General features: G+C 41.7%; 1 protein-coding gene and 1 long non-coding RNA gene across 7 annotated transcripts; one reads left to right on the top strand and one right to left on the bottom strand.

Moving 5' to 3' along the window:
* Positions 1 to 21815: 21815 nt before the first annotated feature.
* LOC107533154 (uncharacterized) lies at positions 21816 to 64869 on the bottom strand. 6 transcript variants are annotated; one of them, XR_001602832.2, is made up of 8 exons: positions 64748 to 64869; positions 54829 to 54898; positions 52191 to 52261; positions 32602 to 32725; positions 31041 to 31189; positions 28904 to 29140; positions 25553 to 25752; positions 21816 to 23773 (listed from the first exon to the last, which is right to left on the bottom strand). It is a non-coding gene; the product is annotated as an uncharacterized LOC107533154 (long non-coding RNA). The 6 variants fall into 6 exon arrangements; XR_001602833.2 differs by lacking the exon at positions 64748 to 64869 and adding an exon at positions 58985 to 59771; XR_001602831.2 differs by lacking the exon at positions 64748 to 64869 and having other exon boundaries at positions 54829 to 55909.
* A 1603-nt stretch (positions 64870 to 66472) lies between these two features.
* On the top strand, positions 66473 to 71208 carry PENK (proenkephalin). Its single transcript, XM_087825169.1, has 3 exons — positions 66473 to 66585; positions 67025 to 67165; positions 70220 to 71208. Exons 2-3 carry the CDS (start codon positions 67028 to 67030, stop codon positions 70880 to 70882), a joined length of 801 nt encoding a protein of 266 aa, XP_087681295.1. The 5' UTR covers positions 66473 to 66585; positions 67025 to 67027; the 3' UTR covers positions 70883 to 71208.
* The last annotated feature ends 881 nt before the right edge of the window (positions 71209 to 72089 follow it).

The following is a 72089-nucleotide window of genomic DNA, read 5'->3' as shown; positions in this document are numbered from 1 at the left end:
AAGCCAGCTTTGGGAGTTCTGAATAACAATAAAATATTTTCATTTATTTAAGTGTACACTGTTAATCTTATGATATAATTTTTTAAGTCTAATTTGAAATTCAAGAGATGAGATTAAAATCCAAAACTGATTATTAATCCTCCTGTTTCCTTAACACCAAGACCTAGCCTTTGGAAGAGATTCGAGTAGGAAAGAAGTTAACAAGTGACTGTGGAGGAGGAAACACATTGGGAGAAATTCTAAAACGTTATCCCACATTTATATTCAATTAGAGAGACTGGAATGATTGCTTCTTAGGACATTATAGGTGCTCCAGTATCCTGGTAAAAAGATGCATTCTGGAGGTTTGGGGAAGTACAGTGTCTACACAGTAGTGCTGGCTCTATTACAGCAGAAGGTCAGCAATACTCATTTATATTTAGCAGTCATTTAACAGTCTCATCTTTTATTAATATGAGAAATAGGTACACTGGCCAGCAAGGCATCTTTCCTCTCCCAACAAACAATTTTATTTTCAGTTGTTCCCAACAGTCTCTTTAGCTGGCGTCTGATTGGAAACACAGAATTCGGTCTTGGTTCCAAGGGTAAGCACGTGTCAATGGGCTGAGCTGTCCGCAGCTTTAACATGGTGTGGGAGACATTGGGGCTCACGTGTCTCCTCTCCAGAGCATTCACCCCACCCCTCCCCAAGTTAGGGAGTTAGCATCCCACCTACCAGAGAGACATCTGCTCCCTGCATTTAGCTTATTAAGTCAGCAGGAGATTCCTGAGGGGAGGGCTGGAGAGACTAACTGCCAACAGCTGGAAGTCCTGAGGCTGCTGGAGCCACTTTAAACTTTTGCTTTGCCAACAGCCCTGGGGAAAACCAAGGAGCTTTTTCAGAAAGGACACCAGGAAACATAACATGTTCAGGAAAAAAGCTAACCACAGTATGTGCACATGGTTTGAATATGTCAGATTCAACTTCAGAGTCCCAGGGCACCTGCACTAGGAGATACCCCATGAAAAGCAAAAGGCCACTCTGCTCCCTGGGGAGCAAGTCACACAACATTAAGGTCACCTACCTTATGTTATGCACCAAACATTGGGAAACAAGGTCTGATAAAGAGTGTCCTTTTGAAACTTGTGTAAAGGTATATAAATAAATTACATTACTCAATTTATTCATTTAATTACCTTCATCAATAAAGCATAATTAAGAAACAGTCATGACAGAAATTCAAGAGGTAAGTACAAAACGCACGCACCCAGGCACCCTTGTCACTGTTGCTCTGTGAACAGACAATCCAACTCCTAATCAGTACAGCCCATCTGTGTGTGTTAGGACCCTCTTCTCCCTTATTTATAGACCCACCTAGAGGATAAATCAACCAGAAAGCATTTTACCCTCAGGCATGGCCTTATTTTTAGTAATTCTTCCTGCCACTGGCCACTGAATGCTAGTTTCCCTCTGGTCCCCAACAGCCTCCCTGGTCTCTACCAATCCTGATGAAAACAGCTTAAGTAAGGCTCCCTGCCATGCCAGATAAGGCACCTCATAGCACAAGGTCATGGGCCTAATCACTAGGGAAGCAGAGCCTCCACATGTGCACCTCATTTCAAGAAAGTTCTTAACAATTTTGTCACCTTCAATTATTAGATTCAGAGAATCAAAAAAGGTGTTGATATGTGTAAAATGCCTTGCCCAGATTCAGGAAGGCATGGGTATTATTGTTATTTTAGCTGGAAGATACGGCTCACCTAGTCAACCCCCCTTATTTTTAGGGGGGAACTCTGAGGCTTGGCAGTAACTACCATTTAGCTGGGCAATAAAAGCTATGGAGTCTTAAGACTGGTCACCTGTAAGTTATTAACCCTATTTAGTTGAGTGGCAGTCAGTATTAGCACAAGAACACATGTCAGTCATTTCCCTCTCATATATCTTCTATGTTTACAGTCTTAATTAAGACTATAGATTATTACCATGCCAGTTTGGTTCAGTGGTTAGAATGTCAGACTGTGGATAGAAGGATCAATCACAGGTTCAATTCCTGGTCAAGGGCATAAACCTCCTGCAGGAGGCAACCAATTGGTGTGTCTCTCTCACATCAATGTTTCTCTCTCCCTCTCCTCCCTCCCTTCCACTCTAAAAATCAACTGGAAAAAACCATCCTTGGTTGAAGATGAAAAAAAAGACTATAGACTGTAATTTTTTAAGTGTGGGCTCTGCAGTCAGATTGCTCAGCTTCTGATACTGGCTTCACCACTTGATAGCTCTGAGACAATGGATAAGTTATTTAGTATTTTTAAGCCTCTGATTCCACACCTGTCAACTGAGGAAAACAATATTTTCTATCTCAAAGGTTTGTTGTAAAGAGAAAGCAAAATAACACAGTAAAAATACTTAACCCATGAAAAGTACCTAACCTATGAAGAATTTGAGTAGTATTATCATTTCTCATCAACACAAGAAATGATTCTGCTTTCTACAAAAACAAGAGCCATGGAGTTACTTGAAAAGTAAACCATCACCCTTGGGGAGCAATATGGGAAAATATAATCTGGAACATGCCATGCTCAGGTGATTCCTTCAGAACACCCTGAGGCAGTGGTCCTCCAAGAAAGGGTCAACCCACTCTTGGACCCAGGGCAAGAGCAATCCATGACTAGAAGGAGTCTTCACTAGTCTAATCATCCATGCATGAAACAATTTCTCTATGAGATCTTGGGATGTTATTTCCAGATTATTCTCCCTACTTTACACCTCCCACAAATCCCTGCCATCATCAAGAGCCATTCTGTACTCAAAAGAGAACCAGTATCGGCCTGGGGGGCTCACCTGGGAACTGCCAGATGAATGTGCTGTAATTGCTTTTTTACTTCTTAATCTCAGTCCCTTCTAGACTAGAAGCTTTGGAGGCCATCAGCTGTAACTTCCTTACCTAACGTTAAAGGAGTGCAGCAGATGCAAGGTGCCCATAAATATTTGCTGGAAGAAAAAGAATGGAGAGAGAGGAGGGAGGAAGGAGAGACTGGACACTCAGACCCCAGGGCGCAGGGCCACCCTGAAGGAACTGCAGCGTGAACCAAATCCCCACCACCCGCCATGTCAATGGGGCAGAACAGGGATGGAAGGTGGGAGGTCTCTGTGTCACCGTGGGGAAAAGCACTGAGAATGCTCAAGGGAACTGCCGTCATCTATGTTGGATAGATTTAGAAAAAAAAAGTGAAAAATCACTTTCTTAAGGTCTCTCTTCATGACAAACCTGTAGTGAAAACATTGGGAATTTCCTTCCAGATAGACCTTATCTACTTTTGCAATCAGGGTCAGTTGTACCCACTTGTCTGGAAGAAAGAAAGCAAACTAAACAGAATAAACAAACAAAAAGCCATTTTTTCTCTTTCTCCGCTCTGGCCAATTTTCACCCTTGTAGCAAATAAATCATTTCCCTCAGGATAACACATCCATTTTTGTCTGTGCCTGTGACATCGGACTCAAAGAAATGGATTCTGTAACACATTCACTTTATTGATTTTTCTTCCCAATACTCAGGTAGTTTTAAAGGAAAATATTTTTTTTCTTTTATTATTGGTTTAGTCTAATAATACTAGTCAGAAAATGTCTACTACTCAAAAAAAATTCAGATATTTTAACACAAAATCACGCTACCTCCATTTTGTTTTCTTTTAAATATCTTTGTAAGAAAACTAAGCATTTTTATTATAACCTAATCCAAACTCCTATTTCAGCTTGCTTTCATTAATAAACTGCTCGATGTGTTACTTGTTGCCCCAGGGAAAAAGGACAGGAGGGTCAACATGTTTTATAGATTCATGGTTGTTGTTTTAGTAATCATTTCATTATATTAGTAAGGAATAAAGGTAGGGAGGGATGGAGGAAAGCAGGAAAGAGGGAAGGGAGGAAAGTAGGGAGGGAAAAAGAAAGGAAAATGGAAGGAAGGAAGGAAGGAAGGAAGGAAGGAAGGAAGGAAGGAAGGAAGGAAGGAAGGAAGGAAGGGAGGGAGGGAGGAAGGGAGGGAGGGAGGGAGGGAGGGAGGGAGGGAGGGAGGGAGGAAGGAAGGAAGGAAGGAAGGAAGGAAGGAAGGGAGGAAGGAAGGAAGGAAGGAAGGAAGGAAGGAAGGAAGGAAAGGAGGAAGAGTTTAGTAAACATGGTTTTGCGGGTTTTTTTTAAATATATTTTTACTGATTTCAGAGAGAGGAAGGGAGAGAGAGAGAAACATCAATGATGAGCGAGTCATTGATCGGCTGCCTCCTGCACTCCCCCCACTGGGAACCAAGCCCGAAACCCAGGCCCTTGCCCTGACCGGGAATCGAACCACAATCTCCTAGAGCCTAGGTCGATGCTCAACAGCTGAGCCATGCCAGCCGGGCATGGAATCTTTAAGCCAATCTTTAAGCACCTAGAATGAAACAAGTACATTTGACAGGAGCTCGATTGTTTTGGATGTGGGCATTGGGCAGAAAACATTATGCTTTAAAGTCAAGGACAAGTATTTCTTATTGCTGTGAATCAACAGACTGAATCACAGTGACCAGAGAACATTTCTATCATATTCTCTAAAGGCAAGTAAAAGATAAAAAGTTCTACACACTGCTGGATATGCCAATGCATGTCGTAAGTACATTGAAATGTAGGGCTTATGATTACTATTGTCTTTAAGTTTATGTACAATAATTCTTTACTCCAAATGAAACACTTTTCTAATACATAAGTATAATGTTGTGAGCTCTGTTCATGGTACAGCAGCTTGTGCTTTTATAAAAACAGTTCCATTTGCACACCCCTGATGCCAGCACTCATAAATCCTTAGATAATGACCCACTGGGCTGTGCAGAAGGGAACCAAACTAATAACCTAGGTTGAATATCCCCTTATCTAAAAGACAGTTTCAGAGCTGGGTCAAGTGCCAAGAAAAAATAAGCCATTTGCTCTACTTTCTAGAGGTCTGAACAGAAGGCAGAGTCACCAAAATGTGATTGCATTGGAAGTCACACGCCAAAAATGGTACAATGAGATGGAAATAGAGGCAAGCTAAGGGAATTGCGTATTTGCATCACATGTTCCCATTAAAAGTAAAGCCCAGAAAGGGCTTCTCCTTTCATGACCTTGAAACCAGGTAGAAATAACGTTTCAACCAAATGAAGTCACGTGGAAGTACAAAAACAGGAAAATTCAATGTCACAACTAACATCATAACTTCTAAGTCATCTCAAAGACCATCAGAAACTCAACCAGATGATTTTAAAAGGCATTTTTAAATCTTATAAAATAGCTACTTTTCAAAGTAACCAGAGTGTGTTTTTTAATGAGGTAAGAGAATAAAAAGAGAAGAAATTTCTCAGAATTAAAAACATATTTTAAAGAAGTATTCAAAATTTTCAATAGTGCTCTTGAAAATCAGGCCAGATAAGCTCCCTCATTAACTTTTATTTTTCACAGTGACCTCTTTTGCCTCCTAGTGTTAAGTATTATTTTTAAGTGTACTCAAAATTGTGACTAGCCATAGTCATAATCACAGTCCTTTAGATTGTAATGACAAATGTCATATTCTTGATAATTATCAAGAAATACCAAAAAAAAATTGTAGAATTTTTTTTCAACTTTTACAAAAGTTTTAGTCTGACTCAAATAGCACTGCAAGTGTGATCTTATTTCTAAATGTTTCAGTTTAGAAGCTTATGTTCCCAATTCCTTTGGATGTCTTCTCAAGTTGAGGTGTCACTGACCAAATCTGAAGAAGGTTCTCTGTGCAAAACTGTGCAATCCACAGGAGCTCAGAAGTGTTATAGGAACAATGAACAAAGTAACTGGGACCCACTCTCCTTCCTGCCCTACCTCGCCATCACTGAGATGTGGATGGCTGTGGATGTGCTAATATTTTTGATTGAAACTAATTCATCCAAACATTTCCCAATGTCTTCTGCTAGTTACAAATGATCTGTTTCCCCTGAATATCTTCAGCTCTTACCGTTGCAAAACAAAACTCTTCATGCCTGTTGTTCTTATTGGATCCTATGTTTCTTGAGGGCTGGGACTTTGAAAATCATTTTATATTTCCCTCTGACATCTGGCTAGAACAATGTTTTATACCCAGTGAAAGCTCAATGAAATTGCTGTGACAAATAAATAAATACTCAATGCCTTTCTTCCAAAGTTCTTCCCTAATTTCCTCCCATTGCCCTTAGCTCCATTTATCATGGAATAGAAAAACAGGGTAGTTCCAGGCAGCTGAGAACCTGAAGGAACTGGGCAAATTCACTCCAGTGGGAAACTCCATCCACACATCTACCAGGCCAGTACATGGAAGTGAAATAAGCTCACCTCTGAGCCCATTGTCATTGTAAGTAAAATTTTATGTGCATTTTTCCAGGAAAAAAAGTTCACAGTTTTCATGAGATTTAAAAGATCTGTGTTAGGGAAACAAGAAATTTGAAGATTGCAGATTACAGGTTGTATGGACACATGAGAATGAATGTTGAGTCTGAGGGACTAGATAACTAGTATAAGTATTAACAGAAAGATGAAATTTTGAAAGGATATGAATAGAAAGTTTATGACTTTGATTTTGGATATGTTCAGTTTGAGGAAACATTCAAAAATCCAGGTGAGGCGCCATCCTGTACACCAAAAAGGCTGCAGGTTGGATACCCTGTCTGGGCATATATAGGAGGCAACAGATTGATGTTTCTCTCTCACAATAATGTTTCTGTCTCTCTCTCTCTCCCTCCCTTCTCTCTCTAAAAAAAAAAAAATCAATAAACATATCCTTAGGTAAAGACTTAAAAAAAATCCAGGTGGAAACATTCAAAAGCCCAAGTTCAAATAGCAATGAAATTCCTGGACCTAAAGCTTGGGGAAGGAACGTTTAAGAGTCCACACGACAGCCCAGCCTGTGTGGTTCAGTCGGTTGAGCATAGTCCCTTACACCAAGAGGTCACCGGTTCGGAGCACATGCCCAGGTTGCAAACTCATTCCCAGCAGGGGGCGTGCAGGAGGCAGTCAACTGATGTTGATGTTTCTCTTTCATCGATGTTTCTATCTCTCTCTCCCTCTCCCTTCCTTTCTCTCTAAAAAAATGAGTAAAAATATTTTTTAAAAAAGAGTCCACAGAAAAAATATGCAGTAGTCATTAAGAAGCATCTGAGATGATCAGAAAGAAGGTAGAAAAGAGACTAGGGGCACTAAATTTGTCTCTATACTTTAAGCTTGAACAACAAAAAATTCTACATCACTTATAATTTTCTATTATGCGTATTTACACCCACAACTTCAGTGCCAATGAAATATTATGATAAGGGGAGAGAGAAAAAACTATAATTCAGTGCTATCTGTCCTCCTTATATGAATGGAAATCTGATGGATCCACACCCTGGAAGGGAAAGGCCTAGCCAGTGTTTATGCCTGAGTCAGCTATTCGCCAGAACCCTTGCTGGTCTGGACTCTCTCAGAGCAGCAGGTCGCAAGCTCCCATCCGTTTAATTAATAAGAGGGATCACGATGTTCCAGGCCTGCGTTGTTTGTGAGAGATGAGTTTAGATAGTTGCTGAATGTACTCCAAGGAAGGAATTCATGAGAGCAGATGCTTAATCCAGATATTCAATTACCACTGCAAATCCCACAGAAAGGAGCTCTTTGCTGGCATGGAGAAGGGCATTTATGGGGCATGGAAACTGATAAAGTGCTGCTGCTGTCCTCTGGAAAGCTGTCCAAAACCAGTAACAGGTCAGAAATGACAGGTTGGTAAACATTTAGAAGACAAAATATATTGAATATAAACTTCTAACAGAATATACTACACAAAGATCAACTAATCAACTGCAGTGCTGGGTTGTTATTAGGAGGAGTTGGGAGAAGACTTAAATCAGCTATTGCCCAGCAATAATTATTGAAAAACTCTCTTTGTTTTAAGGTTGTTTGATGAGGAATAGAAATGTGGTTATGTTCAATTTGCTACCCAGGAATCACACATAGGCTTTCAGTATTAAAAAATATGATAAGTAGGACATTTATTTAAGTCAATATTGTGTAGGAAAACTGGGCACTTGGGAACACAGTAAATTTAAATCAATCAAACACTAATAGTGTCAACTGCCAACAGATTTAGTAAACACTCGGAAATATAACAGTAAGGAGACAAGATATTTTTAATGCATCATATGTATCAACATTGTGTAATGCTGTTACCAAATGCCAATGGCGGTTTCGGTCTCTACAACAAGGACATGATGGTCCCATTCCAACCCTGACCTAGCCAGGGTGCATCTAGGCTAGTGGTCAGCTTGAGTGCCTACTGGAATCTGTTCAAAGGAAAACAACCCAACAACAAACTAATCAAATGCTATGCGACAGGAGGAATTTTTGAGAAGGCTTCAATGTCTCCTGTAGGAAAAATAAGATTTAAGGGGAGTAAGGTATTTTAAAGGTATTCTATATAACTATAGAAGGAAATAAGAAGCAGTGTTTTCATTTGAAAAACATTCCTTGAGAGTCTTGTACATGCTAGATACTTGATATACAACATAAATAAAAATACAAGTAATCCCTGCCCTCTTGAGCTTACAGTCTAATATAGGAATAGAAACTAACCCAACACCCACAGAAATGGAGGTGACAAATTCTACACAGAAGAGGTGCAGGTCATAGGAAAGCATGTAACAGAGGAATCTGACCAAGCTAGGCAGTTGGGAATGACTTCCTTACAGAAGTGATGGAGAAGATACAAATGCAAGCTTAATACACAGAAAATAATTTCAAGGATCATTTGATTACAATAAGAAGTTAGCATTATTATCTCATCCAAGCAATCCTAATGCCCCCTACCATTCACTCTACCTCTGCTTTGCCAGGCTCACTTCTTTTCCGTTTCAAACCACTAAAAAGAAAAACATTTGGGGAGGGTGAAGAGATAGAGCAAGGATTAAATGGACTTAAGGATGTCCAATATGTGAACAGTAAGTAGATGTTCAATGATATATATGAATTATTAGATGTAATAATGATATGGGTTTTTTTAAAAAAGGGTGCTCCTCTAGTAGGGATACATACTAAAATACTTAGAGATGAAACACGATACATCAAATTTACTTCAAAATTATCCTTGTTGTGGGGGAGTGGGTGGACCGACAGATGAAGAAGATGACCCATAGGTAGACAGTTGTGGACACTGAACGCTGGTGCCCCAAAGTCATTCTACTACTGTATTTTTTTTTATACAATGAGAAATTTTCAAAATAAAAAACTAAATTTTTCTTTTTATCTAGATCACACAGGTGTGTAGTGATTAGAATTACAATTAGACACAGGTATGTTTAAGAGTTTTGCCAGTGAAAGCCAACTCTTTAGCTTGGGAAAGAAGTCCTGCAGGATCTTTTCTGGAAGATACCCGGAACGGAATGCAGTGAGAGCAAGCCAAGGATTTATTCTCCTTTATTGTAGAAACAATGGGACTCCTGAAATTCTATCTTGAGCTCTTTTCTCCACAATTATTTGACCTGGGAAATGAGGAGGAAGTAGGAAGAAAAATCCCATGGAGGGGGAACTGACATAGACTAAAGCTCACTCATTTCATGCCCATCGATGCTCCCGAGACATCTGTTGAGTCAGCCAGTTTAAAGGGAAAGGGACCATGCCAGGGAGGGCATAAATAGTTTTTTGGTGTGTGGGTGTGTTTTTTAAGGCAAAAGCTGTATCTTTATTCTTAATAGTTTATAATTCTGATCCCAATAATTTTTTAATAAATGAGTAGAAGGAGTTTACCATTTTCTTCTCTGACATCACTTACCAAAGTGTCTGGTAGTAGAGGAACTTGGTACTTATTCGATCAGTGAATATTTGTTAATTAACTGCTAGATGCTACACTCTGTATCAGGAAGAAAAGACATTTTCTGAAAGGAAGCAGCGGCTGGGTTCTGTGTAGTTCCATCTCTCCAAAGGCTCAGGAGTTTCCAGTTATGGGTGCCGAGGCAGAAGGGTGCATGGCTCAGGGTACAGGAATTCTATGATTTTTTTCATTAGCTGTCTGTCCCCTGCATGCTTCAAGGCAGATGGTGGAGGTTTCCTTTCAGCAGAGATCCACAGGACCAGGGCGTGGCTCTCCTGTCATCCTTGGAGAGCTGCTGAACTGGCTCCGAGGATAGCCAATGTGCACCTGGACTCAAGAGATGGATTACAAGCCAGCACACTGCCCCTTTCTTTGTTCCTTGGGTGAGAGTCTGTTCCTTATTTCCCAAAGGAACATCATTTCCTACGTTGGGACCTCCCTACTGCTGCCAGGTTGGGTGATGGCTCTTACAAGGTAAAATTAAATTCTTGATTTTTTTCTGTAGTTCTACAACTGTAGAATTGGTAATATGTGTGCAGAATTCAAGAGGACCACCTGATCTCCTAAAAACAAGTTACAAATCGCTTGTCCTCTGCCTCAGGTGACGATGCTGAATTTCCTAGTGTCCTCCACCCTCCACCCCGTCTGTCCCTGGAGTGTTTGTGCTTTTCCATCAAGGTGTTCCCAGTGCCTAACCCGATGCTTGACACATAAAAGGCATTCAAGAAATCTCAGTGGAATGCATTCAATGAATGAGTAATAAACCTGTGAGCTCACTGAATCGGAGGGGAGCTCAGTTTACAATCTGCGCTTTCTGTAGGTACAGAGGGAATGGAAACAAACACTCCTGTGTTGTCACAGCTGCACCTGGGCTCACAGGCATGCACTGTTTCACTGTGGTCGTTTGGAGGAATACGTAAAATTGAAATACATTGAGTAATATGTCATTTAAACTAGCGTCAAATATGCTTTATGGTACACATTAAAATGCCATGAATTTAAATGGAAAAACTGTTTTAAAATCCTTTAAGTGCCCCCTCATAATTGAGTTTTGTGTTTCTGAAAAACTAGGGAAAAAACAATTTAACTAGGTGCAGCCAAAATGTTGGCTGCTTTCTAAAATTTGTTTCACTGTATAGAGAATAACGTAATTTTCAGTGGCAATCTACTCTTTAAGTAGAATACATTAATTAAAATGTAGAAATGTGAGAATTTTGAGACTAAATATTTTCTTTGATTTTTTTTTTTTTAGTATTTCAGAAGCTAAGATTTAAAAAAGAGCACTTCTCACCCTGGCCCACGTGCTCAGTTTGTTGGGTGTTGTCCCGTGAACCAAGGGGTTGCTGGTTCGATTCCTGGTTGAAGCACATGCCCTGGTTTGGGCTTGATGCCCAGTGGCGCTTCTCTTTTCTTTTTTTATTTGAAAAAATAACTTCAAATACTTTATAGAGGATGGTGTGATTTTTCTCTCCTGAAGCAGTTGCTTTAGCTCCCAGAGTATAAATGAGCCCAAGAGAATCAAAAGGAACAGCAAAGATCGTAGAATCTCAACACCCCACTATCATGCTTGGAGCACTGCCCTGGAGGGCTTTGTTCTTTTGAAATACTATCTACCCTTATGACTTTTCTCTAAGTTAACATGGAGCAATGTTATGGAATCTAATTAAAACATTTCAATTCTAAAATTGGGAACATAAAATAATTAAAGTCACTTAATAAGACTTATATGGAACTTCAAACAAACCCTTTGGAGTCATGAGAAAGTAAACTTTTAATTTTTTGTGTGTGCCTAATTTCAAATCAATTAAAAACCAAAACAAAATTTGAATGCAATAGACTTTGTATCAATTTAATCTAACTAAACCGGTATTTTCTAACAAAGACTACTTATGTAAACTAACTTGAGAGTGAAACTATAATTTGTATTGTTGAAATCAATTTACTTGTCTGATTAAATATATTTCTTTGTGTCCCACAATAAGAAACTCAGCTTATGTCTGTAATTTTTAAGTAATAATTTTAAACTTTAAAAGCCTCTCATTTTTATTTAAAACTCAAATGATGTAAATCAGATGCTTCTGGGGGGAAAAATTACTTGGATCAGGATTTGTTAAAGTCTATGAATTAAATTTGAAGCACTAGTAAAATAATGTGTGATTTCCAAAACTATTCAATCTGTTTAGGAAAATATGTTTGTCAGACATGAGCTTTCAGTTTTCCACTTAACTTTGTTTCACTGGTTTAAACCTAAGAGATGTTTCTATCATAATTAAAAGATTTTAAGCAGCTGCATGACTTTGTTCTTTCAGTGCTTGGAGTGGTTTGTTTTTCTATAAATATGTAAACCAATCAAAGGAAATAAATGAACTTTATGTGCATCCAAAGTCTATTAGCTCATTAGAGACAGGAATTTAGCAAATACAACTGATAAACAAAATAAACAAACACTGCCTGGTGCCCTGGATGCCGCAATAGCTCCACCAGGCTGTTTTCACCAGGGGGAAGGGATAAATGGCTCATCCTCAGAGACGTATTAATTTCTTCACAATGAAACATTTGCTTCCTACTCGCTGGTGAGTTTAGGAACAGAGAGAAGCATTCTCATGGTCTCTACAAAGTCTGGTGGAAATAAGAACTTGTTTCTGGACCTGTGAAGGAAGCAGGCATTTCGTGATTCACACGATAAACATGTATAAAGGAAATGAGCCTAAACCAAACGGTGGTCTCTGCCCACCATCCTCAGTCTCCCTTTCAACTGCTTTTCTCCAGCGTCCTCGACATCCTTATTTATGCCCTCTGGGTTTCAGGTTCCTCATCTGTTAAATGAAGAATATGTAGTCTGTGGTCTCCAAGTTGCTTTCAGCTCAAGTGTGATCTTAATTCATACTAAAGTAGCAGAGGCTAAGAGCTTGTCATGCCTCCCACTCAAACTTTGGAATTTGTATTTAAAAAGAGCCTTACAAATATCACATGAATCTAATGAACAGAATAAACTGACAAATATAATAGAACCAGAGGCATGGAAACATGGAGCAGACTGAGGAATCTCAGAGGGAAGGGGGTGGGAGGGGCAGGAAGAGAATAACCAAAGAATTTATATGCATCTTTGCATTGTCCACAGACATAGACTATAAGGTGGTGAAGGCCTGGGGTGTGGGGGGAACTGGGTGCAGGGGGGCAATCGGGGGAAAAAGCGGGGACATCTGTAATACTCTCAACAATAAAGATAAATAAAACTAAAATAAATAAATAAATAAATATAAATAAAAAGACCTTAAAACTCTGGTACCTTCCCCCAAAACAATAAATCTTATCCATAAAAATGTAAAGAACTAAAAAGGGGTACTCTAAAAGCACTGACAAATTATACCTTCCCCTGACATGTACTTCTCTGAAGCATGAAATCTCCCTCTGTATAAATAAGAGATGTGTGTGGAATCTCTGTACTGATTGTCTACTCAATTCAAAGACAACTCAAAGGTTCATTTTTTAAAATTGTTGATTTTTTCAGTGTGAGAGGACAACATCCACGGGCGTGCATGGGACAACGCCCAACCAACTGAGCCACACGGGCCAGGGCCAAGGTTCGTTTTTTAATGATCATTAACTACATGCGTATTATGTTTTCCAAGATAGATATTTTAGAACATTGTAAAAGTCTTTGGGGAGAATTTTGAGCCTGTGACTACCAAGGAGAGAGGAATAGGACTGAATTTGTATGGGACTTTTGTCAAGATGCGGCACCATATAATTTGAAACAGACAAATTGATTCTAGCAGAAATGAAAGGAGCAGACATGGTATAACATTTAATGAAGAGAAGAGTGAGATTTTCAGGTCACTCGGGGCTGTTCACTCTTACACACTAGATTTTGAACCCAGACATCCAGGTTACATTTTGGTGGAATTTACCATCTACTGTGAATTAGAATATTGCGTTTTTGCAGCCCATAATAAAATGAGGATTTAGATTATAATGATTAGTGGTTAATAAAGCCATGAGGTGAAAGGCCAGCAGATGGAAAGATTACAGTGAAACAGCTCAGGCCAATATCCCATGAGCTCTTTCATCAATATTAATATTATCAAAAGAAATGTGTCTCCTCATAGATATAATCACCACCACTTAGGAAGTATTAGTGGGGGGAAAAATGTATTTAGATCAGGTGTCTAGATCTAATCAGAATTCAGAAGAACATGCTAATTGACATCATAGGTATATAATCATCAAAGTCCACAATGTGGGAAATGCTACAGGGTAAACAGTGAAGCTTCTTTCACAAATTAATTTCAGGAAACCAGGAATGTCAGATAGTGGAAACCTAGAGGTAAAAAGAGAGTTAAAGTACATATCAACCAAATGCAATGTTTGACTCTGGTATCTAGTAAGCCTGTGGAGTTCATACCTTAAAAATGAATAATGTTTTACTATTTATAACATGTTTTCACAAATCCTCCAATCTTATAAGAAGGCAAGAGTTATGAAAACTGCATAGATATGATGAAAATGTTAGAGTTTGGTACCCTGGACCTTCCTCTGTAGATCTAGGTGTGATGTAAACCAGGTACATACACCATGGCCCCTCTGCAAAGAACTGTGAGTAAAGGGACAGCATGAATAGGGCATCTTACCTATTCAGATGGCCCCACAGCCCAAGCTGTTGTCGATCCCAAAGCAGTATTAAAATTCAGTCTTCGTGCACAAATGTATTGAGTAACTACTACTTCCCTCATTGTGTTCTGAGGCTCTGACAGTAAAAACAAGAGTAAAACAGTCCTTACATTGCAGAATCTCACAGAACGGTGGAAATTTTTGTGTTTTTATGTAGAAGTTGGGACTGTGAGTCAGGGAGAGAATGGAAAACTGAAAGTTGAAATGGCCTTCCTAATACATGTACAGCCACATGACTACACTTCCACTTTCTAGCTGACAGCCATTCATTCATTCAGCAGGTATTTATTGCACACTTGCTATATACTGGCCCTGTTCCAGGCACAAGGAAGAGAGCCATGGGTGCAAGAGACAGCGGGAAGCGTCTTTAGGCCTGGATACCAGCTCTACTTCAGGTACAGTGCTGGGTCCACTCTTCCTCAGATTAATGCACTCAAACAGTTATTGGAGACTCTACAAGTTGCTGAATGACTGAATGACATAAACTAGAAATAAAAGGAAAATTTTGTTTTCTTGGGTACAAAACTACAGAAACCAGCTATTTACGTTCCTTCCAGGCCCTGCCACTTCAGTTCTCCTCTCCTCGATTCTTCTGGGGACGCGCTGAGAGCCTCCCTTCCTGGGATACTCGAGATAACTACCTGTAGGCCTCCCTGTAATTTTGCTCACTCTCTCCCTCCCTCCTCGCACCTGGGACTCGCGACAGTTCTCTAGTGGAGGAGAGTCATCTGAGCACAACACACTCAAGATTGTATTACCCGGGGGGGGGGGGGGGGGGGGGACAACACTGGAAAAAAGAAACATTGGTACATATAAAGTATTGTTTGTCTTTTAGATTTCAGTTCAAACTTCACTGATCTTCAGACCAGATCAGAATCCACAAACTGTTCCTTCGAAATCACTTATAATAGAGTCTCATAATTCTAATTGTATATCGATTTGTGTGATTATTTGATGCATGACTTTCTCCCTACTACAGGGCACACAGTAGGCAGTCCATAAACATGGGCTGAATAATAATATTGTATAAATGGTCCTCAAAGCCTGCGTAAACACCATATTAAAGAAAAGTCACTAAGTATAAGGTTCATTACACAAAGTAAGAATTTTATAACAAATTAAAATATAAAAGTGGTTTAAAAGGCAGATTCTTGAGTAACAAATTAGGAAAAAATAGTTTTCAAAGAATTAAAATTTCTACCAAAGGAACAGGGAAGAATTATGTATACGATTTTGAAACTTATCAAAATGACATCACTTAAAGACAATTTGGTTTGTAAAAGTGTAGGTCTTAGTTTGTTTTCATTCTGTGTGTTCAAAAGTAGTGAAATGTATTATTTCTGGAACATAATAACCAAATATGCTTTATTTAACCACCATATTCCACATGCCTTCCACCTGTTAAAAATAGATCATTTTTATCCGGTCCTGTTTTAAGTCAACTTCATTCTATTCATCAAATTGACAGTCTTAAATGAAAGTCAGTGCTCTATTTGATTTCCTGCCATCATAATGTGCCTTCAGCCACAAGAACCTTCAAATTGTTTTTCCTGGGGAAGATTGCAATATGATAAGCTTACGGCCAAAAAGCCTTAATAAATCAACTGGCACAGAGAATAAAAGTGATAAATGTACTAAAAAAGATGTCAGAGACCATTTATTTTTAATTTCACTCTTTCAATACACATATATATATTTTTTGTGTTTAAATATATTATCTCCAAATCATTCATTCAACAGGGGGCTTTCAAATTAATTTATTTTCATATTGTGTGAAAGCAAACACAATAAACAAAACAATCTCTCAATGACCAAAAATGGTTTTCTTTCTCAGTTGGACACCATAGGCTGCATTAACTTCTGGGGGGAGCTGATACACTACTTCAAAATTTATAGATTTTTCTTTTTACCTCATACCAGAATAGCAGGAATAAATTATTCTGGGCTCTACCAAAAATTAGTATTACCTGTGCATCTGTTAGCATCTGTTTAAGCAGTAAGTATGCAATAGCAAGTACATGCAACTGTGGTTTAAATCATCATTTGCTTAATAGCAATTCGGAGGCAGGCAGGCCCACTGGCCATCCCACCAAGCACTCAGCACTCATTGCCTTTTCACTCCATGTTCCGCAGCATGAGGGCTTTTGTCCTTGGATTTGTCGCCTTATAGACATCAAGTGCTCACACAGCAGTGTCCAAAGGAAGGAAGAGAAGAAGCCAAAAGAGACTGCCCCTCGACTCACAACCTCTTCTATTGAGAAGACAAATCTTTCCCTGAATTCCCGTTTGAACTCTTTGGCCAGAACTGGGTCCCATGCAAAAGAAATGGGATTACTATGATTAGCCTGAATCAATTACAGTTCAATCCGGAGGCCTCATACTACCCAAACAAAAGGAGACTTTACTGTTTGCTAAACAATGAAGGACCACAGCCAACCAAAAAGGATGCATTTATCCCTCAAACATACCCCTAATTCCACTTTCAGCAGTTTAGTTCATTGACCAGAGACATACAGCAAAGTAGGGTGAGATCAAAGTATAAAAAAATTGATAAAATATTAGCCTTGAATAACTGAAGCTTTAATAACAGACTGAAAGAGTTTCATTCTCACTTTTAGCATAATTCTAAGGGAGTTACAGTTAAAGACTTCATTACTGAATGTTAGAGACTTACCATTTCTTTTCATTTAGTGACCTTTAACATTTATTAAATGACTTTCGTTAGATTAACTGAACAAGTTCTCAAAAAGAAAACATGGAATTGTAGAGAAGTGTCTAAATGTTAATTTTGAAAGCCCATAAATAATTTTTATGTCATCTCTGCAAAGATATTTCATTATTAAATGTAACCAGTTCACTGTCACTGAGGAAAGGCTCCTTCTTACTAGAATGTCATCAACCATTATTCAGCATTTCATACAGATATTTTTCAACCACTTATCAGTCTACCTGTGTCATCACTCCATCATTGTATCATTGAAGGCTTCACTTCAACACAGCTCTACCATTTCCCATTCCACAATTATATCCAAAAAGTTTATTCTGAATAAATTTTTCCCAAGTAATCATGTACTGAATTCCTGGAATCAGTTTTTCCTCTCCCAGGTTCTTCCTAACAGTTTGTTGGAGAACTGGCCCATGGTGTTGCCTGGAGTAGACTCTCCAGTCAATAGTTCACAGATGGTTTCCTTTTGGAAGAGCAGCCCATCTGCCCTCCTTCGCTGCTCTGGTGTATTTTAACTGCTTCCAAATGTATAACTCTGAGGCACAACCACCACCAAATGTAGAAAAGCAAAACTCCTAAGGGAAATTGGGTAGCAAATCCCAGATAAGAAGATATGACCTCAAATGCCCCTGTGTCCCCAGTAGCATCTTATCTGATGCTCATTCAGCCACCTCCCTCCTTGTTTTCATCTCAAACGGTTTTCACTGTGCTTAGTTCTGGGCGATGATGGTAAACCACACACTAATCCCACAATCCCCACCAACTTTCCCTCTTGTGCTCCCTGACTTCAGCTCTGACAGCTCCTGTGTCTTGCTCCAATTCCTGGCTTCCCCTCATTTTCTGTGCTCAAAACTCTCTGATTTCCTCTGTGCTACAAACAAAACAAAAACCACCCTCCAAAATGTCATCCTCCTGTATCACCATTCCTGCTAGTGCTGTGGACAATGACATCACAACTGTTCGTTTAACTTCATAAAACTTCCATTCTTAAATCCTTCAGTCTTCCTCTAATTAAGCCTAGAATTCCTTTCTTGGCAGGATCAGACTTGAAGATGTTTTAATGGGGGCAGTCAAGAGCTGTTAAAGGCTGAGTGGTTAAAAGCACAGAGGCTGGAGCCAGGGGCTGCCTTGGAGTCCTGCTTCAACCAGTTACTAGCTGTGTAGCTTTAGGTAAGTCATTTAGTCTCTCTCCGTTGGTTTCTGTTTTATGCAAAATGAGATAAAATACAGAATCTACTCATAGAGATATTATAAAGAATTAGTATTTGTGAAGTGCTTAGAAACTATCTGGCACATAGGGAGCACTATTTAGTGTATGTTAAATACATTTCTGAAGGGAAAAAGGAGATAACTTTAAAATACTACAGAGCCAAAAGAATCTGAGTTAGTAAAGCCAGGTTTGGGAGATGCTAGAATGGTATTTTCTGTTATGGAAGGGAAAATTTGATCCCCTTAAAATAGTGTCAGGCCCTGAGGAGAAGCAAAGGTTGTCATGGTTGGGCAGAGTGAAGACTGGATTCGGGGAACAAAGCCCCAGAGGTCTCATGTGGACTCAGGGCAGCCACATCAGGAGAAACTGACCCAAAGCAGCCAGAAATCAAACCCAAATATAAGAGGGCAAAGAAGGTAGAAATGGATCATTTCTGATGAAGCACTCTTCTAGACAGCACCTGGGCAACCAATGCATCTTTTCAAATGGTTTACATGATCATTCTGTTTTCAGTTACAACTTATGTAAAATCAAACTGTAAATATTTCTCTTAACCAGGTCTGACCCCTGGAAGAGAGAAAGGTGAGTGTTAACAGGAGCAATGACAACAACTAACACATAATTTATGCTAAATTGTGTTCCTGAATTTGGCTGTTTAAAATATGCATATTGACTTAGGCATATGTTAGCAAAGTGAATTTTATCACTCGTTTTAAGAGAATATGAACTGTGTCACTTTCTGATTCCTTGAATTATCCCAAGGAATATTTTGAAACTGTTAAAAATGTAAACTGCTATTCATTGACATTAGTAGTCATCTCACCACTCAGCACTAACAAGGGTCTGGGTCTCTGTGCTGATCTTCATGTCTGTGAATTTTAGGAGCCACTGTGCCCTATCTTTTCCCCAGTGGAGTGTAGGTTTTCTACTGATGTCTAATTATCTTTTCAGCCATCTTCTTTGAGAGGAACAATGAACCTTTGGTTTTTCTAACAGACCATTCAAATAATAATCTTTTTTAGAATTAATGACATTTTCTTTGTTACTCTCTAGCTTTAAGTACAACTATTCGAATATATATTCAGAAAAAGTCATCCCAGGCTTCAAGGGCCTGAGTGCCTATTGAGGTCGATCATAAATGTCAGAGCAAGATCTCCCAACATAACCTCAACCCTGCTTTGGGAATGGTTATGATGAAAACTCTTCTGACTAAATTAGGAATTTGTATTTATTTGACAGACACTGGTTCCAATTGCTCTCAAGTGTCCTTCTTAATAAGCACAAATTAGTTAAACAAGGAAACTTTATCCAGATCCCATGAGTAAGGGGATTTGGGACTGAACCACCGAGAACCCAAAATGATTTCTTGGGTTATGTTGCATATTTTTTATAAAATGAATCCATTTGTTTAATAACTGACAAAAAATAATCAAAAAGATCAAATAAGAAGCATAGGTGTTGCTGGCAAATGTGACAAATCCTGCAACTCTAAACTATTCATGATAATGAAGTAGTAAGTAGCTACTCTAACATACATGTTATTAACACCTCTCTGAGATTCTTTGATACGCACAAGATGTTGTCATACTAAACTTTCTTGTTAGTTAGCTCTCCCTGCTACCTATATGCTAAGCGTGGCTTACTCAAGCTAATTTTGCAAGGTGTTTCTGTTGTAAGCATCGAATACATAGTTTTTGCCCATGTGAAACCAGAAAGAAGAAATACAAATATGAAATAGCCAGAGAAACGTAAAGCAGTGCAGCTACAGGCTCAGTGTCCACACAATGCCCGCAAGACCTGCCCGACATTTATGTCTCCCTCACCAGACTCAAACAAACGTGGGCTCAGAGGTAATCTTTCAGAGCTTATTTTATTTTTATTTCCCCTCTCTTTCAATGATAATTCCTGTTTTTTATTATAGGAAGAATTTGTTCAGTAAAATATAATGCCTTAGATATCTAATAAGAATTTTTAAACTAAGTAACCAATTATTAGACAAAAAGAAAAACCTGCAGAGCAGTTTTCCCTTCTCTTGGTACGATTCAAGGAATCAAGGAAGCTTCTGTTGACAGCCTGGGGCCACGGGCATTATTGCACCAACAAAGCAGCAGCTATGTCACAGTCCCAGTCCCACTTCCACTGGTCACGTTTGTCATTTGTTAATTTAGTCTAATCCCCTGGATACATATGCAAAACAATAGAAACTCAAGGGTACAACTATCTTGGATGATTCTAACCTCTTGGTGGGGAGGTGGGGGGGCAAGTGGTAACTTATAGAATTAGAAATAATTCTTCACATTTTACTATTTCAAATACATGTCTCAATACCAATGTCCTACCTAGTGATTCCTTTCTAGTTGATATTCAAAAATAGATTTTATATTCTACCCATACCCTCTGTGGGAAGGGGAAGAATATTGTCTCCTAAGTTGCTAAAATGTATCCTATGCTTTATCATCTCTTACTGAGAAGGTAAGTATTGAAATGTTGCTTGTTTACAAATTGCAAAATCCATGAAAATCAAAGAAAAATGTCCATAACTTGAATTTCAAATAACAATTCTGTCTTGGTGAGCTTAAATCTAGCCTAGCTCCTGGTAATTGCAAAATGCTTACTAATCTGCATAATAGAACTGTCACTTAAAGCTCAATACAAAACACAAAATCGCAGCAAGTGCCAGTTTAGAATGGAGAAAATGTTAAAGGTACATATTATCAATGAACTTTCTCTCTCCTAACAAAGACAATCATCACAAAACATAGGATGGTTCACAGAATGTAAAAATCTTTATACAGAAGGGAGAACAGAAGCAAACAAAATCTATTTGTCAAGGCCACCTCGTGAAAACAATCTAAGATACTTAAAAAGCCTAAACCCATTCAAAGAACATCTTCCCTAACATCAGGTAGGAGCCTCCAGCTTAGTGTGGCCTCCTCCACAGAGACTGTTCCATACCACAGAAACGGCCTCATTATTTTCGACATGGACAGCACACTGTCCTCCTGAGGGTGGCTGTATTTCTGGCACTCAAGCTTCCAAATGCCAGGCTAACGGCTTGGCCAGCGGAACGGGTCACTGAAATTGAACCCAACTCCTACCTGATACTTACTACCTTAGATAATTCTTTCTGCCAAGTGAAGCCAAGATAGGAATAAAAATAGCTCCCTTTTTTTTTTAAAAAAAAAAAAGGGATTTATATATTCTGCTCATCTGCTTCTTAATGACTCTGAGCCATTCAATTTGAATTGCAAACCACAGGAAATGTTGCCATGCTTTTTTTTTTTTTTTAAGGCAGATCATACCTTGTGCTCTCGCATAATCATTATAACAATAATTAGTCATTTGAAATCAAGCACGTATTCTAGTTGTTTAAGGAGAATTTTATTCAATGTCAATTTACATAATGTTAGAGACAAAACGACAATGATTATGAAGTATAAAGTAATTTAATTCAAGCCTCTACTATGATGTAGACATTAAAAAATGCTTTCAAAGCCTGGTATCCAAAATCTACTCAGAAAATTGTAATCATATGTTTGATCACTCACAGTGCCTTACAATTTTTGATTAAAAGTAGCTTGTCTCTATAAAATGGATTCCACATTTTTAGTGGCTCACATGACAAAAGAAAAAACAATTACAGAGAACATCAAGATGAAACCAAGTTCAGAGGTTAATTGTAGGACATGTGAGCACAGGTTCCTGTGACTTATTACTTCAGTCTGTGCCCCTCAAACTTGAACTCTATGCCAACAGTCCAGCGATAGACCCTGAAGTAACTCCAAAATTGTTAATTCTGCATGTTTTATATTAAGCATTTATAAGAATTTTCAACTCTACCTTTTTCTAAATCTGAGAAAATTCCTTAAATCTTCAGGTAAAATAGTTTCTCCCAGAGATGCTCTCTGTTTTGTGCTGTGGCTTCTCACATGGGCTGTGGTCCACAGCAAGGTGACCTCCCAGTTGGAGGAACACAGCTAATCAATGTCAGGAGCTTGCTGGCTGTCTTCGAAAGAATTGTTTTTTTGCTCTGACAAGTTTTCTTTTTCAGTAAAATATTATATACCAGTAACACCAAGGAAAGCTGTTCATAAGAGCAGCAGCCCACAGAAAAAGAATCCTAAGGAAAGATTAATGCATGTGTTTATCCAGAATATTTGAGCATGGGGCTCAGCTGTGCCCTACTTTCCGGCCGGGGTCTCACCTTTATCTGTCTCACCTGCTTGTGACCAATGGGCTCCCTTGGCCAGTGCCTGCCTGACATGCAGTCCAGATGGAGAATGGAACCTCAATCTTACAACTTCCACTTAAATATGAGAGTGGAATCAACCCTGAGGGTTTCGTTATAAGCGGGGTCTAACTCTGCTCACCCTGTCCATGCACCCAACCGTCAGAAACACAGCGCCTCTGAGCTGCTCTGTGTCCACAAACCCAGCAAGAGACTGAAGTTCAAGGCTCTGCATTTAAAGGAATTCTACCCAAAGACTAAACAGGAGTGAGTCGCTTTGCATTTTTCTGTTTCTGGTAGCATTAGCCTGGTCCGTCTCCTGACCACTCTAATCCCAGGGCCTGGGGTAGTGGCTGGCACAGAACAGGTGCTGAGGTTCAGAGTGGGGGGAAAGCTCCACCCCCACCACACAGGAAAGCTTGGGGAAGCCACCTGAGTCCTCTGGGCCCCCAAGGGCCATTTTGAGGACTAGATGAAGTCAGATACGATGTTTGACACCTAGTGACCATAATTATGTTTAGCCTCATTAGGATAGCCATAATGGTGCAGGGGGTGTACATAGGACACCAAGCTGGAGACCTTGAACCTGGTCTCCCAGCAGAGTGAGCAAACCCTCTAGTTGTTCCAAGACAGAAGCTTTTCCCTAGATGTGACCTTCCAGGGCTAAAACTGGGACAGTCCCAGGCAAACCACGTTGGTTGGCCACTTTCCCATCCAGATAATAGTAATAGTAAGATGGAGGAGACGCTGTGGGTCCAATCATATGAAACTGCTATTTGACATATTTAAACTATCAAAATGGCAAATTTGCATAGCTCCACCTAGTAACTGTCAACTCCAGAAATGGCTGACCCAAGGCCTAACCTCCCGGGTGTTGGCTTCTCCTCTGTGCACCGCTGGCAACCATCAATTCTTTGTGCACCCCAAGCACCGTCGTCTGCATTCTCTGGAAGATCTTGAGGATGTACATTCCTGACCTGGTGGTCTATGGTGAGGAAAACTGTAAGATTTATTTCAAAGTATCCTCTTGTTCAGACTCTGCAGGCCTCAGACGTGTTTTTTGGAAGGAAGGATTTTCTCTGAAATTCTCAAGTAAACAAAAGCTGAAGTAGGATTTCCTGAAACAAGAAGTATTTAATCAGTGAAATAGGCAAACCCAACTGGTTCCAGCAGGTTGAGTCAAATGGCTGTTAGCCAAGGTCACTTGTGTAGAAGCTGCCATGTGATTTTAACCATCAACTCACACTGGATTTGGAGACACTAACGCTTCCTGCTCTGGGGTATCTTTTGATGTACGGAAATTTGCTCATATGGATTCGGAAACCCTTGGCCGTCTACAGCACACATATTAATCAAACTGAAGTCCACCGGTTTTAAGTTACAAGGAACCTGGCCAAAAAGCAAACGCACCACCCATTGCAAAGTTCTCTTAGAGCAAAATGAAAAAGGGAGGTAGGGGCAGCGACTGAACTTGAATTTTCAACTTCTTGTTTTGACTTGATTTAAACAAAGCTGAAGCTTGTGGAGTTCACTTTTTGTGAAATTTAGTTCTTGGCTTCCTTAGAGTAGGAAGGTATTACTGTTGACTTTCAACTGTAAAATGGACTTGAGATTTTCACAACCCACTCCCTGGAGCTTTTAAGTAATAGAAGCACAGCGAGACAAGGAGAAACTGTTTCTTAGGGCAGGACATGATGTGATTCAATACTTCTAGTTATCTCCTAAGCTGTCTGGGGTGTGAGATCAGGAGTCTGAAACCGGCAGAGATTTGTGAAAGTGTGGCCCTGTCTTGGGTTGATAAGCAAAAGACTTTTGATGAGAGTGCAGCCAATTCATCAGTTTTCATTCCCATTTATTAAAAACCAGGGGCAGAGATCTTTAATGCGCAAGAACCAGATGGCTTATCTGTAGCAACTGCATGAAAACGCTACAGTGATTTCCAATTCTTCTCATAAACAGAAAAATCTTTGCTTTGAAGCCAGTGCACAGCCATTTCTACCATTCTCCTTCCTTTCAGAAAATATCATCTTCCCTGCCTCCTCTGCCACTCCCTGGATGTGTCACCTTGGGGAAGTCATTTAACTTCTCTGATTCCAGTCACTTTCCTCAGTTGAAAAATGCATCTATCAACATAGGAGTTGTGTGAAGACTGAATGAACTAATACTTGTGAAATGCTGATAGCAGTGATGGACATAAAGTGAGGTTCCTGGCGAAATAGCCAGGTTATTGTCTTTTCATTCTCAGCTTTCTTCCTGGTTCAGGAATTCTAACCAGTTTTAAAATATGTTTTATTATTTAGGTATGGCAAGGCCAAAAGAACAGGCTGCAACTGCCATTGAGATGATAGCTTGGTATACCCACAGATCCCAAGAGGAGGGGATATGCTTCACTATAGGAGGCCACATGGGGAAGCACCAGGTCAGCAGGCAGACAGCAGGCAGATGTAGCAAGGGGCAAACATGGACAAGAGCCTTTCTTGTGGTTTCTTCCACAGGGAAAAAAATAGGTGAGGCAGAGTAAGCAGGCTTAAAGTTGGCTATTTTAAATAATTCTAATAGGCTCTGGGGCATAGGGGAGTCCCTAGTTGTCTGTTACCTGGCTCTGGGGTGAGAGGGCAAATGGATAGTGGCCCCTGTGTGAAAGGCTAACAAAGAAGGGTTGGGAGGGTGGGCTCTGGATTGGTGGTTTGCATATGAAAGGAAAACTTGCAGGGGAGTTATCTGTTATCTCTGCAAATTAGCTAACCTTGGGAGAGGCAGTCTCTGCAGTACACAAGATTCCAGGGTGTCAAAGCATGAGTACAGAAAATAAAAGGCACGGTAATACATGAGCTCTCCTTCCAAAACTCTGGATACGTGTATATATTTCAGTTCACACTACACTATTTCTAACCTACCTTCACCCAATTCTCAAATGGTTACCTAGGACCCCTTGCAAATATATAGCTTCTGAGACACTTGGAGGCCAGTCCAGGCGAAAGAGATGCTTGGGAAAGTTTGTTGCTTTCTTCTTCCATCTGAAGTCCAGAGGCATCTGTTCAGCCAGGCCACTGCAGCCCTAAGTCTCCTTGAGGTGATATGAGAATCTCAGACAGACCTGGGAGAGGTACACATACAAAAAAGCAGGGAAAAGAAAATCTCAGCAATAGAATCACTTTTTAAGCTATTACTTCCTTACACCTAATGAGATGCTGAGAGTGACTATTCACAATCACTCCTTTCCCTGCTTAGAGTTCAGAACCTGTGGTCGGCAGTTAGACATGAACAGAGCAAGGATGATGGGCCAGGTACAGAAGGTCACCAAGACAGAAAGCCCCTTAAATGGACCCATTGAGCTTGGCAAACACATTGCAGTTGGATCTGTCCACCACTTCATTTGCCACCCCAGTTGGTCACTGTCACCGAGCACAGGAACAGTTCCATTGAGGCTCTCCCCTGTCTCTTTTGAAAGAATGGAAATGGCACTGAGCTTGCTGGTAATCTCGAAACCACTTTTTTAAAAAGCACCTACACTGCCACCTTCCTCAGGAGACCAGGAACTTGACTGACCACCTTTCTTCTGCTCCTTGTCACCCACACCAGGCCTAAGCTGAACTTGGGCTCTTTCTCTGCATAGATGTGCCACTATCTTTTGTGCATCTCTGTTCTCATTTTGCATTCTTGTTGCTTAGCTGTGATTGCGTGTAGAGGGTAGAAAAACCTCAGGTTTATCCCAAGAAGACTGCTCAGCCCCACGTCCATTTTAATGATAGTTGCATGGTTTAATCTCTTCGTTGTGCTGGATGCCATCACAGAGTATAAAAGGCGTGGTTCCTCCGTTCGGCACGTCCCTGAAACATTGTAGGGACATTGCAGTGTGACAGCCTTTCTTAAGAGAGGAATGAAGCTCAGCGATGAGTCATTACAACACTGGAAATATGGGCTGTGTGTGTGGAGAGCCTGAATATTTCACTTGCTGAAAAACAAGTTTCTCCCAGAATTAACACATTCTCTGCCTCATGATAAGATCTCTAAATTTCCTCTGGATTTTCTTTTCTTTCTCTTTTTAATTTGAGGTTTTGCCTGGCAGTCTAGAAATCGAACATATCCTGGCAGATGATGCCATTTGAAGCACGAATTACTGCTGGGATGTGCAGAGGGGTAAAGCATGCTCCCTAACAGATTCGTCTCCTCCTGCTTCAGAAAAAGTTTCCAAAACTTTGTGGAGCTCATGTGCCTCATGTTTATGGTTTTCATGTTTCCCTTCTCCAGTAGCACAAATAAACTCATCTTAGCAGATAGGTATTAACAGCTCTTAAAAGACAAGTTCTGCTGCTGTGGATCCCAGCTAACCTTCTCTGAGTGTGCTCTGTGTGCCTGGTACTGCACTAAGCCCTTGACGTCCACTGTTTGTTTAATCCTAACTATAACCCTATTGCACAGATGGGGAAACTGAGTAACTGAAAGGTGAAGCACTTGTCTAAGGTGCTTGAGTGAGTGGATGACTCTAGCAGTGGTTCTCAGCCAGGGAAGATTTTACCTGCCAGGTGACATTTGTTAATGTCTGGAGACAACATCCAGTGGAGGGAGTGGGGAAAGGTGTTATTGGCATCTAGTGGGTAGAGGCCTGGAATACTTCTAAACATCTTGCATTGCACAGGATAGTCCCACAACAAAGAGTTACCCAGCTCCAAGTGTTCATAGTGTTGAGGCTGAGAAATCTTATTCTAGCAGTGAAGCAGTTAGTTAACTTCCATGCAGGGAGACAGCAAAGGTGCTTTCTAGACCAGGTCTCCTATCATGATTCTGGGTTACGTGAAAAGAAAAGAAGGAACACATTTTTTTCAGTCTTTAGAATTTGGTCCAGATCTATCTAGGATCTTCTTGGAAGCATTTAGATGTCCTGAGAGACAGCATGACCCCACTCATTAAGTGCCTTCTATATCCCTCAGGTCATCCACCATGGTAGTAAGAACAGGTCCTCAGAGATGGGGACTCCTCCAGTCTGACTCCTTCCTGACTCCAAATCACAGGGGATTGTAGACATGTTCCCCATCCCCATGCAAACCTTCTCCTTTGTCCCTGAATCCTCTGGCTGAACTAAAATATCCTTGAGAGGTCTGTCAAACCAGATCTTCACCTTCTTAGTGTGAATTCCTAATCCCCACTCAAAGGAGAGGTCTTTAATACTGGAGAGCTGGGAGTGATGGTGCCAGTGGGAAGTGATTGCACGAAGGAGAGATGACAGCAGTTAGGACACCTTCATCTATTTCATACCTGGAGCCAACCTTGCTCGCCTCACTCCTTTCAAAAGGGAAGAGTGGATTCCCCAAAACCAGCTATACTTGGGTAGCTGTTGAATATTTGTACTGTGTTGATTTTCCTTTCTTTTTCTGATATTTGTTATCCGTGGAGGGAAAAATGAATCTGGAAAGTTAGGTGGACATCTTTTAAGATAAAAAATGCTCATAACACATAAAAAAAAATACATAGAGTCAGTGGAAAACAGTTTATTATCAAGAGGATGTTAGCCCTCTTGGCAACTTGTTTTTGCCTCCATTTCCACCAAAGTGCTTTCAAATCTATCTTCTTAATGAGTAAAACACAACTGGACCTCAGAGAGCAAAGGGGAGAAGAGGGAGAGCCATGCGCTTCTCTGTTGTAGAGAGAGCATTGCTGTGAATGTAATTTCACAGTGTAATTGGCCAGAGTGTGCTGCCCAAACATTCTCCTGAACTATGCAAGAAAATCAACTCTTCTGCACCGTTACTCACTTCCCCAGAAGTCTTATGCTTTGATTAGCCTCAAGCTTGACTGAAGGGACCTGTTCGGGGTGTCCAAGCAGTGCCTACTGCCTGGAGAGGCAGAAACACACAGACCCCTCAACCCAGCCCGCCCCATCTACATCATGACCCCTCCGTTTTCTCAGGGACCCAGGTCTATGTACTCTGCCAGGTCTATGTACTCAGCCTGGATTTACGTTGTAAGGGTCTACATGATGCAGGAGAAAGGTTCGTAGTTAGCAGTCTTGAGTTAGATCCCATCTTTGCCATTGACAGTTGGGGTGAGTGGGCAAGTCAGTTGACAGTTGGGGTGAATGGGCAAGTCAGTTGAAGTTAAGACTCCATTTTTCCTTCCATACTAGGAGGATTATCACAATACCTGTCTGGGCAACATCGCAGGGTAACTGTGAGGAACAAATGCGACATATGACAAGAAAGGGCTTTGTGAGCTCAAAGGCACAGTTCAGATGTCATCCTCTTACCTACCCGCACATTAAGTTCCTGAGGTCGGAACACCTTTCCTTTCAAGTTCTGGAGCATGGTTGAAGGGCTGGCATACTCCAGGTAAGGGGCAGCCTCTGGTACTTCTGCAGGGGTGGCTAAGACGAATGACACAGTCTTCCTTTTGTCCAAGTTGTCCTTTTACAACTGAAGGCCAGGTGCTCTTCTCTGTTCTCAGTCAAGAACATCAGGACGAGTCTCCACTCTAAATGCCCATGTCTTCTGTACTAGTGCACGTAGTCAGTTTGGGTGGGAAGGAGAAAGAATCTTTCTCTCTCTCTCCTCTCTCCATCCCTCCCCCTCCAGACACACTCCTGTCCCAGCTGCTGCTCAGATGCAAGCACAACCTCTCCCTACCCCAGGGTACGCTGTCCCCAGCACAGGGAAAAATCTGGCCAAGGAATTAGTTTGCTGTTGAGAAGTTTGGCTGTACAACTGACTGCTCGGCTGAACAGTGAGAGCCTTGTCATAGAGACAGAATCTGTTTTGCCTCATGGGGAAAAGAGAACTATAGTTATTTTTTTATTATGAGAACTCTAAGCTATGCCAAGTAAATTATTCCAGCAGGGGAATTTTTAAAGCCACATCTCTCTCCCTCCTTGCCTCTCTCCTGTCCTTACTTAGTATCCCCCTCTCTCCTTGTAGCAAGTCTTTTCTCAGCATGAGACTGCCAATACCATTTCCTGGCATAGGAGTTATAACAAGGAATAAAAGACACTTTCTGTTTTATGATGTTTGGGGATTTTTAAAAAAATCAAACTCATCTCAATTTCAAGAGATTTTAATATCCAATTCATCATACAAGATTTCTACTGTTACCAGATCAGCTCCTCAGCAGATCAATAATGGATCTGTCACCCTTTCCATTTCCGCCTGGGAAAATCTCAATGTGAATTTTAGTGATCGTCTGTGTGTCCAAAAGACAAAGAAGTAGTCTACATCAGAGCTAATTCTTTCTCTTATTTTGTGTGCAACTCTTTAACAGAGAACAACTTCAGCAGACAGGGGGCCTTAATGAGACCTGTGACAGGTGAGGCAGTGTCACTGCCTGAGCCTTTAGCCCCCAACCTCATCACTTCTGTGCACTGGTGGCCCTGGGGGATGCCCAGGATTTCTCTTCTTTCCCTAACCAGGTCAGGGAGATGTTGCCGAGAAAGATGAGCAGGTGGTGCACCTACTGGGTGGGAAATGGAAGGATAGGCCAGCCTCCTCTTACTATCCTTTCATGACAGAATGAAACTTACTGCCACTGAGGTGAGCAAAGAATGTGTCTTGTTGATCTTTCTTTGCTTGATCTCTCACCCCATTCAACCCCACTGGATCGTGAGGAGAACTTTTAAACTTGCCGGTTAGGGTAATAACAGTGTCATATGTTTCTAACTATCTCCTTCCTTGTTACAGCTGTCATTTCAGGAGCATGTCCCTTGCCCCGCTTGTCCTGCCACAATGGTACCTGGTTGGTGGGAGGTATATGGCTTACCATGTCTCCGGCTGAGTGAGGGGACACAAGCCTTAGGTCTGTGGGCCAGCAGGTCTGGCACTGGTGTCTGGGCCCTGCTGCCCTCCACAGGAGTGGAGAGAAAATGTAGGGTTCTGATACTTGCTCACACTGCTTACGTCTGCCCCTGGGTATCTCAAGCCTGGGGTTGTCTCTGTCTGGCCTGACATCTTTCTCAGCTGTTGACATGGCCCTGCATTAGCTCTGACAAACACTGGGTGTCCCATTTCATTTGTCCCACAGCCATAGATGATGGGGTCACAGTGCCCCCTACTGCAAGCCCCCTGGGTGCATAACTGGTGATTCCAACACCAGCCACCCAGTCTCTTCTCTGGGCACATGAGAATTGTGAGACCCTTCTGGCCATCCAAGGTCAAAACAGGCACATGGTCATTAACACCAGACTCTCCTCTGCCTAAATATGCCCAACTCACATTTTATTTACTCCTATGCAGCTACAGGATGCTCCTGGTACCCTCTCAGTCCCCAGTGCTCCCATCCACCCAACACCACCCCTTGTTCTAAAGTGTGGGATCAGCTTGAGATTAATGCTATGTACCGGCTTGCTGCCTTCCTTCCCTTTCCCACAATCCACTGGCCAGAGGAGCCTGTTAAGACACTTACCCTGTGTCATAACTTCATCCATCCCAAAGTGGCATCTGTCCTGTCCCCTTTCCTGAAATCATAATGACTGATGAAGCAGAGCAAGAAAACCAGCTCGCAGACAGCAGAAAACCCAAAATATTATCCTCATGATTCTTCCTTCAAGCTTTCTAAGAAACAAACACGCCATAAAGTCATTAGTCATCGTCAAAGCCAAAAGGAAACATGGCCATTCATCTCAATGTCATTGAGTGTAAATAATCAAACACTATGATGGGACAGGAATGATTTAAGGGAAATTCTTAAAGTGACCAGATGTTAGGACTAGAAGTTGCAGAATCCTAGAGAGCATCGGGGACATTTCTGTTTTGTAGAAGAGAAAATTGAAATGCTATAAGTTTAAATGACTTAACCTTGGTCCTAGATCCCCATGAGAGAGTAAGGACCAAAAATCACATATGCTTGACCACCAATAAAGTCAAATATAATCAGCTACACTGTTTCCAGTGGTAAACTATAGATAAAAGGAAAATCAAAACAAACAGACAAAAAGAGTATCAGGCCAAGGCCAGGTACATACTCAGCATAGCTCACCAGACAAGAACAGGTGCAAACTGGGGAACTTTGGAGTAGCCTCGGGTCTCTAGACAGTTACACACATCAAAGAAAACAGTGTGATATTGGTCCACTTGTCCAACAAATCCTTAATAAATCTGCATTATGTACCAGGCACTATGGTATAAGTCAGGGCAGAGTAGTACAGAAGAATAAAATAGCAATCTGGGAACTAGAAGGCACAAATTCCAAGAACAAAATAAGAGAGGAGGTCATAAAGTGAGCAAGCAGTTGGATAAAAGAAAGGCAGAAACAGAAGGGAGAGTCTGGATTCCAAGCAAAATGTTTAGTCAAACCCCACACCATTTAGAAGACTGCATACTGAGTCAACCATCTGCCCCAGGCTAGAAGCTTCTGTTTGTGCTAAGGCAGGACTCTCCTGAGAAAGCATCTGTAGGAACGCATTACGGGCCACAGTTGGACGCACCGGTTCCCTCCATGCGCTCCACCCCCCAGACCCTGGTTCTCCCAACACTCATTTTCAACTTGGCTGCTTTTTCCCTCCACAAAAATAGTCACATGTACTCATTAAGCAAAGGCGTCTGGTTTGCTAAATGTTCACTTCTTCATTAGCATTATTTGGATAAAATTCTCCTCTTTCTTTCCTCTACTTTTTCTGCTCCCTATGCTCCTTGCCCCTGCAGAAGACAATGGAGAAATGAGAATAAGAACATTTTCAACTAGAATGATTCCAGCAAAAGTGAGCTTTCTAATTACAAGAAATCCTCCAAATGGCGACACAAGCTCCCCACTAAACAAGATTTTGCTTTACCGAATGGAGAGAAATGTGTCATGTAAACCATCTGCAAAGTACTTCTGACTGTAAGGTACCTAATTGTTATTCGGTACGTTAAAACAATACATCACAATGTAAATGCTACACCTAGAGACTTTTTAACTGTGCATTTTTAAAATTAACATCCACCTTGTTCCGAAAAGGATTTAAGATGGAAAGAAATACAATTACCATTTATTTGTATGTGGCTGGTTTGGTTCCATTTCATGTCCTTGAGAGTTTAGCATAGCAGGGGAGGTTCTCTAGCCTGCTTTGCATTTATTTGCAGTGCTGTCCTGTTTTATATTTTATAACCCTTAAGAAAAAAAAATAGAGACACATCTTACAGAATTTGTATGCAGTCATTTAACGCTTTCCCTCTTTTGCTCTTTTATTCATTTGGTAATGCTTCAACATTTCCATACCCCAGAGAAAACTGTCAGTTATGATTGCTCTACCATGCTGCAGCACATGACAAGCACTTCACAGAACTAACTTACCTGTATATTCTTCCCCGTGTCAAAGCTGTTCTGATGAGATGGACGGATTCTGCTCAGAGTACTCAGCCTGGAATCCAAGCCCTCCCCATTCTGGTCTCAGAATGCTTTTCTAGCTTCACACACTGCATGCTCTGGTGACATTTGGCTTTTTTTTTTTTTGTGCCTTATTTGCCTACTGCCATAGTTTTACTCCTTATTTCCCCTGAGCCTTGGGATGTTCTTCCCCACATCATGCTTTCAAATCTCCCCCAGCCTCTGCCTCTTTCCATGAACTTTCCCGGTGCCCAGTTTTCAAACAGTCCTCCACTGCGGTTCTTGTCTGTGCATGTTTACACATCTATGTACGGGAATCAGACCTATCACTGGGAGGCTTGCTCGGCTCCCTGTAATTCCTGAATCCTCGACAAGGCACCCTATTATCATGACCAAGACCTCAAAAGGCAAATCTCTCAGGCCGTCATTCTCCACACATCCATTCATTCATCCAACAAATTTCCTGGGCACCACATACATGTAAGGAGGGATTCATTATGTTGCAGCAAATTCTGGAATATCTTACCCTTCTGATCAGCTTTTCCCTTGATCTCTACTTGACTCTAAATCCGTGGCTCTGTACCTCAGGCCCAGTGTATTTAGCTCATCAGCTTATGACTAAAGAGTTAAATTCCACAGTTCTTTCCTGTTTCTCATGAAAACTGCTGCTCTTGGAATTGGTTCCATTCAGCTCAATACCTGAGTCAAAGCTTGGATGGTTCCGAACAGGCCAACATTCCACCAGCTCTCTATTGCTGCCCTCACAAGCCAAATTCCTTTATTTCTACATCTGCATTTTTATTGTCAGGCTCACCAAATATATACTCAATAAATGGTTGATTATTTCATCTAAATCACTATAAAAATGAAATGTTATGTGTGACTTTAACTGAAAACTAAAACAAAAAATAATAATAATAAAAGCCTTGAAAGTAGATATGCAATCTACTCACTGTGCTTTTCAAGTGTGATTTGTATAGCACAAGATCTATTCCTTTCTAATATGTTTCAGTTAGGCTGTATGAAAATATTTCCTAGTTGTGATTTCCATTTTTTCTGAGCCACTTTGGCTTAGCAAATGATTAGGCTTGAACCAAGCTAAAGCCATCTCAGGAAGTAACTAGGCTTCTTCCAAGAGGCCAGTGAGGTACTTCTAAATAACTAAGCCTGCTCGCTTTTCAGCTAATTATAATCAAGAAATACTGAGATGGAGGTAAGGGAGGGAAAAGTCTTCTCATCCCACTTTCCATCCTATGTCACAGTTCAGCCTGTGGTGACATTGCTGGAGACAGATTATTTATGTCACAAGGAAGTTCCCTGTTGGGAAAAGTATATTTTTCAAACTTTCTACTGACGGTGGGTTAAACTGGACATCAAGCAAGAGACAAATGCCACCGGATGTTTTTGACTGACCAGTCCTCCTCTTTGCTGGAGTCATTGGTCACTGATGGAGGACAGTGCTTCAAGTAAAAGAGCACAAAGAGGGAGCAGTGATCTAGGCACCCAAACCAGCAGCCTAGGGCAGGAGAGCTGTGGGGGGAGAGATGGTGCATCCAGGCCACCCCTGGATTTTTATGGGGCATAAAATGATAGCCCTCAGTAATTCCACTCAACAATCTTACTACTGCTTCCTGGAGTACAAACTGTCAATTCTCTCTTTCACTGACAATTTTTTTTCAGTATGAAAATAATAATTGTTATAGGAAGGACCAAATAAGATAATACATGTAAAGTGCCTGGCAGAGTAGGCGTTTGCTACATGCTGGCTTTGTGACAGATATTTCAAAAGAGCTGGACTATCTGCCTTTGATTTCTCCTCTTTCCTACCCACCAACCAAGTCAAATAAGTGGTTCCCTTATGGGCTGGACCCACACAGTCTAGCACAGACTGCCATTCACCCCCTCAAGCACCAACTTTGTATGAAATATCGCTGTAAAGTAAAGAGACTGAGCTCCACCTGTGATTTGTAACATGTATATCCTGTTATATCCTTGTTTTGAAAAAAATCTCTCTTCCAAAATTTTTATTTATTTCCCCAGATTTTAAAGAAATAATGTATGCTTTATTTGAATTGTAGCATCAAGTTAATGATTTTGTTATTTACTCTGAAATAGTTTGATTAAGATAGCTTGACTAAGGTTATATCTTCAAAGATGACTGTAGGGAGGTCTGACTGTCACTCACTTGTCTCTAAAGGACTGAAATGTCCAAAAGTTGCTGAACAAATAAAAATGAAGAGCATGTGAGAAGGCATATGGCACGTAAGGAAGGAAGCATTGAAATGGTTGTGTTCATGCTCTTAAATGAACTCTGCTAAGTAATGCATAGCAGGAGATGCAGCTACATTTCCCAAACCCAGCAGTTAAAATGTTTTCCACAGGATTACAAAAGGATAAACTCTTTTTTCAGAATTTCTGTGAGCACACTCTTTTCATAGAAGATTACATTTTAATCTTGGTCTTTCTTAACAATTATCTTTCAGTTTGTACAACATTCTGCAATGTTCAAAGGTACTGCCACAGCCCCCCAAGCCTGCTAGCAATCTTATGCGTGGATACATTCGATCATGAGCCTAATCTTTGAGCCTCTACTTTAAGTTTGGCTGCTCAGTCCCTCAGGCTCCCGCAGGGGGAGTTTATTTCCTCCTAAGGCAGCTCATCCCACATTTGTGGCTTTGCATCTCAGAGACCTCTTGCAGATATTTTACCCTGCAACAACACACTATAAACTGTATACCTATAAGAATTATAAGACTGATATTACCATTTGATATTAAAAACATGTAAATTTTGTCTCAACAGGCACCATTAAAAATAACAATAAAATACCAACCAAATGTAAGCATTAGTCACCAAGCAAGCTTCATTGTGTTCTTTAAGGAGGAAAAAAATGAGGCTTAAACAGTGCCAACTGATACTCAAAGTGCCTCAGCAGATGAGTAACAGAGCTAAAGCAGAATTCAGATGCTGTTTCCTCATAACCCTATTTGATAACATTGTCAACCTATGGCCTCCAACTCCTTCCTAAGACAATATGCACATCGAATGATGAGGCTGGTTTACAACCAGTATATTCCTTTACCCTACTGATTTGACTGGAAAATTTGACTATAAACAAAACCTAGACTTCAGCATATTGTCTCTGAGAAAAATCAAATTTAAAAATTTAACCGTCATTTTGATAAAAGCAAGGCAATATAATTCAGTCTGGTTCAAAATTTAGTATGTCACCAGACTTTTTTTCACCAAAGAGAATTATAGGAATGCCACAAAAATGATACCTACTTTGAAAGAGAGTCGGGAAAAAGGGTCTCCAAGGTCTTGCCAATTATTGCAGTTTCTGATTCCATTAGTATGTTTTCATCTTAACGAGCGGCGTGGACATATAGGCAACACTTGGTTCTCCAAGATTCCAGGCTATGGAACTAGGTACTGTTGCTTTAAATTCTGCATAAGTACTTTATATATCTACTGCATCACTAGGAATTAGCCTCTTTGAGTCATGAACATCCTTCAAATAAAGCTATGAACAAAAGTTTAACAATTTCTGAGTCGTACTTAATTTTGCCCACGATGGTTCCAGAAATTTTCTTCCTAAGCACTTTCATTTACCACTAATTATCAGAATATTTTGAATTGGCAGTATTTTTAAAGACAGGATAGTAGGCTCTGTCTCATCTATCAGCTGGTGCTCCCATTATTCAGAGTTTTTGAGTCATGGGGAAGTTAATTACAGTATCTTTAATTATTTCTCTGCAACTATAAAAATGGGCCCTTAAGAATACCTCTGGGGGTTCCCGTGTGACACATGGATGAAAATGAGCAGTAATTTTAATTTGCTGCATTAAATATCATAATTGGACACAAAGGATTCATGTGCAATTTGTTTCTGTAATTATACTCGAAGTGGTATAATTTTAATTATACACAGAGAGTTCAACTCTCCTTCCTGGGGTTTTTGAGCAGCAGTTTCCTTTTCCACCGGCAGCTCCTCCTTGTCAGGCTCGCCTCCCCCTTGAACTGGGAAACTTGCGTTTCTGACTCAGCCGCGGACCCAGAGCCTAGCCTTTTTTTCTTATGCGATGGTAAGATTAAAAGCATCTGGCTTAGAAAATACAGCATAACCCTGGAGGTAAAAGTAGCAACGCCTTCCCTGATGCAGGCAACGTCTTGAGACCGTCTGTGCCGTCCCTTTCCTGCCCCATTCCTCAGGCAAGGCCCTGCCTTCGGCCTGGCCGCAGTCCCCGCCTAGAGGCACCAGCTCTGCGCTTCCCGAAAGGTAGACCTCCGCGTCATGACCTTCCCCCGGCTTTAATACAGTAGGACACCCTGGGCCAGGCTACCGGTGGCTGGGTTGGCAGCCATCATCTCTGTGGGCCCCAATGGGCAGGAAAGACAGTTTTACACTCACCCCTGAGGGAACCGGAGTTCTGCCAGGTTAACGGGCGAGGGAGAAAAAGATGAGGAGAAACGCCTTTCACTCAGCGCATGCGCAGTAGGAGCCACATGAGACGCAGCGCCAGGAGGCATGCGCAGTAGGAGCCACGTGAGAAGCAGAGCCAGGAGGCATGCGCAGTAGGAGGGAAAATGGCGACCACAAGGAGTAGACTACCCTGGGGAAAAGATTAGTTAGGACAAGGGAGGGGGAAAGGGAGTTGAGGGAGGGAGGCAAAGGCATGGAAATGCCGGACATCTGCAATAGTGTCAACAATAAAAAAATTAAATTTAAAAAACCGAATTACCTCCCAAAGGCCCTAACATGGGGGGTTAGCGCTTCAACCTACGTTTCATCTGCAAAGGTCTCTCATAAAGTGTCCAGTGTTTGGAACCGGAAGAGAAAGTCATCCCCAAGAAGAAGGGTGAACCCTAACCCTGTCGGCAGCGTCTTCCCGCCATGCCTTTGAGGAGAGCGAGCTCCCAGCCAGGAGCAGCTGCCTGCGTCCCTCCCCGCCGGCGACATTCCCGGCCTTTCCTGTTTCCAAGTCTCACGGACTTGGGAACCAATTCCAGGTTTATATGGACTAAATACTACTCCTGGCTCTCGGAAAGCGGGTTATCATCCTTCCCCACGCGCACTGGGATGCAACCCGAGACGAAGCAGAGCGCCTCGCCGCGCCCCCGCGGTCAGCCCCGCGGAACGGGCCTTGGCCTTTTCGGGCGAGGCCGCGTCACCAGCGCCCGCTAACGAGCCGTTTCTTCCAGGGAGGTTTGATTCTGCTTCAGGTAGTTTGTACTTTTGGTGAAAATTTTCTAAAAGAAAGGAGGAAAATTTGGACCATAAATTCAACACAAATGTCGTCATCCTTGCCCTCCAGAAAGAAGAATTATCCAAACAAGGCAGTGAAAGAACAGCGCTTCTAAACTCTGTCTTCACGTGGAAAATAACACAAGTACTAAAACTGATAACAATAGTGCCCCTGTGGTTTGACGAGGATGTGTAGGAGAGGCGGTGAGCAACACTGAAATTCCTTCAGGTATTTGCAGAACTTCTGAGCTGAAGTTAAAAGCTAAAATTATCATTAAAAATACAAAGTATTTTTAACCGCACATCAATTAACAATGTTCCTGTGTCAATTCTACTGCTTTTGACTATCCCTTTGGAAATATTTTTTAGGTACTGTGAGATTTCCACCATGAATATACTATTTCAGGAATTGTGGTGGTTTTGGTTTTGGTTTTGTAACTGCAAGATATCTTTTATGTCACCAGGACTGTTAGTACCAGCTACTGCCAAAATCTGGTTGAAGCCCCCCCACACACACTTTTTATTCTGAACAATTGGATATTTGTTGGTAATTGTATCTATTAGCTACCTAATGATCCATTTCTGTGGGCCAGATTTCAAAATAGCTTATAAAAAATCATATAAGCAAAATGTGGTTGCTTGAATCCTGAGGAACTCCAATACAATATAACTCAAAAATACTGGCTCTAAAGTCTCTAAAATTTGGCTGGTTTGGGGGCCACAACTCCTTTACAGTAGTCCTTTTCCATAAATGAATGAATAAAAAGGTAAGATTATAAAAATACAAGCTGTTTTAGGAAATTTCCCATTACTTTATTCGGTGAACAGGGATAGTAAAGAAGAAAAGGGAGGTTTCAGGCTGAAGAAATGGGAATGGGGGTGCGGTGCACTGAATGCTTGTGTCCCCCTAATGTTTATGTTGAAGCCTTAATCCCCAATGTTAGGGACCTTTGAGATGTAATTAGGTTTGAGAGGTCATGAAGGTTTTTAAAATAATGGGATTAGTGTCCTTATAAGAGGAAGAGAGACCAGAGCTCACTGGATCCTCCAGCGCACAAATGAGAGGCCACGTGAGCCACAGCAAGATGACAGCCTTCTGCGAGCCAGAAAGAGAGACCTCACTAAGAACTGAATCTTCCAGCACCTTGATCTAGGACTTCCAAGCCTCCGGAACTGAGAAACAAAGGTCTGTTCTTTAAGTCGCCCAGTCTATGGTATTTTGTTACAGCCGCAGGAGCTGACTAAGACCAAGTGTCTGCTGGGAGAGCAATAGTAGTATTTGAGGGAAATTTCAAATGCCCTCTGAAAAGCAACAGACAGCTTCAGCATTGCCACCACTCTAACAGAATCACCACAATAAAACTGTCACATGTCTTGCCTCCTGGACACTTAATGCCTCTTTAGGTTAAGAGAGACCTGTACTGCTTTGGAACAAAGTGCTGCCTCACCCCATGGTTACAGAAGAGCTTGGGCCAAGCACCTACCCCTAAAATGCAGTTCTCTCCCACCTGCAGCAAACTTCAGAGTAGATTGGGTGGTTCCAGATAATAAACAGTCAAAACTTCTAGGGCTAAATAGAGCTTTAATGTACCTTAGATTCTAGCAACATATAGACAGACACCCCTAATAGCTCTAGGTCTTAAATCAAGTATTAAAAACGTAAGTAAAATATTCTATTAATTTAAAGGGAATAAATTGACACAAACATCTGCCTAGATTATGTCTTAATAATTAATACACTGCACTTATGCATTATTATAAAAAAGACATCTATTGGTGGTGTCTTCTATATAATGCCAGGGCCTACAGTCTAGACTTAACAGACAACATATTTGCAGAAAAAGAAAATGAATATAACTAATTATGGTCAAGAAAGGTAGAATGATTGAGCAGATAGTCATTGGTATCTGTGCATAAAAATTTTATTATATTCGCATAGCATCAGCTTTAATTCTAAGTTTGGTCTTCTGGTCTAGTAGCCTCCATCTATGGACAAATTGTCATACATGCTATGGTGAAACTGACAAAAACTCAGGTAAATTCCTAAATTAAGCCTCTTAAACAAAAAAATTGAATCGAATTATCTATTTCATTAAAGCCAGTTAACTAGAGCAGTTAACTTTTAACTGCTTTATTAACAGGGTTATCACTATGCCAGAAAGAGGCTGTGTCTAAATATTAAACATAAGGGATTCAGCATTACCAAGCCAGCCTCCCAGACGACTGAACCTAATTTTCTGCTATTTGTGTCATGCATAATTTCAAATCACCAAAGATTTTTTTAATGCTCTACTCCTATCCTAGACATAATGTGCTTGTCTATCCTTTATCAAATCTTGACAAATAGTAACACTAAGAATGCAAAGTTGCTAAAAGTGCATGAGGCAAGATGCAAATTCCTCTTCATTTATTCCATGAACACTTTTCCTGGTGTTCTTAACCTGCCTAAAGTTTCTAGCAGGGGAATTGAATATCAAACAGGCTGGTAATTGTCCCTGGTATTTGAGGTTTACAATCTAAGAAACAGCATGCTGGCAAAAGTAGTCCCCTCAAAAGTAATCTAATCTGGTTTTGATTAAGTCTATTTCCCTTTTTGTTTATAGTGAGACCTGGTGCCAGATAACTCTTCCAAGAGCAAAGCGTATTTTTTCCTGCTAAAGAACGTGCAACTGCTTCCTACTAACCAGTGGCTGTAGTCACTGGATCAGGATCCACGGCCTCCCATCATCTGCCTCTGCTTTTTTTCGGCCCACATTTGTCTTCCTGCACCTCTCAAAATGAATTCTAAACTCCAGCCTGGCTCAAGCTTCTTATTGTTTTCCTTACTTATGCATATTCTTGTCTTTATTGCCCTCACCTCTAATGCCCTTTGGTTCCTCGCCCCCTAAGTTCCCCTATACTCACCCCACACGCATCCCAGGCTTGGAATTCATTGAGACCTCAGTTTGTGAGAATAATATCAACTCTAATTCCATTGGTCTCATTAAAGGAAATAACATTTGAATTGTGCCAGGCACAAAGGAGACTCTCAGCAAATGTCAGCTCCCTCCCTTGCCTCAATTTTTCAAAATGCTAACCATCCTAGACTTGTAAAGAAAAAAGCAATGTTTATTCAGTAATTATGGTATGGCTCAAGGCATGTTGGGAATTCATCTTATGGAATTATCTTCAGTGCTCTGTTAGGAATTTATTCCTCTGCAAGTTCTGGATAACCAGAGGAGCAGACGCTTAGTAATCAAAGATATATTTTGCATGTAACAGGACATCCAGAGAAGCAAAGTCCAGGGCTGGGATGGCCATTCCGGGATGTTGTCAGGATTCCACCTCCTCCTACTGTTCTGCCCAACCATCCTTAGGATGTGGCTTTTTCCCTCAAGGTGTCCTCAAGTCTGTAATCTGTTGATACTCCCCCTGGTATCCCAGGAGGACACATAGGCCTGGAAGAAGGCAAAAGGGCCTGAAACTGTCTCCCCTTAAGTCTTTTCCTTTTCAATAGAGAAAAGAACCTTTCTCAAGAATGTCTACCTCTAGCCTGGCCAGGTGTGGCTCAGCAGTTGAGAATCATCCTAGGATCCAGGAGATCACGGTTCGATTCCTGGTCAGGGCATGTGCCGGGCTTGCAGGCTCGATCCCCAGTGTAGGGCGTGCAGGAGGCAGCCGATCAATGACTCTCTCATCATTTATGTTTCTACCTCTCTCTTCCTCTCCCTTCTTCTCTATCTCTGAAATCAATAAAGATATACTACTACTACTAATAATAAAATGTCTACCTAAAAATCATAGGCAAAGACAGTATTGCCTGTCCCCTCTTGCCACCCCTCATTACCCCATGAGCCAGGAGATAGAAGTGTTCAGCTTCCTAGCTTCTGTAGTAAAGGAAGTAAGGGAACGGGCTGAATGAATATGGGATTAATCAGCCGATAATATCTACCACATCTTCAAAGTCTGTGTATAAGCAAGCCTATAAGTTTAGCAAAGAATTAGCCCTAAATTCACCCTCAAAAAAAATAGTGTGAACTATGGATATTCAAAAAAATGTGTCATGGGTTTTTAATTCCTAAAGAGGAAATGCAAACACCATTGGGACAATAGCAGCCGCACTGAAATAATTATACAGTTTCCAAAAGTAATTAGTTTAGAGTAGACAGTATTCAACTAGATTGATGACTTCCCATATGTTTTGGCTCTAAACAAAGTCCGTATGTCACTGTTAAGGAGTACACTTACTCTTTTATTCCCAAAGAATGTCATTGGTGCACAAGTGTTCTTCGAAAAAATTAGGAAGCGCTTTGAAGGTAGCCTATGTTCGGTGCCTCTTCTTTACCCCTACTGCACGAGCAGGGAACAAAATAGAGTACACTGAGTGCTACTTTCTAAAAGAGGTTTCTAGAGCAGGGTGAGTGGCGGCTGCAAATTTGTGCTGGGCACACTGGGGCATTATGTTATAACTGCCCTTAGCAGAGGCCCTATATGTGATAACTACTCAATAAATCTTTGCCAAGTTGAATATGGGCCATTTATCTGCCATAAAGTTAAACATGCAGGTCCCTTTTCTATGGATCTGAGTGGGAGAAACTGCTGTTAGGCACTTCTGACATTCCTGATTTTATAACTATTTGGTTGTCAACTTCTCCCCTGAGTAGAGTAAGGAATATGTATGAGTAAAAATAGAAAGGACAACATCATCGCACAACTCCAGAGGGCATCATTCACAGTGCAGCCAATGGAACCAGGCTGTATACAACGCATGGGGCCTTCTGCAACAGGCCTGTGAGGACACTCCAAGGACACAGCTACTGAGGGCTCTGTCTTTTGTCCATTTCACAGCTGACTGATGGCTTAGAAAGAAAAATTCTTCTGTAGGAACAGACTATAGTTCCAAGGAATCTGTTGCAATTGATAATTAGATCCTTTTTATATACCATGTGAAAAGCAAGTGTCCTCCTTTTGATAAGACGCTCAACCTATAAAGCAGTTGAATTTTTACCTTTCTCATTGTGACATCCAGGATCATGGTGGGGAAGACCCAACAATATGGCTCAAAGTGCTGCCATGCATTTTAGAAGATGGATTTTAAATGTGAAATTAGATTTCACTCAAGGTCTCAGGGAAGTTAAATGGCACACTGGACACCAGTCCAGCCCAGTGAATTCTGACATCAGAGTGTGTTCCTAGTTTTGGAGAGGTTGAATTGCTATGTGTCATGCAGCTCCAGAGAGTCCATTGCAAACCTTCCAAGACTTTTGCAAGCAAGTTCACGTAGTGGTGGCAGCTCAAAATTGGCTGTGCTGGAACTACTTACACCACAAAAGTCCACAAATTCTTCAAATTAGGGCTTTTTAAAAAGCTGTTTGGTGAACATTTACAAACACGCCACTGCCAGACCCCACACAAGTCACAATCAGGAAAGCCGGGGGTCTCCCAGAAAAGTTGCTAATAGAGAATCACCAAAGTCTAGGGAAAGAGTCAAATAACAAGTCAGTGTTGAACATCAGCAGATGTCCTACCCTGAGCTGAGTTCTGTGGAGATAAAGTAGGAAACTTAAAGCCAATTCTCTGACTTAGGAAGATCTCTCAACTGACTTTCAAACTATAATAGTACCAATAACCGTAAACACTCAATCCAATCCTTACAGTGTGCCAGATAGCTATCACCTCAGTCCTCAGAATCTTACAGCATTGATCTTATTTTATAGATGAAGAAACAGAAACTCAAAGAGGCTGAGCATATCACTCAAGCTATACAGAAAGTGGGCAAAGCCAGGGGTCAGCACCAACCTGGCAGACCCCTGGCAATGACACCCACAAAACAACAGTAGGATGCAGTGAGGACAAACAGGGGCATACTGCAATGCCAGGGCCACCTGCAGGAGACCAGGGAGGGGAGACCAGCCAGGGACTCAGTAGGGGGTCAGGACAGAAAGGTGTAGGTGGTGGGGGAAGGCAGGAGGGACAGCAGTGGAAGAGAGCAGAAGAAAAGCCCACAGCTGTTGTGGGTGTGCAGGGCCTATGACTCCGGCTTGACTGGAACAAAAGGTGACCCCCACTCCAGGGCCACCAAAGATCTCCAAATAAGCCTCTGAGGCATGCATTGCACATATCTCCCCAAGATAAGCTGCCAAGAGACAATGCTTGAACAACTAGCTCATCTGCATAATATCACTATTGAATTTCCTTTTTCTTAGAAACTACAAGTCATTACTTCAAATTCTCATTCCCCAACATTAACAAAGAACTAAATTTATGTTTTCTCAGTGTGCCAAATCATAGTTTATTTCCCTAGTTATTAAAACTTTGGTGGTGGAAATTATACTTTGCATTCATGTCATGGTGTAACTAATGCTGATGTTGCTGGAAATTGTAAAACTTTAGTCTATCATCTAAAAACAGATTAAGCATTAATTAATGATTTCATCTCTTCAGTGTCTCAATATGTGGAAGTCCCTAGCTTGGCCAACGTTATGTGAAAATACATAGGAAGGGGTAAAAGAAGGTTGGTTCTGGGATTCAAGGAAGTGTTTGGTGTGCTGAGGCAGAATCACAGTTCTGTGGATGAGCATTCAAGTTCTGCACTGCTGGTTTTACCTGTAAGTCTGGATCCTTTGCTAAAGTTGCTGGAAAGGCCAACAGATAATAAAGCATTTGATCCCAGGCCTGGATTGGCTCTAACTCAGATACTAATTACATTTGGGGAGGATAGTGGAGAGCCAAAATTAGGTTATCAGGAAAAACAAATATGGCCATAAATGAAGCTATTCATATGAGCAATATGTAATATAATAAAGCAGTGTAATAATAAAGTTACTAAAAGAAATAAGAAGGTGACAAACCTTATTGTCCCAACTGGAGTGGTTTTGATAGTGAAAAAAGGCACCATTAATGACTATGTCAGAACAACCTAACTGAGTTGTCCCAAAACATCAGTCACATGATCATGTAACAATAAAGAGGGTGGAATGTGGAAAAAGCCACATAAAAATAAGTATAACTAAAAAAAGATTATGGAAGAGGAAAGAGATCACATGACAGGCAGGTTAAGAGCATGAGATAGGTTGCTGCAAAAGTCCACATGGGGAAAGAGAGTAAATTGAGCTGCCCATAGACAGAATTGGATTTCACTTCCGATGCTTAAGCATCAGGTCCCTTTCCAAGATCCTAGCAGTGGGTTCACATGAGCCTATATTTTGTAAAATAAAAAAAGGTAAGAAATTTGTGTATGCTTTTGCTTAAAGAAGTTCCATCAAGTTGTATGAGCATCTGGCCCCACACATCTACATGTATTCCTGCCTACAAAGCTGATCCTTCAACAAGGCTGCCACCAGGCTTCAAGGCATCAGTACCAGGCTTAGGCCATGGAGAAACAAAGCTTTTTCAAAATGCCAACATTACTCCTCTGAAGTTCTCATTTTTCTCAGGCTACAGTTATCAGGAGATATGGCCTGAGCAGTCAGCAGCTTGCCCACCACAGTGTTGGAACCCAATTTAGTAAGTTGGAGAGGCCACCAAGTGCACTTCAGCTAGTCATCTAAATGTCACTGACTTAGTATTCTATAGACAAAGTTATATCTTCAGCTTCCAAGTGAAGGTAGCAGGAGCTTTTTAGGTAAGCGTGTGAATGGCCCAATATCGAAGTGAGTTTGCTGGGCTGCTCTGGGGATAAAGATGGATTCTGTCCGTTCATTTTGAATGTTCTCACTCAACTACATGTACTAGAACAGGTGTCCTCATGAGGTTCCTTTTCTTTGTCAACTCATGAGGTTCCTTTTCTTGGGGCTCAGCCAACTCACTATTTTGCCCCCTCCCCTTTAACCACAAAGAGATTATGAGGACTGAAGAGCAGGTGGGTGGGAGCTTTCTAGAGTAGGACTCAGATACTCTGGGATCAAATGTCAGCCAGTACTGAGGAACATATAAGAGATCCATAATCTGCTGCACTTTCTTAAACTGCACCAGTGCAGGAGAGAGGGAGATGACAATTTTTTCCTCAGAACAATGAGCCTCTGAAAGCTGAGTGGGAGAAATTAGTGACAATAACATGATGTCTGTCAACTTTTGAAAAATTAGAATCAGAAAACCAAAAGTCAAGTTGAAAGAAGACAAATTAGGTTATATCAAGAGTTGACACATCATTGAATACCTGCTAATGGGAAAAAAAGATTTCATTTAAACATTCTTATTGTCTTTATGCATAACACTTTTAAAATCACATAACATTTTTATAAGAGTATTAAAAAATAGCCTTGCTTTTAATATGGAAGAGATGATGACAAGCATTTGAAGTTCATTCTCTAAAAATGGCAGCTGCTCTTTCTTTAGGCTTCTTTTTTTTCTCTTCTATTTTCTAAAGCTTTACCCTAAATAATTCAGGTGGAAGCAGAAAGAGAAGCCACAAAACATCCCAATTGTTGTGTTGTACTGGAAGTTTTAAGAAAGGGATTGCAGTAAAGCCAGAGACATAGCATGAGAGTGACAGTGAGGACTTAACGCCCAGTGCTTAGTTGGAGGACATTTGAAGACAGACAATCAATCCCAGGCTCTGCAACTGTCTGGCTGAGTTCCCTTGGACATGATGTTCAAATCTTCACTTTCTTTTCTGAATAATGGGGTAGTAATTGTGCTTTATATTTCAAAGAGTTAATGAGGACTAATAAAATAATATTCCTGAGGAACTTAGCATAGCACTGGCACACATTAAGTACTCAGTGAATATTCATTTGCTCTATCCTGAAAATTCTTAACTCATAGTCAAAAAGTAGACTGACAAAGGCCTAAGGAATCATCTCTATCCCAGAGTCAAAAGAAAATCCTGTTTGATAAGTTGTGTCCTCTCAGAGCTTACCATGTAAGTGTGTTCAAATAAAAAACAAGCACTTACTGTGTATCTGTTTCAGCCAAGGCACTGAGCTGGGCATCAGAAAACAGAATACTAAAATATGATTTTTTTTTTTAAGTGAGGATAATTTTCTCATTTGAATGTCCTCCTCAGCAGATTGAAATTTAATTTGTTAGGGTAATAGGCTGAGACATTTTCTACGGCTAGCAGATGTGACAAAGCCACATGGCCACATGGCTTCTTAAACTTGATTGAACATTTAATAATGCTAATGTCAATGATCACTTGGAGATAATCGGCAATTATTTTTGGAACAACCATGAAACCTACACACCCTAGAAGACCATGCTCAGAGATAGTCATTGTCAGTGCATGTTTATATCCAACCAGGAGCCACCGGTTGGAGCACTTAGGCCACCCAAGAGGCAGTCTGGAGTCCAACAGTTCTGGAGTTTAATCCCATCTCCGCTTCTCATGAGTTGTATAACTTTGAGTAAGATACAACCTCAGTTTGATGTGTTATATGTACTCAAAGGGATAAAACACTTAATATTGGACCTGGTAACTTATAAGCCCTAAATAAATGTTTGGAAAACTTTAGAAAAATGGGTCTCTGAGATGGAGATATGAGAAGAAGATTTTCTTGTCCAAGTTAAGTCCTTTACTAATCCTTTTTCTTGTGTTGACAAAAGAAATGACTCAAGTTAAATATTTTTGTAAGATTGATATATAACATTAGGTAAGTTTTAGGTGTATGACATTATAATTTGACATCTGTATACACTACAAAGTGATCTCCTCCGAAAGTCTAGTTACCATCCATCACCACACAATTGGTCTTCATCTATTTGCCCATGTTACAACTTCTTTCCCCCTGGTAACCACCAGTCTGTTCTCTGTATCTATGAGTTTGTTTTTTGTTTGTTTGTTTGCTCATTTGCTCTGCTTTTTTAGATCACACATAAGAGTAAAGTCATACAGTATTTGTCTTTCTCTGTTTGACTTATTTCACTTAATATAATTCCCTCTAGGTCTATCCATATTGTCATAAATATCGCAAAGGGCAATATTTCATTATTTTTTATGGCTGAGTAGTATTCTAAACATACCACACCTTCTTTATCCATTCATCCATCGATGGACACTTAGAGTGTTTCTGAATCTTGGCTATTGTAAATAAGGCTGCAATAAACATAGGGGTGCATATACCTTTTCAAATTAGTGTTTTCGCATTCTTTGAATAAATACTCAGAAGTGGAAGAGCTGGATCATATGGTAGTTCTAGTCTTAGTTTTTTGAGGAATCTTTATACTGTTTTACATTGTGGCTGTACCAATTTACATTTCCATAAAGCAAATACCAATTTTACCTCAATTTTTTAAAAAATCAATATAAAGGGATATCAGGAAGAGATCATTGAATAAAAGATATTTAAGAGATATAAAAGGCAAATTTAAAAAATAATAATAAAATAAACTATTTTTGTTTGTGCTTAAATAATGAATGAAGCTTATGGTAACCATAATTGCTGTTTTTGATGTCTTGAATTACCTCAACAAGACCATTATACTCTGGAGTATAATGTTGATCCCATGTGAAGTACTATTCCCTGAGCAAATTTGTTGTCAGAGGAGGGAAAAAAACAACTAAATATTGATCCTATAGAATTTCACAAACGATAATGCTGAAAAAATTTAAAAATCTCTGTAAGCATGTAGGGTCTTGATAATTAAGGGAGCTATTATCTCAGCAGCTGCGAAATACATGAAGCATTTAAATGTTGGCAGTTAAATGATACCTCTCATGTGAAGCATAGATATTCCAAGGTCTGATTTTCTAATTGTACATTATCCAGCTTCCTAAATTACCTTTGTGTTGCTCACACTCAACATTGGGGATTCTAGTGTTCACTACCAACTCTACTAGAAGGAAAGTAAAAGTGAAACATAAAGAGGTACAGATCTATGGAAATGTTTAAAAATTTTTAACATCCCAGAGCAATTCCTAAATCAGAGGAATTCAGAAACTGGCCAATCACGAGGCTGAGCTGGTTTCCTTAAGTCCTACCCACTGGCTGATCAGCAGATGTTCCTAGGCATGGTTGGAAAGCTAGAAAAATCCCTTATTAAAATTTTTCAATGGTTGTTTCTTTCCCTCAGCCTTTTTACAATTAAGATTATTACTGTACATTTCTTGTTTATTTTGTACCTAAACCTAGGGTTTCCAGACTCTCTATGATGGTGTCCAGTTCTGCAGATCACCACAGTGCCTTAGGTCTGTATCACCCCCAAAATGACTCAGTGTTTGGAGCAGAAATAATTTTGACGTTAGGTCTTGTCTGTGTTCCAGTGACACTGTACAATCAAACAGAAAGTCACAGGTATCATTTTGCTGTGCGGTAAGGACATTGGGAAGATGTTGCTTATCTCCTCACAAGAGGTTTTATGCCAAAACAAGACTGCTCCCCTCTGCTGCCAAGGGAGGGAGATATTGCAAAGTAGGTGCTCTGAAAGGGGACAAAGCACAAAAGCCAAAAGGAAATGTTTTCACCATGAACATTCTACCTCACCTGGACAAACTTGGAACACAGGGGGGACTTTCCTGAAATATCCACTTCTATCATTCAATCTGGTACACTTAATTGGAGATTTTCAGGATAATTGGCTCTTTTGGACATTTAAAAGCGAAAATAGCCAGGTCTGTTAATGGAAGATCAGGTGTCGGGCCTTTCAAACTATTATCCACAGCCATTAAGGCAGTTCCAGGAAAAGCACGCTGGACAGTGTGCTGCCCATTAGCCAGAGCGCGATTTAAACCGACAGGCATAGAGCCACGGGCACGGCTGCTGCCACCACCACAGTGGGAAGCTCCTGTGCTCTCTATAGGCTTTTCCAGAACTCCTGTCCGGGGCCCAGTCCTCTGGCCCATAGGGAAGGAAGTGGGGCTTTCATGTGAACCTAAGGATAACCTGAAAATAAATCTCCTAAACCATAGCTACTCTGATGGTCCCCAGCTAGACGTGTTTGTAACTTTATATTTTCTTCTGTTTTCAAGTACAGAGTCCTGCAACTGTGTCATGCCTCTGGTGCTAGGTGGACTTAGACTCACCCCAACAGTGAAATGAAAGAAGAGCTTGCTGGATGGCACCATACTCAGCAGCCAAGAATAAAGGCTTTATTTTCTTCACTGATCACTACGCATGTTTGCTTTTGATAGGCCCCACTTGCCAGAGTTTGCCTTCTTGGCCCGTTACAGCAGTCCTTTTTTGTCTTCCAAATACCATCGTGTGCCTCAACCCCACGGCGGCAGTAACAAAGAAAGCAGTGATTGGAAGCTGTGGGCACGTTGCAGTCGGGACGGATGACTGCGACAGGGGTCCCGGGGGGCTGCGGGGAGCAGCAGGCCTTTCCCTCGGGGAGTAAAAACCCAGACAGACCTCTGGCGTGAAAAGCCCAAACAAACCTTTCTTCTAAAACACACCTTATTTTAAAGATGTATTATAAGAACTATTCATACTGTATTTTGACCATTTTCTCTGATTTCCTCGTAAAGCTCATTTTGAAACATCAAAAATTCATTTCCAGGGCTTCCGTGCAGTAAGAGGCAAAACATTAAAAATGTTGTCACACTCAGGGGAAAGGGCACGAGGCAGTTCAAAAAGCTACACGGCACCGCCGCCATCTGATTTCTCCACTCCCTATTACTTCGCTGATGAAAGGTAAAATTACCCTTCATTGCTCCTTTGCCACCTAGAACGGCGTGTGTGTGAGACACTCCATCAGCCATCACCAGACGCCTTAAGGAAGTTGTTGTCTATAAGGAACTGGGTTAGTTGTCATAAAAGTGAAATGGGGCCTTTCTTTCAGCTAACGTAACATTTTCCAGCAGTATCTGCGATTCTTATTCTCTGTGTTTATCTACTTATTAGTCTAGGCTTAACAGGGGTGTACTTTAGGGGGCTGCAATGCAAACAGTGATTTGGATCTGGATAGAGAGTACACAGATATGCAATTTAACAGATCTATAAAGAGGCACCTGGATTTGGGCTTCGTTACTGATACAGGATGGAGAAGGCACCAACTGGGTGGATATTCCATCACATCCAGGCGTGGGAGAAGCAGCTTCAGATGGCAAAAAATTCCACTTGGCTTTGTGCATATTTCTAGCTTTATCTGCAACTTGATTTTTAGTGATCTGCATGGAGATTTTAGCTGGAGATGCCACATCCATTCCTCTGTATAGATGGGTTAGTAAGTTTCCTTATGGAGATGTTTTCTTATTTTAAAAAAGTTAGTGTTTTATCTTTGTATTAAAAGATACAAAGTACAAAGGGAAATTGGCACTAACTCCAGACGTGTTCATTGGAAACATGGTCAGGCTATTATTTCAAAGACAAAGCTGAAATCCAAGCAGATGTTTGCTGACTGCCGTTTGCCAGGACATGTTGCAGCTCCCCAGAAAATTATTCAAGACTGAAGTAGTGATGCCTGTGCTTGTCCAAAAGACAGAAGGCTATCAAGGTGCATTTTTATCAGGTCCTTCCCTAAACCCAAGTAGATAAATGATTCTAGTGACACGTAATATATACTCTCGAATAAGTTTGGTTACCTGGAGGTTACAGTTCTTACTAACTGCTTACCACAGGGCATTTGTGGCATTACGATCATCTTACAGGTAAATATCTGAGAGTTATGTTAAGCTGAATTAATTGTAATTCCAAGGGAGAATGTTCTGATGCAACCAGCCAGGCTTCACCAAATACTGCATTGCTTTCTAAGGAACAAAAGCAAAGAAATGCATAGCCAGTCTTCTACATCGTTTTTCCTTAAATATTATATTTTTCAGTAAACAACAGAGGCCCAGTTACTAGACATAAATAAACTGGGGCTTTTGGAAATGTGAGGATATGTGAGGATCGACCATATGTTTACTTCACGGTGGCTTGCATGATAATCACTAGAGACCTGTGGGACCCAGAGAACAAACCCTTCCTGCCCCCACCCCACCCCCACCACCCTTCCCCTTCTCTGCTCAGACTTGAGCAATCTGCTTTCAGGACTTAGAGAAGTGAAAAGCAAAGCTGTCTGGAAGCAAAGACAGTCTGCAGGCACTTCACTATCAAAATCTGATCACCCACTTTTCTCCCGCCACCAACCCCTCACCCTCTCACCTCGCTCTGGATATAGGAAGGCGGCCTCATCATAAACAAGCTGCTTCCTTTTCTCTCTCCTTTCTTCTTCCCTAGTAGACATAAAAGAGGCAGCTCTTAACAGAGTTGATATATTTTTGAATCCAGCTATCTTTTGGCATTCATATTTGTATAGCTCTAAATTCATTTATTTTATGTTTTGATTCCATATTTTCCTTTCCATTAGTCCTAGTCACAATTCTTAAACAACCTGGCCTTGATCTTTTCAGTGGTGATTCACTGGGATTCCTGCATTTTATGAGCTCTAACTCCCTGGGCCTCAAAAATCAGTGGCTTTCAAAAAATACTTGGACTTCAATTTGACAAAGAATTGAGTACCTATTGTGTGTGCAATGTAGAATTGAGCACCCAGAATAGGAGATGCGTGAGTCACCATTCCCCGGGAGTCTCAAAGAGTTCCCAGTCTCCAATGTGGTGAGTGCTGTATGGGACTGTGAACAAGCTATGCAATCACCAGGTACCAAGATTGTCCGTGTACAAAACAGAAAGAGATACAAATATAAACTCATAAGTGATAAGTAAAAAAAAAATAATCTATTGTGTAAGGTAGTAATATCACAATTCATGTTTATTGATAAGTCTGGGGGCAAGAACAACCGTAATAACCAAATAATGATTTTTGAGTAATATTTATCACTTATATGAATTAGAACTCCTTGGAGAATTGGCCAACTTCAGGTTTAGAGCAGGATATGTACAGATGAGTCTGAGACATCTTATTGTGCCAGAAGGCAAAGAAGTTATAGCTAGTTGTGCTAAACACAAAACTAGGATGGACCTAGTTTTGCCATCAACATTTGAACACCAAAAACACTCAGTGTTGTAAACATGTGAAATACGTAAAACCTCTGAGTTCTTAAAATTCCAAAATAATAATATCTCATTGGATGCTGTTGCTAGGGTACTAATTTATTATTCTGAAAACTGAAAATAAAGGTATGTATCTTGCCTTTCTTGTATACATTATATTTTAGAATAGACAAATAGTTGATGAAGAAAAGCTTTTTGTATATGAGTTCAAATTAATAAATGCAGAAAAAAATGACAGAATTGGAAATCACAACTTTACAATCTTTAATGAAATAATTGTTTTGGACAATGGTTGTTAAAACCCTTCAGTGAGAAGCTGATTGGGAATTTTATAATGAATGGGTTAGACTTACTGGTGTTCACCAGTCAATTTGAACATCACAGGAAGAGAAATAACTAGGTGTTAGTGTCACCTGACACAAAGCCTTTTAAAGTATACTACACCATATCTATGACATAGTCTTGTTCAACAAACAAAGTTGCATCAAGTAGAATCTATAGATGCATTGCTAGTTTATAAAAAATATATGGAATAGAGAGAGGTGTTAAACCACACCTCAAGGGTGCAATTGGCTGAGTCTACAATCCAACAAATTTTACAGAAAAATTACTTGATTTTTTTTAAACTTATAAATAGCAGAAAAAAATAATGATGGGGATTGTTAAATGTCAAAAATAATCTTTATAATGCATTGCCCACAAAATAGAATGTAGTTTCCTTATTTTGATTCTAATTTGAAAAAGACAAAAAGTGTTAAAAGTAATTTTTGAGAAAATTGGGAAAATTTGAATATAGCTGAGTATTGGTTAATATTGAGAAATTATTAACTTTATTAAGTGTAATAGTGCTATTTCATAACTATTAGAAATACATACAGAGGTATTTGTAGGAGAAATTACATGGTCTGGAATTCATTTTAAAATACTTAGTGATATAAAAAGGAAGATAGATGTAACAAAACAAAACAAAAAAGGCAAAATGTTGGTAATGGTTCAAGCTGATAAGGAAGGCTGTGCCCACAAAGCTCAAGACCAGGACTGGGAGCCTCAGGGAGGTGGGTAGTAAATGGGACTTTTTCCCCTCTCATACTTGCATATAATTTGAAACTTTATGAATAAGAATGTAAAATGTAATTCTTTTGCATTAAAAAAAAATTAAAAAAGGAACAACCCACCAGGCAAACTGTAAGAGTCGAATTTGCAGGAGAATGAGGAAAGTGGAAGAAGGAATTTGGCAACCAGCTCCAGAAGTGGGTGTGTGCCTCCCCTGTGACGAGGACGGAGTTGGGAGGAGGTGTCTTGTGCACAGAGCCAAGTCAGTCCTGGCCAGTGAGACAGGCAGCAATGAAGAGAACAACCTCCAAAAGCTGGTGGCGGATGTGTGGTCCAGACAGGAGAAGTGTGTGGGGAGGGAGATGAGAAAGAACAGCCCAGAGACATGAGTGGAAACGGTAATTTTTTAAAAGGGGTATGTGTGAGCAAGAAGGAAACAGTAAAAGAGAGAGAGGAAAGCTGAGCCCACCTGTGGAAGTTTGCTTAAAGCTGACCGCCCATATGCAGGAAGGGCCATTAGGTTTGCACATCATTGCTATTTGGCTGCCATAGGTCCCCATGGTTCCCCATGTTTGTGATCAAGATTTCTTCAACGCCCATTCAAAAATACATCCCATCCACTAATTAGGTCTACTTGCAAGCACACAGAAAAAAATAGAGTAGCAGCATCTTGCTGGGTTTTCTTAATTCTGACAGATGGCTTCTTCCTAGATCTCTGAATGTTGGTGATACCAACCTCTGGGATAGCCAAGTGTAGGACACAGTCCAAACAACAGGCTGCTTTTGCTTGGTGTCAGTTCAGCTTCCTACAAACAAAATTAAAGCAGCATCCAGTTAGCAATTGGAAACACATATCAAAGGGAGGGCGCTTAACTCAAAACAGATTTTTCTAACCACCCTCAATATACGTGTTTAGGAAGAATGCATCTTTTAGTTATAGCAATGCAAATGTCAGTGATTATAAACATGTGTATAATATAGCTTGCCAGCAATTTTTGCCCTTGAATGACGAGACCCATACGGAGTCCCAGGAAGAATGTGGAACTCTCGTTGATTTCAGCATGAAATACAGAGATATGAATGGTGGTCGCAAGAAAGGACACGAAAATCCTGGGGATAATCCTTTGTGGGGAATGTGTTGCTTTTTTGATCTACATGCCTGAAAACAGTAAATGCATGTCCACAGACCAACACTAAGACTCCTTAAAGAATGCAAATACAACTAAGTCATTTGAAAGGAAGTGAATTTCCAAGGACTGGTAAAAAGGGGATCATTCTTAGAAGAGAAGCTCAGAGGAAGGAAGATGCTAGGAAGCCAGAGAGCTCTGATGAGTACTGACATGACATTCCTTCTTCAATTTTAGCAGCCTGGATGCATTTCACATTTTGTTTCCCAAACAAGTATTAGATTTTACCCCAGAAGGGAAAAGATTTACTCATGTACATTCTAAAGTCCTTTGTAAGGGAAAAACCCACTTCGCTGTGTCTTAGAATGTGTATAGAAAAATTAAAATGTCATGGTTGGAGTTGCTTCTGAGTTAATATCAGTAAATAGAATGTTTGCCTTTTGGTTTCCCTTTTACCAAACAAAATAGAGCTGCCAATTCATCCATCTGTAAAAGTACTCCTTATGTACTCCTCAAGAGAATTACTGAATTATTTTGTGTGCAAAAGTAGTTTTCTTGCATATTGTTCACTTCCTATGGCCAAAGGGGGAACATTTCAGTCCCTTTGCTGAGCCCTTGTATTTCATGCACATGCCTTATTTTGCTGGGGCTGTTTCCTTGTTAGAACACCTGCTCCCTTTTTTGTCAATCCAAATCCTTCAGTGTCCTCAGGGTCTAACCCAGGCTTCTGAAGAGCCTCCCCCAACCTCTTATCCTCACAGGGTTGTCCCCTTTGCCTGTGTACTTACTATCCAAAGGGGTATCACTTGGTTACATTTTTTCTCACATTATTATAAAATTCTTTCTTTTAAAAAATTCTACCTTCTTCAACCAGGTGGTAAGATTCTTGTGGGATAAAGCATGTTACATACTTCCCACATTTCACTTTAGACCTAAAATTGAACAGATATACCTTCTTGTGCTCAACTAAAAAAGTTTTGTTCTTCACTAATCTCCAAATGCATAATGGGACAAATATATGGATTATTGCAGTATTTTTACACTATTTGATGAGGGAGAAAAAGAAAAGACAGTAAGGGAAAACCTGCATAAATATATATGCCATCATAATGGGTATGAATTATTGGAAAGATTTCTAAAGACACACACAAAAACATCCATAAGGGAAGGATTAATAAATTTGATGCTCTCATAATTTGAAAATTAATTTAATAAAAGTCTTCCTACACAAACTGAGGAAGATATTTGCCACATGTTTGACCAATAAAGAATTAAGATCTACAATGGGTAAGTAACTCCTACAAATGAAAAGCAAAAGTTAAACCACTCAGTAGAAAATGGCCAGAGGATATGAATAGGTAGTTGAGAGAAATGGAAGCCCAAATGATCAATAAATACAAGAAAAAATGTCCATCTCCCCTGGTATCATGTTAGTGTAAGGTAAAACAACAGTGAGGTACTATCTCCCACCCATCATATGGATAAAAAATTAATATCTAACAAGTTTGGGAGAAAATGTGGAGAAAAAGGAATTTGTAATATTGCCACTAAAAGAGTAAATTAGCACAACTGTTTCACAGAGCAATTAGCCAATAATATAGTTTAAGGGGCACATGCTCTAAAACCTTGGTAACCCAATTCAGGTGTATTTCTTGAGAGGCTCAGGAACATGTGAGCCACAAGATACATTCAGAGGCATTTACTGCAGCATCGTTTGTAATGAAATAAATTAATGCCCATAATAAGGTAACAAATCATAAATTGTGGCTTAATCATCCCATAAAACAAGTAAGATGATTAAACTAGAAATACATATATTGACATGGATAAATCTCAAAAGCATAATCATTAACGTCAGAAGTATACATGAAGAATGATACTCTTAAATATGATTTTGAAAACACACAACACAATTCTGCCTATTTTAGGAACCCAAAAGGTGAAATAAAAGCATAAAAATATGAATGAGGATCCTACACGCTTCAAAAGATGCTGGAGATGCAGAGGTGAGAAACAATATGGAACACAAGTAGAAAAGAGGAGATTTACCTCAACAATGTTTACCTTAAAAATAGAAAATATGGAAATCAAGGTAGTGGGTATACATGTCTTTATATTTTATTCTCTGTTGCATGAGGCACTGAATATGAGTGGATGAAAGAGGCATTAAAATCCACCACTATTCCACAAGCCATCTGGGATCAGGTTTCTATCTCATTTCCATGCCTTTTGAATCACCTATTCATTCCAGAGGGACAAGCTATTAAATTTAAAATTCAAATCACTTCCCTACCATAGCTGTCTTTGCATTGTCACTTACATGTTTTAAATTTTTAATTTGCACCAAACACAAACTACTAAAACAGAGTTTACTCCAAGCATCATTAAGAGAGAGAACCCTGGTGGTAAACTACAATTTCTCACTTATTTTGGCAATTCAGTGTAATGGGAAGCGATCTCATCTGGGCTTGTTCATTACACTTCCTTAAGTATTTGGCATAAGCTTATTGGGGTTGTTTTTTAGTGTGGGGAAGAAAATCTAATCTTTTAGACTGCAGCTTCTGGCTCCCTGAAATGCCCCAGCAAGTGGAATGCCAAGCTTGCTACCAATTCGTCTACTTACTCAACAAATGCTTACTCTCTCCCGCTCTCTCCCAGATGCAAAAAATGGAATTCAGTACCAAATACTACAACCCAAATACAATGAAGTACAATTGAAGTGGAGGCTACAGCTGGAATTCAACTAAGGGCTTCTCAAAAACTTGCTGGCTCTGAATTGCCGGGGGATGAGCAATGTCAAAGATAAAGCCAGACACTAGTTAAAGTGGTAAGGACAGATATTAATCAGCAATACACTATTACAATGGGGGGGAGGGAAACCCAGCATGAACTGGCCTCAGCCTTGATTTGTAGAGGCCACAGGGCCTTTGAAGACAGAATGAGGAAGCTGGGAAGGGTGAGCAGGAGCTCTGCAGAATCAGAGAAGCGAAAAATTACAAAAAGTGGCATTTATCAAATTTCAGCTCCTCCCCTCCCACAGAGACTGGGATGCGGGGGCACTATCTTCAGGTGTCAGCTGCAACAAACAGTAAATTCTTTGGGCAGCCTTATTTTCTCAGGCAGACAATTAAAGAGGGGCTACGGTCATCCTGGAGGTGCAGCCTTGGGCTGTTGGAAATGATGTTAGTGTTTGTTCAACCAAGCTTGAGGCCTAGTGGAGAAGCCAGCTCAGCGGAGCCGGTTAGGGTTTGGTGGGGGTGGCACTCTGTCAGGCACTCTGTCGCCTGACAGATGAGGCAGCGAAGGGGAAAGAAAGCGAGAACTTACAAATGAAGCATGACTTCGACATCTCTGCCCCTGTCAAGTGCAGTGTTCATAGCTAGATCGATGATTTTTAGAACTGGGACTATCCTAGCTCGTTTTATAAATGAGTAAACTGAGGCCAAAGAGATTAGGTCCTTTCTAGACTCTCAGATCAGGCTCTAATGAAGCTTGTCGAGCCAGTAGCAGAATTCAAAACTCTAGGAAGATTAGAATGTGTACATCTAGCCCGGCAGGGTCCCAAAACCTACAGGACCTCTGTCCCTCCCAGGACAGCCACACCCAGGCCTGACCAGCAAGTCCTAACGTAAGCGGGAGCCTGGACGCGGACCAGGCCTGACTTCCAAAATAGGCTGGAAATTCGTCCTTTTATGTAATTCGTCTTTTTATTCATCCTTTCTTATTCTGAAGTGCTGGACACCGATTCCAAATTTTAAAACATACCATATGAGCCAAACAAAACACATCTGCAGGCCAAGTTCCAAGTGCTGGTCACTATTTCACAACATCTGCTGTAAAGAACTAGGTCTGAGGGCCTCCTCCTGGCCAGTTTTTATGGCTCCTGAATTCAGGAAAAGAAAAGAAGTTATGCTCAAAGACTCTCCTAATATGTGAGCCACCTGAAATTAAATGTTTACTGCCGAGGTCGATTTGGATGAAAAGCAGAAATTATAAATCTGATCAGTTGGTGCCTTTGGAGATTACAGAGAATAAAACTGACTGCCCAGCCCATCCATGATTTCTGAGCTCTATTAGTAGGTGATATGGTGGGAAGGGAGGAGGACCAGCCACGCCAAGTGATCCCAATGCACCCTCCCCGTGATCTTGTTCCTTCCTCCCCCCGTTCTCTCCTAAAGCCTATTCTATCAGCTCTCCTCTCTTCTTCTGGTAGGTAGAGCAGAAGACCAACAGGGGCAGGGAGTGCAGAGAAAGTCATGCGCCATTCTGCTTATCCCTAAAAACTAACATTTGGCTACTTTGAAATGTATTTCGTACCTGACTGTAAGCATTTTCCATTATAATCCTTACGATCATCCTATAATGAGGTACTACAGTTACGGCCCTGAATAGATAGGGTGTGAAGAGGTTATGAGCTTGGTCAAGGCCACAAGTAGCAGAGCCTGGACTAACTAGAATCCAGTTAACTAGAATTAGACTAGAATCCAGAATTAACGAGAATCCACATGATTCCAACCCAAAGCTCCCAAGCTGTGCTCTCAACCGCTGTCCCCCACCTCCGGTTTCATGATTTCAGCCTGTTCCCTATTACTCACCTACAACATGGCATCATTCCGTTTCCTCAACCCAGAACACAGTCAATGTGAGATGAGATTGTGCATTTGTTGCAGATATTTTTACAAGAAACATTTTAAAGAGAGATTTGGAGTCTGCCTTCTCCTCTCCTCATCATAGAGTCCGTGCTGCCGCCGGGAGTAGGTTCTGGGACGGGTACAGAGACGAACTCGTTTCTGTGACTTGGGCTTTCTTTTTAAGGGCTTCAAGAAACGTGGGGAAAAGACCTTTGTTCTCTAACATACTGCTGCTTCACGGCGGGTAGTGCCGTCCTTGTATTTTAAATAAAAAAGCAAAATACACACACATAAGTGCTCATGTGTTTGTGGTGTGTGTATACGTGTGTGGTGCATGGAGTGAGTGTGTGTATGTGTTAGATATATATGTATGTGGTGGGTGTATATGTGTGCTGTGGTGTATGTGGGGTATCTATATGTATGCGTATCTGGTGTGTGGGTGGTGTGTGGGTGTGTGTATGTGTTGTGTGTGTATATGTGTGTGGTGCGGTGTGTGTGGGAGGGGGATGTGTATTTGACTTTTAAGATGTCTTTCAGGACAATCAATGCAGCCACATGATCTCAGGGCCAGAGGTTAGGCCATTAACCCAGGCCACATCCATTTGTGGTTTTCTTGTAGACGCTGTTTCTCTAAGTACATATGATCTGATTGCCCAGATGCAGGTGGACCTGCCGGGGGCATTGTTACAGTGCACGTGCCAGGGTCCCTGCAGACCTGGGGCATCAGACTATCTAGCCCTGGGCCTAGGAATCTGCACTTTTATTTAATAAGTGTCCTACTTAAGGTTAATGCATTCCTGCTATAAGCTATGGTTATACGTATACATGTTCAGGTTTCCCAATGATCTATACTCAAGATGTAAGTGGCCAAAGAATTCAGGCATAGCCGAAACCTCTCTTACCTTTCTGTACTAACTAAATAAGCAGGAAAGAGTCTTACCCTGCACGCCCACCATACACACACAGGCATGGCACCTTTATGTTTTCAGTTTTCAAATTTGTTTCCTATTTGACAACACATAAATACCTACCTGAAGGAGGCTTTGCTTCTTTAGTTGAGTTTCTAACCCCAGAGCACCACCCTGGGCATTCCCATTCCTCATAAACTGCTGTGTACTGCTAATCGCTAAGGATTTTCTTCTCACAAATTATAGTCAAAATGTCTTTCTCTTAAGATATTTGCAACAATTAATACATTTGAGATCTCTTTGCTTAGTATGTAGGCCATCTTGGCTCAAGCATTTTAAAATAATTATCATTGGTGTTACCAATAAAGACTTTCCGAACGTGGGTGCTTCTGACCTAACGGTACCTCCAGCAGATGGTAGGTAGAGGTCTCAGACTGAAAGGTCTGACTCCTGGGCCTCGAATGCATTCATCTAAGCGACTTGAAAAGTCATGCTACCTAAATTGTAAACTCCCCTGTGGTGAGCAGCACGCAGGCTGACAGGAATAAACTAGTGAAGGGGAATGAAAGTGGAAACCCAGAAAAAGGGTAAAAACAGAACAGAAGCCTTGTGAAGGACCTTCATTTCCTTCTCCTTCCACAATGATCTGCTTCCCAGATAGGAGGAAGTCCCAGGGACAGAAGACTTGCACTCAGGACACTGTACCCTGTCCCATATTGCTCCAGAAATATTGCTATTGCCTTTGGGACAGAAAGGCTTCTTCCTCCCCCACCCCCACCCCCTTCTATCTTCCATTGCTTCTCTTCTCATGAAGGTTACCACGACATGGAAGTAATCCATCTGAGAAGTGTGGATAAAGGCAGTGAGAATGGGGAAAGAGAGGAGGTGACAGATTGGGGAAGCATTAAAAAGGGAGGATCACTGGGGCATGGTGATGGGTAGGAGATAGAGGTTCAGGAAGATTTGGGGGCAGGGGGGTCACAAATAACAAGCAAGGTTCTGATTTGAATTCCCAGACATCAGAGCTTGCAAAGTCATATGCCTCTAGGGCCAAGCATATAAAATATATTAGTAAAGAGGGTCAGGGGTCATGATGGTGTAGACTATGGCAAACCAAGGAGGGCACTAAAATTAAAGAGAAACCAGAGAGCAGCCCCTCCTCACTCTAGCCAGTTGCTGCCATTGCAAAACTAAGGCCAAGGCCTTCTATAGCTTCCTGTTTTCAAGAGAACCCAGAAATCTTGGTTGCTCTACAAAAAGTCTGAATTTAAAATCAGGATGGTTAGTTGTTAATTTTAATTAGTTGCTAGTTTTTATTTTAAAATATAATTTTTAAAAAAATTTAGAAACTGACAATCAAATAGAACTTGGAGGTGGGGCACTTGGAGGTAGCCTGGAGCATTCAGTTTCGAGCCCTCAAAACAGCTTGTGGTGCTACACACCAATATAACAAATCCCTTCTCTCTCTAGGTTATGGATTTTTTTAAAATTAAGATAAATCTATAATCCAGTCCAATAACCAAGGAAACTCAAGATTAGAGAGGAAGCCATACCTCATCTGATCCAACTGTACTTCTAATTCCTGGGCCCCTTCTGCCTCTAAGGTTCCTTGCAACCTCGGGATTCTGTTGCTCTGTGATTGCTGTAATCGTCCTGAGTGGCAACAGCGCCCTACGCTCTACATCTGTGCGCAATATTGTTACTTTAGAATCAGTCACTACCTCTCCTTTTTCTCTTTTTCTAGGCTTCTCTCCTGAGATAACACAAGCAAGGATGTGATTTGACATTTATCTTGTTAAGAGAACAATGGATAATTTGGATGCCAATCAAGTGTAGAAAAATGTCCACATTTTTCTAATCAGTCAAGTAATTGTCAAATCATTTCACTCTGCTTTTCAGATATAGCTCAAGCTAAGAGAGTCCCAAGATTTTTAAATTCTCAGTAGTTTATAATGGTCTTTTGAGAACTAATCCAAAATGAACTTGATCTTGAAAGTAATATCTTCATTCAAAAAACTTTTATTGAGTACCAATTATATACAACTATTTGTACCTATACATGAGGAGTGAAGACTACGGGTAGTCACCTACAGGCTAAGAGAGGAGAAATGTATGACCAATTAGAATCTAAAGTAGAACAACATTAGTACCTATAAGGTTTTGTTCCTCTGTATTAGAAACAAAAGAGAATAACAAATAATTAGAAAATAAGTTTTTAAGTAATACCATTAGAAAGAGATCAAAATGTATATAAATAATGCTTAGGAATAAAATTTACAAATATGTGCAATACCTATACACTTAAAACTATAAATACTGCTGAGCCCGGCCGGGCGTGGCTCAGCGGTTGAGCATCGACCTAGGATCCAGGCAATCGGGGTTCGATTCCCAGTCAGGGCACATGCCCGGGTTGCAGGATTTATCACACCATAAAAACCTCTCCTTTGAACCAGTTTCCAGTCTCTGCTAGGGGGTTCTGAGCCCATCCAAAGAAGAACCAAGTGATACTTCACAGTAACATCCCCAGCTCACAGAATCTTATCTGGCAAAGTGCTTACTTTAGATCGTCCCTGAAAACAATCAACTTTGCCCTGCTTCTGGCATGACTGCAAACACTGGAAATTTACAACATGGTGCTTTTATGTTGAAACATTACACAGTCCCCAGAGTGCAGAACGGCCGTGTTCTCACTACTGCTGTGTTAGGGAGAGAGGGGCAGAGGGAAATCAGGTTCCATACTAAAGTGTGTGTATGTGGGTGGCAGGAAGGGAAGGGAGGAGAGGAATGGACACCTGAAAGGTGTTATTCAAGTTAAGCATCTTCCAACCTGGAGATGAAGAATGACAACACTGAAAGGACTTCTTAAATCCCTCCTACCAGCTTGCAGAATACCTAAGAACTGAATGAAACACCACTTATCATTGGGACTTAAAAAGTGATATTTCTTGGTCTCTGGAATAAATCCCTTTTGTCTGATATTTGGGATTCGAGATCAGAAGAAGGCAAGGTCTTGATTCTGACCTGGGAAACTGAATTCTCTGGATTAAATGCTTTAAGAGAAGGTTCCTTTCCCTTTTTGAGTCTCAGTTTTAGAGCAGCTTTTCCCCAGAAGGTAATTGCAAAATCCATTTACTCTCAATAAATATTTAAAGGATCATGAAAAGGTAAATTCCTTGCAACCCACTGCCACCATTCAAATACCAAGAAATGGACACAAAAATGTATGCCCTTTAGCCTCGAGGGTAGACTGGGGCAGGTCATGGGAAGACATCACTACTGATTAGGATATGCAAACAAAATTGACTTCTCACAATCATTCCTTCCTTCAGTCAGTATTCAGCACCCACTATGTCCCAATTATCTGAGCGGGTGCTGGGGCACTAAGAACCCCTGCACTACTCCTAGGGGACAGCCGTCTCTTTCTCTCCCCTGACATTTAAAAAGCCTCAGAGAAAGATGCAGATTCACCAACAGAAACTAACTCAGAGCAACCATTAATTTAATTGTTCCAGTAGAAATAAACCAGGCCTGAGGTGGGTGCCGGAGAGGATGTGTGAGGAAACCTGGTTCTGCCACTGTCTGGGATGGTCACTTGGATGTCACTTGGACGGTCGGAGCTTCAGTTTTTCCATATACAGAATGAGGGTGGAAATAAATTATCCCCCAGGCCCTTTCAGTGCTAAGTTTCTACTTTTCCCAGTGTCTAGGAGTCTTTCCGTGTCCAGCACTGTGCACCCTAAGGAAGCGGTCATCACTCTCACACACACACACACACACACACACACACACACACACACACAGCCTCTTGCCTCTGGTTCCTGGTTATGTGTTTAAAGTTCTCAAGAGGTCCCAGGTGTGCCAGTGCTCGGACTGAGCAAGTTTCCTTCCATTCTAGGCAGGATTTATTCGTGGGCTCCTTTACTCCTGAGCGCTGCAGGACGGTTGGCTGCCTTTAGCAAGTCTGGGCAACTGGGGGAAATCTCACTTACAGATGTCAGCAGTCCTTCCTCTGGGGACAGGGCCAAGGAGCTGGAGGAGACACCACCAGCGCCCTGATGCGAAGAGTTTAAAAATGCCGAAGGGGAAACTTGCTTTCCTGCAAGGTGTGTTAGGGCCGCGCGGGGCGTTCTGCCTCCGCGCCCCCGCGCAGCGCTTTCCCGGCCTCCTGCAAGGCCGGCCCGCCCGCAGGCAGGCGGGGGGCCCCGCGGCCACCCCGGTGCTCCTCGGGTGCTCCTACCTGAGACCCCCTTCCCGGGCGCACCCAGACCTACGCAGGGGAGCGCTGCCCTCTAGCGACCGAAGCGGGAGATGCAGGGCAACCCTAGCTTCGGGGGAGCCCTGGGGCTGCGGGTCCCCTCGAAGGCTGAAGCCGTGGTCAGTCCTCCGCGGAGGGCGCTGCTGGCTCAGAAAGACCTGAGACTGTTTCTCTAGGTGTGCGCTCCGGTGCTGTTTGTGGTCTCCCTCTAGGACCAGGAGGGATAGATACAAAGACGGATGGACAAACAGATGTGTGAGGGGTAAATGACAGACAAACAGGAAGGAAGATGGGAGACAGATTATTAGTGACACGTTTTCAGGGCTTGCTAGGTGCCAGGCACAAGGCTAAATGTGCCCGTCCATTATTTCATTTACGTGACTTCGGAACCCGATGCACGGCTCATTCCCTCTGTCCCTGTTTTCCGAATGGGGAAGCTGAGTCCTTAGGCAAGGTAAGTAACTTGCCTCTCGCCAGTATTCCGTCGAGCTGGGAAGCGGCCGAGCGAGCGGGTCTCAATCGACGGCCCCGCCTCCACCGTTGGCTCTCGGCCCCCTCCAGCCCAGAGGGCGGGCGAGCCCCAAGCCCCAGACGCCCTGGGTGCGGCGCCCCTCGTCCCTCCCTGGACACTACAACCCTGGCGTGCCGACACCACACCCGCCCCGTCAAACACCCCCCGCGACACCTCGGGCAGCGCGCTTGAGGCAGCGGACGCCAACTGGGAAGATGCCCGGGAAGCTGGGTAAAATCGGGTCCCACTAAAGAAAAGGGGGAAAGCTCATCCCAAGGTTTTAAGGTCCCCGAAAAGTTTCAGTCATTCCCTCCTTTAACCATGGACGGAGCGCCCGCCGTGCGCCTGACGCGTTAGACGGTTCCGCAGGGAACCCGGAGCCCAGGGCTGTGCTTGGTGCGCCCGCAACGCCAGGGCGCCCCGACGAGGCGCAGCGCGGGCGGGTCCACCAGCTCCGAGGGTCTCCAGTACGTTCTGGGAACGTCAGTCAGTCCGTCTGCCTTCCTGACGCCGCCCCTCGGCCCTCTCTCTGAGCCCGCACCCCAGGGAGCACAATTCCAGTGCCCTTCCTTGGGGGACCTGATCTCATCCCACTCTGTTCCCAAATGTCCTGATTACCTCGGTTTGTCACCGGCCGCAAGGAGAGCAGCACGCGCCGTTCCCCCCCCCCCCTCCCCGGGGGCCGGGCGCCACGCGCGAGCGCCCGCGGACCGACCCCTCCCGGGACCGCGTGGCGGGGGTGGCGCGGGCCTGCGTCAGCGGCAGCCCGCCGGCGATTGGGGCGCGCTCGCCTCCTTCGGTTTGGGGCTAATTATAAAGTGGCTCCCGCGCCGCCAGCCTGGGACAGCGACGCGAGGAGAGGCGGGCGCTCCGACACCTGCGGTCCGCCGGCGGCCCCGCGGCGACGCTGAGGACCGCGACGGTGAGCCCGCGCCCGCCCGCCCGCGCCCGCCGCGCCCGACGCCCCTGCCCCTCGCACCGCCGCCCTCTCCCCTCGCTGCCAGCGTCGCGCCCGGGACTCGGCTTCGCGGACGGAGCTGCGCCCTCCGAGCGGCGTCACCGTGAGTGAAGTGGCCCGGGGCTCGCCCTGGCCCGCGCCCCGGGGCCCCAGCCTGTTGGGGTGTTACCGCGCGTCACTGCATGGGGTCCCCAGCTGTCTCCCCGCTTGCGACCCGGGTCAGTGTCCCGCCTCTCGAGCACTTGGTCGCGGCTCTTCCCTCCGGAGCCCTGCGCGGAGCAGCAAACGCCCAGTAAGAGCCGAGCGTCCCGAGCAGCCCCGGGCTCGGCGCCACGGCGCCAGCCTGGGAACCGCGAGGGAGCCGAGCGTCCCGGGCCTCGCGGAACCTCGCCGGCCCGGCCGGCAGGGCCCCGGCGGGGACGCCCCTAGGAGTTCTGGCTCGCTTGTCCCGCAGGCCGCCGGCGGGGCTGCCCCGCGAGGGCCCCTCGGAGACCCGCTCGCCGGCGGGCAGGCTCGGAGCGCGCGCCCCTCTCTCCCCGCAGCCCATGGCGCGGCTCCTGAGACTCTGCACCTGGCTGCTGGCGCTCGGGCCCGGGCTCCTGGCGACCGCGCGGGCGCAGTGCAGCCAGGACTGCGCGACGTGCAGCTACCGCCTGGCGCGCCCCGCCGACATCAACCCGCTGGTGAGTGCGGCGGCCAGCGCGCGGCGCCCCGGTCCAGTCGGCCGGGGTCTCTGGTGACTCGGGTGTCCCGACTGTTCCTCCAAACGCTGACCCAGGTCCCGCCCTCGCTCTCAGCTTTGGGGACCCGCGACTCCCTCGGGACCTGTAAGGGCGGCCGCGTCCCCAGACAAACCAAGTTGGTTTTAACCTCGGGGATGCGGGAGCCCCAGGTGCTCTCTTCAGCACCTCGGAGAGCACTGCGTTGTCACCTCACCTGTCCCAGAGAAGATGCTCAGTCCCCCCAACTCCTAACATATCACCAACGCACCCTTCCACACACAACCATCCTCTCATCCTGCCCGCGGGAATGTCATTTTTTAATGAGTGACATTGGTCGCCTTTTTACCTGTTTCATTTCTCTAGCCAGTTTACCCTTGGATCCCTCAAGCCCTTACCCTCAGCGAGCTAAGGGATTGGGGCGGGGGGGGGGGGGGCAGTAGACAGGAGAGAAAGAGAGAGAGCAACGACTGTCTCCCAAAAAAGTGACCATGGACTTCAACTTGTGTCACGTCTTGAGGGTGCTTTTGCAAAACCTAAGACAACAGTTTGATTTACCCATGAAAAAGGCGCAGGAGAGGTGGCCAGTATCCAACGAGGCGGCAACCACGCAAAGGTAAACGGCCCCGCTGAGCAGGGGACGCGGGGGGCAAGCTGAGGACAAAAGAGCTCTTATTCTAATCATAGTCCCCGTGCCCCTGCATCCCACCGGTGCTCTCCTGATCAGACTCCCCGGACTTGGGACCCGGCAGCTTCGTTTTAACCAGCTACCCTGTGACTCACTTGCACCCCTCAGTAGAGAACAGTGTGCTCATCCGAGGAGCCAAGCTCCTCCCTGGGGCCTCTGAAGGAACTTTAGATGCATAAAATAGGGACAAACATTAAGGAAAGGATTCCACAAAATCCAAGGCTTATTATTCAGGTTAAGGGTTCGTTGGTTTCCTTTGAATTACCTGACTCACTCCATTTGATATGTGCATGGGCTAACATGGCCTTAAAGAGAAGACACCTAGTGGGGCTTTACGTTTAAACTACGAGCACGAAAAATGTCTCTTAAATAGGGGTAACAATCCCTTCATCCATCTTTTTTTCCCCCTCTGATGTGTTTTTCGTTTAACTGATTTGTTTTGTGGTGGAGCTTACATTTTGGGTTGTTATTTTCTCTTTGACAAAAGGCTTTGTTAATGGCTGTGTTGTCAGAATTACAGCAGTGCCGGAATTTTAGCTTGGATGCACAAGCACATATGAGAAATGAGGTTGCCTAGCCAAAACCATGTAGTAAAACCAATATAAGAAATATTTATTGACCTTCTACCACGTGAAAGACACTTGTGCTTGGTTCTGTGGCAGATGTAAAGATACATAGGCATGCTATGGCTGGTGTCCAAATTGGATTTATGGTATAATATTAATGACCTTAACCATAGAACAGAGAATGTGATAAATATCACACAAAACATGCACAGACATGTATAGGAGCATATAAATTTAAATCATTTTTTAAATCTGAATGTGTTTTTCTGATTATTTATCATTATTTGTTTTTGAAAAAATTCTAACATTAAAAACCATTTTGGTAATAGTATACAAAATATTCAACATTCATTTTTGGTAAAGAAATCATTTAAATTATATTTTTAAATAAAAATATTATTGACATCTGAACATCTTAAGTTTTTTATAACATTTTGATTTCTTAATCAGGTATCAAAAATAAAGGATCACTTTAATTAGATCATCTTTAGGTTTTTATATGTGCATATATTTAATTTTCTTAGATACAAAACTTAAATAATCATTAACAGTTGATTAAATATGTACCCTAAAGAATTTTGTTGAACTAATGAAATAGTGAAAATAGTATGTGTGTGTTTTATATCAATTAATATACCAATATATTTTTAAATTCCAAGAAACAACCTGATTTTTCTAAATCAAAGGTGGGTAACCTGAGTTCTATAAGTAGACCTCAGAGGGCTATAAAAACCCCTGAAACACTCAGAAATATCACGTGGATTGCATGCTCAGGAATGTCAAGACTTCACGTAATCTTAGTACTCTCTTTATCATAGCCAAATTATTTGTCTAATAGAAGAGAATCTTAACAAAATTATTAGAATATATACACTAAATCTTAGAATGATTAGAACCTAATTATATAATTAAAAGAAAGAAATTGTATATGGATCATTTCTATTTTGTCAGATAACATGATTTCCATTGGAAAATATTTTCCTGTACACCAGCAACTAAATGTTAAGAAAAGTAACATGAATAATCTAAGCATTAGCATGTGGATCTCATAACTACAAACATTTGCTTCAAGATGATTAAATCGCTTAATCAATTAAGGGGGAAGAAAAGCAAAACCTCTACTTTCACCAAATCAATATGTCATCATTGAAATAATTCATGAGATTTAAGTTGAATTTTTAGAAAGTCTTTTTACAAACTTATTTTTGAAATTGGGTTTTTTTAAGATTGAAAATGTTTGCAGGAATATTGGATACCATTGCAGGTAAAATATTAACACAAGAAAGTAAGCAAACTTTATATCATTGATATTGATTTTACGTAAGACAAGTAGATAAAATGAATTTAGGGATGATATCCTTAATTAGGTAAAGAGAAATTTCTCCCTTTTGCTTAGGGAAAGCTCAAATGAAATGAAATCAACAGTGAACAACTATGCAGTGAAATTAGATTGTGCGGGCAGTCAATCTAGGTTAAAATTGGGTGGGAACAAATCTTTTACAGCATTGAAATGGCAATATATACACGATCTGTTAAAGTTCAAAGAAAAATTCTAATTTGTTTTAATTAATTCTCCACAATCTTTCTAAATCGATTTTCCTTCGATTTGCCTGTTCAGTGTGATGAAACGTTTCAATAAGAAAATGAAGATTATTGTATGGGAGTTTTCATGTCAAAGCAAATGTATTGTGGTCCACACAAATCTGTTTACTTAACAAAATCAGAAAAGCCTCTTTTTATTCTTAAATCGAATTCTTTTCCCAGGCTTGCACACTGGAATGTGAAGGGAAACTGCCTTCTCTCAGGACCTGGGACACGTGCAAGGAGCTGCTCCAGTTGTCCAAACTGGGGCTTCCTCAGGATGGCACCAGTGCCCTCAAAGAGGGCAGCAGGCAGGAAGAGGGGCACTTGCTGGCCAAGAAGTATGGGGGCTTCATGAAAAGGTATGGGGGCTTCATGAAGAAAACCGATGAGCTTTACCCCCTGGAGCCAGAAGAAGAGGCAGAGGGAGGTGAAGTCCTTGCCAAGAGATACGGGGGCTTCATGAAGAAGGGTGCCGGTGAGGATGGCACTCTGGGCAATTCCTTAGAGCCCCTGCAAGAGCTTCTAGGAGCAGGGGACAACCGAGAGGGCAGCCACCTCCAAGAGGGCAGCGATGATGAGGAGGTGGGCAAGAGGTACGGGGGCTTCATGAGGAGCTTAAAGAGAAGCCCCCAGCTGGAAGAAGAAGCCAAGGAGCTGCAGAAGCGATATGGGGGCTTCATGAGGAGAGTGGGCCGCCCCGAGTGGTGGATGGACTACCAGAAAAGGTACGGGGGCTTCCTGAAGCGCTTCGCCGATTCCCTGCCCCCCAACGAAGAGAGCGAAGGTTACTCCAAAGAAGCTCCTGAAACGGAGAAAAGATACGGGGGGTTTATGAAGTTTTAACGCCCTTTCCCATGAGTGACCCCAGCCCCAGCAAGCCGTCCTCGGTCCCCCAGTGAGAGGCCGCCTCGCAAATCGTGTTTTACTGCCATGTGTTGCTTGCATTGTGTAGTTGACTTTATTGTCTGAATAACTAACTATACAACCTGAAAGCCCTCAGTTCAGGTTCTGTGATCTTTTGAGAGTCTGTAAGCTCAGTATTGTCTGTGGCAGCCGTCTTGTTTCCATGCTAAAATTGTTTCTGTCACCTTGTCCTTTATTTTTGACGAAACACCAATAAGTGATTACTTGTTTATGGATATAATAAACCCATTACCCCGAATGCATAACATTCTTGCAAGTCTCTTCTTCTCCACGGCCCTCATTCGCCTTTGGGTTTCAACAGAAAATCCTAAACACAGAAACAGTGAACCCATCTGCTTTGTTCAGAATCATCACCGGCCTCTTACTCCAACAACTGTGGCTGCAAAAACAATTTTCATTTAATTTCTTACCCATGAAATCTTAGATGAGTAAACACATTAGAGGAAAATAAAATGTATTTCCACTCTCGGTTTTGGAAATCACATACAAGTTTTTAATCTTGACCACTGATTCCATTTAAATAAATAAATAAATAAATAAATAAATAAATAAATAAATAAATAAATAAATAAATAAATATAAATAAATAAACAAACAAACAGTGTTATGGGTGAAAAAGGTGAAAGGGGTTGAGAAGTACAAATTGCCATTTATGAAAACAGTCACGGAGATGTAAAGTACAGCATAGGGAATATAGTCAATAATATTGTGATAACTATGTATGGTGCCAGATGGGTACTAGACTTATTGGGGTGATTACTTCATCAGGTATATAAATGTTTAATTACTATGTTATACACTTGAAACTAATATAATATTGTATATCAACCATAAGTTTTTAAAAATTTAATAATAAATAAATAAGTAAAATGCTAAAAGTAAAAAATAAAACAGTGTGGACCAAACAAAATCCTTCTGCAGGTCAGATTTAAGAGACATGGGTCTAGTATTTTGAGAAAAACTGTCCCTTCATTCTCTCCCCTAAGACAAAGGATTCCTACACCTTGGAGACAGGACTCTTATTGGAGACAGTAAGAGTAAATTGCCCTGTCCCTCCTTGATAAGTTAATAATAAAATTATTTTACAATAATATAGTATGTGTACATACATCATCTCATAAACATG

The sequence above is a fragment of the Miniopterus natalensis genome, chromosome 16 (assembly GCF_054644295.1).
Source record: "Miniopterus natalensis isolate mMinNat1 chromosome 16, mMinNat1.hap1, whole genome shotgun sequence".
Taxonomy (NCBI): Eukaryota; Metazoa; Chordata; class Mammalia; order Chiroptera; family Miniopteridae; genus Miniopterus; species Miniopterus natalensis.
This window is presented reverse-complemented; position numbering and strand designations above follow the sequence as displayed.

Bases quoted from the DNA above. Each gene is read 5' to 3' on its own strand.
- PENK (XM_087825169.1), top strand. From the start codon at position 67,028: ATGGCGCGGCTCCTGAGACTCTGCACCTGGCTGCTGGCGCTCGGGCCC. The intron at 67,166-70,219 runs GTGAGTGCGGCG...TTCTTTTCCCAG, and splicing joins CCGCCGACATCAACCCGCTG to GCTTGCACACTGGAATGTGA.